Source organism: Giraffa tippelskirchi, chromosome 4, assembly GCF_054371585.1.
Source record: "Giraffa tippelskirchi isolate mGirTip1 chromosome 4, T2T-mGirTip1v1.2.pri, whole genome shotgun sequence".
Taxonomy (NCBI): domain Eukaryota; kingdom Metazoa; phylum Chordata; class Mammalia; order Artiodactyla; family Giraffidae; genus Giraffa; species Giraffa tippelskirchi.
Genome location: NC_137278.1, coordinates 208,891,284 through 208,953,033, shown reverse-complemented (window position 1 = coordinate 208,953,033; position 61,750 = coordinate 208,891,284). Strand labels below are relative to the sequence as shown.

The following is a 61,750-nucleotide window of genomic DNA, read 5'->3' as shown; positions in this document are numbered from 1 at the left end:
GATGGATAGAATGGGAGGATGTCAGAAAATGGCCATGGGGGTGACCAGCGTCTAAAGGAATGCAAAGGACTGTCATTTGTCCTCCAAAACCCACTGTCCCCTTCTCCCCAGTCTGGGTCTGTGTGCCCACCTGTCCTCTAAGTGGAAACTGGCCTGGCCAGCAGCTCAGCTCATGACCTGGGTTCCCTGCCCCTTGTAGCCGAGTGTGACCAGAATCTGGCCAGAATCAGTGGAATATGGGCAGAGGGAATGCAGATGCTGTGTCACGGGCTTAAAGGAAATTGCTTATTTGGAATTTTCTGCTTCCGCCAAGCAGGAGCGCAAATGTACCCATGCTTATTTGAGCCTGGCTGACTCAGCCGTGTCCTGGGGATATCCGAGCCACAGGATGGACAGAACCTGCATCCTCCACACCCACAAGTCCATGCCGTGTAGCTTACACCTCTGGTTCTCATTAGGATATCTGGAAATACTTTGGGTTGCTCCAGTGAGGGGAAGGATGCTATAAGCTTCTAGTGGGTGGAGGCCAGGGATGCTACTAAATGCCTTCCAGTGCCCACCACGGCACCCCCACCCAGAGAATGGTCCAGCCCTGAAGGTCCATGGTGCCGCCGTTGAGAAACCCCAGCTCGCTCGGTCACCTGAGGGGACAGTGTTTGGCCCTTGCCAAGGACAAGGTCCAAGGTCTTGGTCTGACTCTCGGAACCCTTTATGACCTGACCCAGCCTAAGGGCTCAGGAGGTTAGCGGTCAGAGTCAGGCTGTAATAGTGGTAGAAAGGAGAGGGAAAGGAATTCCAGATGGGGAACAGAATGGAAGAGCATGGGAAGGGCACAGAGGTAGCATCAAATCATGGACCAGACTACTGCCTAGACTCCAGGCTGAATGGCTTTAGAGGAGCAAGTGAAGGGCTCAAAAGACCGACTCTGGGGAGAGACAGCAAGGGAGGTAGATGATGAAGTCCAGGTATTTCCTGTCATGCTAATGCAGCAGCCTCAGGTCCACATTTTCTAAGAGTTTCTGTCGGTTTGTTAAGAGTTTCTCTTTGTTTTTTTTCCAATCAAGGAGTCTTCAATTTTTCTCAATGTCTTTTTGGCATCCTTGGAGATGAGCTTGTGGCCTTTCTTCTTTGAGCTACTGATGGGACAGGCCATGGTAAGTCTCCAATACTCAGTCACCCTCAAGTCCCTGAGCAAGGCCTCAGTTTGCTCATCTGTAAATGGGATGATAATAAAACCTCCCTCACAGGGCTGTGATGAAGAGTAAACGAGTCAATGACAGTGTTCACTAGACACAGAGCTTTCAGCGTGCAGTGGACACTGGTTATTTTTCCCACCCAGCATTCACTCCCTCCTTCCATTTCCCTCATGGAGCCACTGTTGATGGGGACGGCCCCAAGCTGGGCTCCAAAATCCTAGGCCAGTGCTTCCTCCCCACCCACAGTAATCAGCTACAGGATAGGCATGTAGCCCCTGCCAGGCCAGTCAAAGGCAATGACAGCTGATCTTGGAACCTTGCTGGCCCCTGGAAAGAGAAGCTCTCTTTCTCTGCGGCTGTCAACCTGCATGGCAGAACCCTGGAGCAGTGAGGGGCCACTGTCTGCCTGGGATGTGGCTAACTTCTGGGTTAGCAGAATTGACAGAGAAATAAAAAATCATTGGTAAGTTTATTTGAGCCCTGATCCAGCTATGCCTGAAGCCACACACACCACCATTAGACTCTTGAGTTACGTGAATCAACAGTTCCCGCCCCCCCTTTTTTTTATTGCTTACAGCTTGGCTTCTGTCATTTGCAATGGAAAATATCCTGACTAATACAGGGGTCAACAAGCTGTGCCTGGGGGCCAAATCCCTAAGCTAAGAATGGATTTTACATTTTTGAAGGGCTGTTAAAAATTAATAAATCAAAGAAGACTGTTAAGAGACTGCATGTGGCCTAAAAAAGTCTAAAATATTTACTACCTGGTCTTTATTTTTTAAAAAATTGCTAAACCCTGGACTAATGCATTACTTATAAAAATTCTTAATCTCAATACTTGGTTCACTTATTTTTGTCTTTCCTTTTAGTGATGAAAGCAATACATTGGCCTCTGAGTATGGCTTTCATTGCTTTCTGCAAGTTGTGTAAATCAATGGTGGTTATTTTCTCAACTGTCTGCTCCTATCCGAGTACTGATATGGGGACTTTTCTTTCCATACTCACTGTCCATCACTGTCTCCATCCTCTGTCCTGTGGGGCTTCTGAGCATTATGGAACTCTGAAAAGAGTGAAGAGAAGGTGTTTGCATGGGGAAATCTGGAGAGGGAGTGAAAGGGGCTGGGCCCCAGGCAGACCTCCTTCCACGAGAAAATATATGGATGTCTTAGCAGGTGCTGATGGAAGGCTCTTAGTCCACAGCAATGAGAAAAAGAATTGCTCCAGCTAAGGCCACCAACTTGGCTCAGTTTGCCTGGGACTATCTGGTTTTAGAACTGAAAATCTCTCATCCTGGGGACCCTGATCTGTCCTGGGCAAGCCAGGACAGCTGGTCAACCTAACAGCCCCTCCTCCGCCTGGGCAAGCACGCGGCATTCTCCTGCATGGTGGTAATTCTGGGATACTGGATGGACTTCCATGTGATAGATCATGTCCTTATAACTCTCCAAGGACTGGCCCAAACATCCTCCTGATGCCAACTCCTAGTCCTTCCCCCTCCCTCTGCCATCCTGACCCCACCCTGGAAGGTCGCAGCCCCTTTCCTCTCGAGCTCATCTAGCCCAAGAGGCCTTCCTCCTGTAGATGAGTCTTCGGCCTCTCTTCTTTCTCCAGTTCTAAGACTCTCAGCTCATAGAGGCTACCTAAATTTCTCACTATGAAGTTCCTTCCATCTTCAAAGCTAGCAGGGGCACATCGGATCCTTCTTGGGCTTAGAATCCTCTCACTGCTTATGCAGATGGGGCCCAACACACACTCAGTGTCACCTCAGTTGGAGTTGCTGGGGTTCAGGAAACACTTAAGAGTGAAGCCAATACAAGATGCAAGAAGGAGGCAGGAGGAAGTGCACAAAAATGGGATGTGGCTGATGCAGGAGATGGTGGTTGAGCTCAAATTCAAGTTCAAAGGAGCAGATGTTAGGTCCCTGCTCTGCCGTCATGGATGCAGCTGCCTCCTGGAAAATCACTTATTCCATAGCTGCCTATAGAACCTGTACTATATGCCAGGTTCTCTCGTATCTTGGGAATAGGGCAGGAGCCAAAGCGGAGGTGGAGATGGTCCCCAAGGAGTACCTGTTGTTGTTCAGTCACTAAGGGGTGTTTGACTTGTTTGTGACCCCACAGCATCACCAATCAATGGACATGAGTTTGAGCAAACTCTGGGAGATGGTGAAGGACAGGGAAGCCTGCGTGCTGCAATTCATGGGGTCACAAAGGGTAAGACAAGACTTAGTGACTAAACCACAACCACAGTATGGACTGGATGGAGCCCACCAGGCTCCTCTGTCCATGGGATTCCCCAGGCAAGAATACTGGAGTGGGTGGCCATTCCTTTCTCCAGGGGATCTTTCCGACTCAGGGATTGAACCCAGGTCTCCTGCATTGGCAGGCAGATTCTTTACCACTGAGCCACCAGGGAAGCCCTAAGGAGTAATTAGGAAACAAATAACCACATTTTGTCCTTAGTGTCACAAAAGGAACAACGGAGTTGTGATAGAGAAACCCAGTGAGTATGTTTGGGGGAAGGAATGTGAGCACTCCTCCGATGCGGGACACTTACGCTAAGGCCGCATAGAACCAGGGAAAGAGCACTGTGCCAGAATAGATAGCATGTGCAAAGGCCCTGGGGTGAGCTAGCTCCCTGTGTTCAAGCAGCGGAAGACAAGGCAAGGGGGAGGAGAACAGGGGTGCTCACGTGTGTCATGGAGCTGAGGGGCAGGTAGGGGCCAGAGTTGCCGGGCACCTCCACATGGGTTAACTCAGTCAAATGTCAGGACTCCACACCATGTAAGTGCTATTGTTGGTCCCAGGTAGCCGTGAGGAAACTCAGGTTGCAGAGCTTGAGTGCTTTGCCTGAGGTCACACAGGGAAGAGGGGTTGAGGCCGCTGAGCCCCACTAAGGTGCCCTAAGACCCATCTGGTCTTCCTTTGGGCATCGGCATGTCTCCATATTCGTTGAGTACCAGAACCCCTTTCCTAGCAGAAGCACCCCATCTGCTTCCAGCCGATCGTTCCCCCACCCCAAACAGACGAGGGACCCTTGGAGCCAGACCCTGGCCACCACCTTGTTCAGGATGTCCAGAGCTGCAAACCCATTTGGGAGGAGGGGTTGTTGGGAGGAGGGATGGGGCTGAAGGAGGTGGGTAACTACCTGTGTCAGCAGACCTCAGAGCCTTGGAATGGACCCTGGGGACGCAAGCACGCGGTCTCTCTGTGTGTGTACGCACAAACACACGGAGAGGGATTCATAGCGCTCTTCCACACTAGATTTCCGCCAACCGTGGAGCTATTCAGGAATCCCCTTGGAGATGCCAACAAGAAACCGGACCCCACGCGGGCGGTGCCGGAAGCCGCCCAGAGGTACCTGCTTGGCCGACATTCGGCCCCGCGGCCAGCAGGGGGCAGCACGACGCTGCGCCGTGGTGCCCGAGCCCCGAGAGGCGCGCTCGGCGCCCTGTTCTCCCGGGGAAACTGAGGCCGGGCGCAGCAGGCCGAGGGGGTGGAAGGCCGAGGGGGTGGACTAACCTAGACGTCCCACCGGCCGGCCGTCACCCACTCCTCTCCCGGCCCCACCACGCCCGGCTCATCCTGCCGGACCTCGGAGGTCTCCCTGACCGACCGCGGAGCAGATCGAGGTCGGGGGCGGGAGTCCACGAGGCATGAGGTCTGGGCGGTCGCCGAGGCTCCGGGCCGGGGGAGGCGGCCACTGCGGAGGGGCGGGGGCAGTCCTTTACCGAAGTCCCAACATACTCCGTGGGTCCCCTGGATTCGCCCCATTATCGGAGGCGGAGACTGAGGCTGGCGGCGCTGGGGGCAAGGTGGCCCCCGGAATCTGTGCCCAGATGGGGCCACGCTGTCCGCCTCGCAGTCCCGGGGCCCCGCGTGGCCCAGCGTCCCGCGACACCCCCTCCCATCCCGGTCGTGGAGAGCCCGCAGCCTCGCGTCCGCACGTCGCCGCCGGGCGGCAGCATCGGCTCGCGCGCCCCAGCCGGCCCACCCCCAGCTCTAGCCACCCTCAGCGAGGGCTCGGCCCGACCCTCCGGTTTCCAGGGCTCAGCTTCCCATTCCGTGAAATGGGGTGACATCTGGGGCGCTGGGACGCAGAGAACACTTGGGGGTGGGGCTGCTATTGTCATGTCCCTTTTTCTGTGCTTCAGTTTCCCTGCCTGTGAGGCTCTTCAGCGTCCTCTCATCTATCTGTGAACGCTCCCTGTCTGCCCGCTCCGCTCAGCTGCACCGCCGGCCTCGATCAGAGGCCGAGGAATGGCCCGCGCCTGGGTGGTGGCAAAGGTTCAGGGGATTTGCAAGGATTAAGAGGGGATCAAGAGCAGGGGGTCGCACTGCAGGGTGGGGGGAGTGGGGCCCTCAAAGTGGGGGCGGGGAGGCTAGGAGGGACCCAGGCTGGCTGGAAGCAACACGCTGCCCTTCCCGCGCCTGCACTCCCACGCCCACCCTGGCAAGTTTCAGGTCTCTGCTGGTCCTCGGAAACTAAGTGCTTCCCGGTTTCATCCCTTCTCCCAAGAGGCGTCCAGGTCTGTACACCCGAGCAGGACAGGAGACTGCCCAGGGCGGTGCCTAGGCAGAGGGCCACGGACCGACCCTCTCCAGACAGAGCTTCGGCCAAAAGCAGGCCGTGTGCCCACCCGGGTGCCTGCTGGCAGGCACCGAGCCAAGTCCGATGCTCTGGTGTATGAGGCACCACGCTGGTTCTGACCTCTCACTCTGGGCACTGCAGAGGAGACGGTGCAGACCGAGGGGCTCGGGGGTGACGGGGAGAACAATCAGGGGATCCTTGGGGTGGGAGCCTCCCACAGAGCCAAGGAACCCGCCCCAGCATCCTCCCATCGGTCTCCACCACGGTGTGCAGCCAAACGACTTCCCTAGGAGGTCATGGAGCCAGCCCCTTGCATCTGGCCAGGCTTGTCTGTCTGTCCGTTTCCTGTCCCTGCTCTCAGTAAGCGCCACCGGCAGCGGTCCTGACAGCTGTGGGGACCTGGGGGCTGGAAGAGGTCCTCGGGGCTGGCAGAAATGCCTGTGCGAAGGGCGTGGTCCTGGGGGACCCCAAGCGGGGTAATTTTTGAGGGGTAGGGGAAACGTGCCCAGAACGGGGATGGGTGTGGGTGGTCTCTCCTTTCTTCACTAGAAACTGGAAGCCGAGTGGCTCCACCGCCCGATGGGGCCATTCCTGCCGGGCCCCCACCCCCACCCTCGCGGGCGCAGAGGAGCCGCTAGCCCCTCCGCAGGTGTCTCTGCGGTGCCGCGCCCTCCCCGCGCACCCCCCTCCCGGCGCACCCCCCTCCCCGCGCACCCCACCCCCTTCCTCCCTCTCAGTCTGGGCTCGGCGATCGGAAGGGAGCCGGCCTGGGGAGGGGGTTCCGGGGGAGAGATGCGTTCGTGTGTCACGGGGGAGGGAGGAGAAAAGGGAGGGGAGAGGCCGGGAGCGAGGGAGAGAGAGCGCGCGGCGAGCGAGGAGGGCGGGCGGGAGGCGGGTCCTCCTACCTGGGGCGCGCTCGCTCGCTCGCAGCTCGCTTGCCGGGGCCGCGAGTCACCTGGGGAGGCCGACAAGTGAGGACACATTGGCCGCCGCGGCGCTCGGCGAGGCGCGCACGGCCCCAGGCTGCTGCGCCCAGCGGAGGCAGCGCCCGCCCGCCCGCCTGCCGCGCTCGGGCCCCGGCCCCCGCCGGCGCTCCCGGTGCCCCGCGGTCACTCAGCCCGGCTCCGAGGTTGCAGTCCCCGGCCCAGGTCACTCCCCCAGGCGCACGCGGCGGCGGCGGCGGCGGCGGCCCGGGCTCACCATGGTGGCAGCGCGCGCCCAGTGCCCGCGCGTCGCCGGCCGCCGGAGCCGCAGCGCCGGCTGAGCGCTGTCCACCGAAGCCCCCCGCTCCTGCCCGTCCCTCGCCCGGCCCGCGCGTCCCCTCCGGCCGCCGCGGTCTATGGCGCAGCCCCCCTCCCTGGATCATGCACAGAAACTTTCGCAAGTGGATTTTCTACGTGTTTCTCTGCTTTGGCGTTCTCTACGTGAAGCTCGGGTGAGTAGCCCTGTGGGCAGGGGCGGGCGCCCAGGATGGGAGCAGCCTGTAGGAGCCGCCTCCAGGGGCTCCCCGTGGGGACCGGAGGTGGGGCATGGGCAGCTCTCGGGGATCCCGAGCTGGCCTGTGTGTTGAACCCGCGGCCCGGCCCGGCGGAGACGCCGCTGAGCCCCTTGAGCGGCGGGTACTCGCGAGGGGCGCCCAGCCCAGGGCTGGGGCAGGAAGAGCCGGATGCGCGGGCGGCCAGGCTCGCGGGTAGCGGCGAGCGTGCCCGGCGCGTACTTTCACCTGTTTGGGCTCCAGGCCCCGGGGGTGGGACGCGCCTTCCCTCCCCCGGGCTGCGCTGGGCGCGGAGCCCGGGCCGAGCGCTCGCCGCCCGGAGGGCGCGCCGGAGAGGGGGCGGGGGGCTTCGGGCGGCCGACGGCCCCGGGCGGGCGGTCGGGCGGGGGGCGCACCCCCCAGCAGCGAGCACGCAGGCCTGGGCACCCGCCACGGCACTTCGTCTCTATCCATCACCCGGACGTGTTGAAATTACCTTGACAACTCGTCGGGCTGGCTCGGAACGGGCCGCGCGGGCGGCCGGGCCGCCTCGGGCTGGGTCCGGGCCCCGCCCGCCCCGGGCCCTCGGCCGGGCCCCCTCTTGCCGCGCTCCCTCTCGCGCGGCCCGGCGGGCGGGCGGGCGGGCGCCCGGCGGGCCGCGCTCGCTGCAGTAGCTGCTCCGAGTCGTATTTCCACATTCCTGAAGCCAGCCGAGTCCTTACCTGTTGAGCTGCGATCTCCTTTAGACAGAATTTGTCTCGGCCTCGCTCGAAGTCGGGGGCGGGGTGGGGGGCGCGCAGGATGACCGTGACGGGGGTGCGGTGCACCTCCATCGCCCGGACGCGCGCTGCGAGCCTACTATGCGCCGCCAACGGTGGGAAGGCAGGCCGGTCTCGGCGGCGGGCAAAGCCAGTGAACAGCCCCGAGGGAGGGCCGGCCGAGCCGCGGCCTCCCAGGCGGAGAGGTAGAAGCAGACCTGAGAGTCGTTTCATCCATCGCCCCTCGGTCCATCACCTCCTCTGCCATTTTACAGATGGAGAAACTGAGGCCCAGGGGCCGGTAGGGACTGAGGCCAGTGGCCACAGAGGCAGCCTGGAAGCGCCCTGTCCCAGCCTCAGCTCTGCAGGCCTGGGCGGGCGTGTCTGCGGCTGCTGGTGGCTCTGTTTATTGTGGGTCTGTGTGCAGGCTGTGTCCCTGGGTGTTTGTTTACGGGTGGTGAGCGCGCAGTGCACTGAGTGTGCTGGGGGTGGAGGCGGGGAGGACGCACTGTTTTCCCGACTCTCCCGGTCAGTAGCCCCTGGGATTACTCTTCCTGTGCCCCGGAAAGTAATAGGCAACCCCCCGTGGGTCCTGCCTTCTGCTGCTTGGTCCTCAGCACCCAGGCCTTGTGGCCTTCTGGTGACCCTGCAGGTGGGTGCCTTCGCTCTCCTTGTTGTAAGGACTGGGAGACGATGGAGCAAGGGAGGCCAAGCCACTGTCCACAGGGTAAGAGGCAGAGCTGGGACAGGCACCCCAGACCACGTCCCTAACACCCACTCCTCAGCAGGGGTCATCTGAAAGCACCCCTCCCCCAGCAGCAGGAAGAGCTCTATGAACCCACCGCCACCTCCCCAGCCCGGGACGGTGGAAGGAGCTGAAGGGGGTGCCCAGCCTGGGCTCCCGGAGCTGGGGCCAGGGTCCCCCCACCCCCAGTCCTTCCTGAGCCCCCCTCTCCCCTCTGTCAATGGGACTGAAGCTCTGGCCGCCCTGGGTAGGATGGCAGCTTTTGTCCGTGCAGAGAACCCATGGAGTGAGACCAGTCTGTGCACCCAGGCACCTGTGCCAACCTCCCTGGGAGTGCGTGAGACAGCCAGGCAGTGGCCCAGTTCTATCCTCCGCCCGCACCAAGGAGCCCTGGAGGGGGAACTCCTTGGCGTGCCCCTTAAAACATACACTCGCCCAGTCCTGGGAGGGGCAAGAAGACCCAGTCCCCATATACCCCTGTGGAAGCACATCCAGGAAGCCAGAGATTCACCCTGAGGTCTGCCGGGGGAGGGGGCTCAGCCCTGGCCCCCATGGCATCGATGGTGCCCGCATTGGAGCAGGAGGGGGCTGCACGAGCTGGGGAAGGGGGCAGCTGGGCCAGATGTGGCCTGAGGGGCTTGCGGACCTGAAGCCTGGTGCCCAAGGAAAGGTCTGGGGCTCCACCCCCGTCACTCCTCGCTGGGTGGCTTTGGGTGAGCTCTTTCACCTGCCAGCTCACCTTCCCTCATCTGAAACTTGGGGTAACACTTGAACCTCTTGCCCTGGGCGCTGGGAAGGTCAGTCCTGGGGGGGCCTTCACTCTGGGGGTGGAGGAGGTCCCAGTCAAGTCAACCCTTTCTTGTTGTTAGTGACATCACAGCAGGCACCTGGGGACTCCTCCAGGCCCATGAATCTCAGGAGTGGGGGTTTTAGGGTCACACAAGTTCACACGCACACACATGCCCCACAGCCCCGATGCCAGTGCAGCCGTGCAGCCCTGGGGAGCCCCTGGGCCGGCAGGAGGGCAGAGCTCAGCCCTTGGAATCCTTTTGCTGATCGCGGCCCCTTGAGTAGACATGCCTTGGATTGGGGGCAATTTCAAAACAAATGGCTCTGAAACTGAGAGACCTGTAGGATGCCGCCCTGGAGGAAGCCAAGCCAGGACTGGGAGGAGCCACCTGGAGCCTGGGCATCCTCTGCTCCCTGGAACTGGGGTCGTGAAGTCCCAGGAGCGACCTTGTTCCCTGCCTTCCCCCTGCTCTTGGGGTTCAGGAGAGGCAGAAGGGCCCAGAGAGATGAAGGTTGAGGAGGTGGCCCCCTCCTCCTGGGTGTTGGGGGCAAGTCTCCATGCCAGCTCTAGAAGCCAGGAAACCTACTCCCTCTGGAACCACTGGCCCCACTGCACAGGCCAGTCTTTTCTTGTCATCGTCCCTCCTGCTTAAGGGATCTACACTGCATTGAGAGACATTCATATGCAGCCCCGGCTTGGCAGACAATAGGAGATGGGACTCAAAACCATCTTTTTGTTTGAGGCTTTAGAAAAACCACTGGAAGTTCAGGAAAGTGTTTTCTCGTGGGTTTGCTCCACCCCATACCTGTCCCAACCAACCCCTCAAAGGAGAGCACAAGAGTGAGGTAGAGGAAGCCAGGGTTGGGGGCTTCTGAGCACTTGTTTGGGGGGGGGGTTCCACTGTCAGGCTTTCCAAAGAGGTTCGGAGGCCGAGCCTGCCGAGATACCGGTGCGCGAGTGCACAGGTGAGCCCGACCACGCTGGGCCCGGTTGGCCATGGCAGTGAGCGCCTGCGACCCACAGCCAGTCTCCGCAGACCCAGGGGCACACGGAGGCAGAGGCGCAGCGAGCACAGCGCATTTGGGCGCACACACCTGCACCCTCGCAGACGCGCCCACGCCGCCGCAGGCACGCACAGGCACATGCAGGCACGTGCATGCCCCCAGAGCCTCGCACAGCACCCCAGAGGAGCGCGCGCCCCCGTGCGGTTATCCCGCCGTGCCCGCCCCCAGGTTCCCCCTCCAGAGCGGCCCAGAGCGGTGGGGCTCGCCGAAGTTGGTGGGGGAGTTGTCCGAGCCAGGGCGGTTTGGGCAAGCCCTGGAGGCGGCTCCTGCCGCACGCTTCGGTCAGCCTCCCCTTTAAAAAAACCCGCCCGCGGAGGAGGCGGATGTAGGGGTGGCCCGTCCAATGGCAGCTGGGCGCCTCAGGAGACTTGAAGACGTGAGGCTGAGCGAGCGACAGAGCTGGTTCCGACCGATCGACGGACGGAGGGCCAGACGGCGGCCGAGGCGCACCCGCCGCCCGCGGCCCGCGCCCCCACCGGGCCCTCCAGCCTCAGCGCGCGCCGCAGCCCCAGCCCCGGCGAGATGCGAGGCCCTGGAGGCGGGGCACGGGCGACCGCTGCGCCGGGGCCCGCGCGCTCGTGTCCCTAGCGCCCCGTCCCGCCGCCCTGCCTTGGGGAGGGCCGCGGAGACCCCGGCCCCAGCCGGCCCCCGCGCTCTGCCCGCGGGGCCTGCGCGGCCCCGCCGGGAGCGCCGGCCCACCATGCTCCTGCTGTCGCCTCGCAGCGCGCTCCTCTCCGTGTACTGCCCGCAGCTCTTTCTCATCCTGTCCAGCGGCAGCTACCTGTGAGTGCCGCGGGCCGCAAGCGGGGCGGGCGGGCGGGCCCCTCTCCTGGGCTTCTGGCGGCGGAGCTGGGCTCGCGGGGAACGCCGCGGTGAGGTCCCGGGGCGGGGCGCCGGGTGCCCGGCACGCGCGGGAGCCGGAATACTTTGGGTCTCCTCGCCGGGCTCAGCCGCCAAGGTTGAGGAACTGGTGGGGGGGGGGGCGGCTGAGACAGTGAGAGGTTTTGAACTTTGAGGTCAGAGAAAGGGCGGCCCGCTGGAGGCCTGACGGCGCCGGTAGACCTGGCTGCGCGCACGGAGCGCGAGGGCCGGAGGGCGCGCGGGCAGCGCGAGGATCCCCGGCGAGTCCCAGTCAAAGCCCTGGACCAGCAAGGTCCCCCTCGTATATAAACCCACGCGGCCCTCACGGCAGTGCCACCGTCGAGAGAGCCGAACGCACCCGCCCGCTGCCCCGCGTGCACACTGGCGCACACGTGCACAGCGCGTCCCACCAGACAGCACCCAAGCTGTCCCCCGAGTTTGCCGAGGTTTCGCTCGGCTTCCCGCCTTGCCGAGCGGCCGGACCCTCACCGGGGGCGAGGCGGGGCGCGCAATGCTCGCGCGCGGCCGGCCGAGGTGAGCCCGGGTGTCCCGGGCAAGGCAGCGCGAGGCGCGTGGGCCCGCCTGCGCGTCGGGCCGAGCAGCGCCCGCCGGGCTCGGGGAAGCTCCGGGCAGGGCCCGACCGGGCCCAGGGAACGGAGGGGCGCGTCGGCGCAGCGGTGGCTTCGCCGGATTGCCTAATGGGACGCATATGCCCTGGCCTCCGATTTAAAAAAGACGTTTGATTTATGGAACCGCCGTTTGGGGGAACTGAAGCTGGATGCTACTGATTAAACCTCAGGGCGAGTGCTGCCTCCCCTCCCCCTCCTTCTCCTTTACACGCGGGCCACGTCCGGGGTCGCCTAACGCGGCCGGAGGAGGCAGCCACTGCCTTCCCGCTCCGTGCGCCACCCCCGCCCCCCGCGCGGCCGCAGTCCTAATAAATCGCCGCGCCCCCACCCTCTTTTAATAGAGACGCAGCCAATTTCTCCTCCAGCTCCTAGGAAATTACTATCCTACCAGTTTTCCTTCTATAAATAGTCGCGCATCTTGAAACAAAAGTTCGCAACCGCAGCCAGATGCTGCGAGGCCCGCGGTTTCCCGGGCTGTGGGACATAATTACAAGGTCCCGGCGCAGAGAGCGCTCCAGGCCCGGCGGGCAGCCCCGGCTGGCTGTGGAGGCATCGCCTGGAGCGGGGAGGGGGGCAGGCCGCCCCGGGCAGGGCGCAGAGCCGGGTGGGGACCGCCTGATCGTCGGGGACTCAGGCGAGCAAAGTGCCAGGCTAGAGAATCCTGCTTCTGGCATCCCTCCGGGGATAGGGGTGAACTCGGGGAGGTCTTGAAATCTCAGGCCCTGGTTCTCAGAGCTGGGAGGTGGAGACGGCTCCTGCTCCCCAGAACCCCCGGCACTTCCGTCTTAAGCCTTGCTGGAGAATCAGCAGCTACTCTGCTTAACAGATCACTTTCGGGGCCAGCTGGCTGAGGTCTGGCATTGATGGGGCAGTGGTGTCCAGGGATGGGAAACCAGGAGTCCTCCCAGGGTGGTTTGGAGCAAGAGACTGGGAGGAGGGGGGGTGATCCCCGGTCTAAGGAGCTGATGAGAGTGGGGTGCCCGGGTGGCAGCTGAGGGGCTCAGGGGCAGGTGGTGGCCAGTGTACCTCCATGGACCTGGAGTTTTCCACTGGTGTTGGCACCCCTGATCCAGGCCTGCAGTGACGACCATCTGTGCCCACAGAGGCTCGCTCCACACACTTCAGAGTGTGCGCTGCCAGCTTTGTTGGCAGAAATTCTCCTCCAGCGACAGCTTTCCGGAACGTTCCTGGGCCAGTGCTGGGGTCTGGGGTGGGTGGTGGTGGGGAGGGCAGTCAGACAGACTCTGCCCCCTGCCCTGCCTTCAGCACCCCCGCCCCAGTGGGGTGCTGGTCTTCAGCAACCGGGAGGTGGGGGGATGCTGAAGCAGAAACCAGCCCCAGCGTTCCCGGGAGTGAGCATGGGAAGCCCCCGCATCTCTGAGGTTTCCTCACCTGCTGGTGGGCACAGGGCTGACGTGGGTTAGGGTTAGGAGTGTGAGATGCCATGGGGTGGGAGCAGGGCCTCAGTAATGCAAATGAAGGTGAGTGTGTGAGAAGACCCTGTGGGGTGTTTACGCCGCCCTGGCCTGAATGCAGGTGAGGCTGCAGGTGAGGCGCCATGGTGCAAAGTGCTTCCATCAGCGTTGAGGGTCAGCGGTAAGGTTAGTGCAGTGGGATCCGTGGATGCCAGGGGCAGGAGGGGCCCTGGGCGGAGGCGTCTTTCTGCTCCAGAGGACTTTCCAGAAGCCATCCATGGCTGGGATCACAAACACTGGCGGACAATTGATCCTGCCCCTTTCATCTGGGCTGCTCTCCCAGCTCCCCGTCCCGGGCTGTGGTCCGCGCACAGCGAATCCCAGATGCATGCCTGGGCCGCTGCCACTGATCTGGTCGGACGGGTGTGCTGGCCTGGAAGAGCCCTGAGCCCCTGCCGGACTCTGAGCTCGGCCCGGCCAGCCGTCCAGGCAGCTGCCGCTCTCCTGTGTCATCAGAACAGGCGCTCTCAGGGCTCGTGGGGGTCCGCAGGGCCGCTGGGAGGGCAGGTGGGAGACCCCAGGCCGAGGGGAGGGCCTTCAGTGCCCGGCCGGCTGGTAGGGGGGCCCGGCCGAGGCCTCGTGCCAGAACGAGGCCAGCCCGCCGTCCCAGGCAGGTCCCTTCCGGCCTCGGCCTCCTGCTCCCAGATGTGGGGGCTGGCTGCAGTGATCTCCCCCAGACCTTCCGGTAGGAGTTTCTCATGGTGACCGCCCGCTCTGGGGAGCCGGGTGAGTCATGGTGACGGGGCAGTTACTCACCGACCACCTGGCTGCGAGGGGTGAGGGGCGCTCACCGCTGCCTTGCCAAGCTGGCCTCTTCCCGGCTCTGCCGCTGTGGCTTTACTGGTGGTGCCAACCGCAGACCCAGAGGCCCTGTGGGCATGACCCTGGAGGGTGGGGGTTGCTGAATCAGGCCCACTCCCAGGGCATCACCACCCCAGGCAGGGGCAGAAGGGGGCCACGGGTGCAGGAGGAGCAGCTCGCAGCCTGGGAGACTGTGTCTGTCCCTCCAGGTGTGGGAGGAATGCTGCTGGGTGGCCTCGAGCCCGTCCACCGGCCTCTCTGTGCCTCAGTCTGCTTGTCACTGTCGGTCGGTCGCTTCGCAGGCTCAGGCCAGGCCCACACGCCGCTGGAATTCAAAAGTACCTGTGACTCTGGAGAGGGGTGTGCACCTAGGCGATGGGAGCCGGGGATCCCGACGAAATCTCAGCCCCCAAGGGACCCCAGCTCAAGGTACACAAATAGAGCTGCTCTGATCGCAGAGAACTTTGAGACACCGTTGACGCGTGCGTGAGGCTCCGCGGCCACTAAAGGGGAAGGGTGCATTTGGACATGGCTCCTTCGACCCCCTGTGTGTGGAGTGGAGGGGCGGCAGGGGGAGGTGGGTCCCCACATGCTTCCTCCTGGGGCCACATCAGGCCCTGCAGCGGTGTACTGAGGCCCACAGGAGAAGGGCCCATTTTCTGACTAGGTGTCCCTGTTGGTCCTTATGAGACCAAGGGGCCTGATGGTGACCCAGATACCGGGCTCACAGCTCTATTATTGCCTGGGTGCATCCTATAACCTCAGCTATGTCCTCTGTACAGTGAGGGGCAGGGGAACATTAACCCAGAGGGGTGTGAGAATTCATCAAGCAAATGCAGGAATGTGCTCAGCTAGGTATCTGGTATATAGTAAGTGCTCCGAAGATGGGGTCATTTGCAGTTATTAGGAGCAGGGAGGCTGGCCACCCATGACAGAGGGGAGCCCTGTGGCTGTAGTTGTTCAGGGGAGAGTCATGAACTCTCTAGGGTATCTCGGAGGGGCCTCCCAGAGGAGGTGACATGTAGACAGGGTTTTGAGGGATGGATAGGAGTTGCCTGGACTAAACAGGAGCATGAGAGAGACTCCCAGAAGAAGGAACAATATTCACTGTCAAACACATTCACCCTGGGTTTCTCTCCAGGGAGCCTCACGGCATCCTCCTGAGGTGGGAAGACACAAATGCTAGGGTCCAGCAGAGAGACCCTTTGTTGAGGTCACCCAGGCCCCAGGATGACATCCCTGCCAGCTCTGGTCCAATAGGGAGAGGAGCCTGGCGGCTCTGGGGCCCCAGGGTGAGCCGCTGCTGGAGGTGCTCTGGAGCGGGGGCTGGGGTGGGGGATAGAGGTCTTGACTGCCAAGACACAAGCGCCCTGTCAGCTCAGGATCGGGGTACCCAGAACAGGCTATTCCATGCGGCCTGCGGGCAGCCCCTAACCTCACAGGGCCCTGCTCCCCTGGGGGCAGATAGCGGGGCTTCAGCTGGCTCTTGAGGCCTCCACGTTGGGTCCGGCTCAGACAGGGCTCTGCTCCCCCCCCACCCTCCAGCAAGGGGACGGTAGCCCGGCGCCCTCCCCTGTCAGATGACACCCGGGCCCAGGGCTCCCTCAGCCTGATGAAAGGGTCATTGTGTGGCGCGGGCCGCCCGCTGGCCAAGGACAAAACCACCATTTGTCCTCCTTCCCTGGCTTGGGGTGGGGGCCTCCCCCCAGGCTGACCGGCAGGAGAGGGGGGTGGGCACAGGTGCGCGCGCTCTTCCCTTTCCCCATCTTCCCCGTCTCCCCCACTTGCCCAGGCCCCCCCCGCCAGTCCTTCCTCCCACCCAGGGCATCCACACCTTCTGGGCCAGCCCCGCGGTTGGCAGGGAGGCAGTGAGCTCTCTGGCCCTGGAGGCATACAAGCAGATGCAGGAGTGAGGCTCAAGGATGACGGGGAAAAGGCCTTGCCTGGAAGGAAGCAAGCACTCCTGGTCCTCTGTGCGAGGCAGCCACGTGGCGTGGCCGACCTGCTCCGTGGATGGGCTGCTGAGGCCCCAGGCAGGCCATCTCACAGCCTCAGCAGTGGAGCACCGAGTGAGGCTTGGCACGGTGCCCACTGAAGCCTCGCCCAGCCTTGGGCTGGGGCAGGTGGCCTCTGAGGCCCCTGGGACGCCAGAAGGGCTCGGTCTGAGGCTGTGAACGGAAGACACTAAACTCTGCAGCCCCCAGTAGCCACCGCAGCCACAGACCCCAAAGCCTGACAGCTGCCCAGAGCAGGCCCCGGGGGGACTTGCCCCTGCCCAGCAAACAGCTCCCCGGCATCAACAGAAAAAGCCCAAGTCAGCAGTCCTAGTGGTCCCAGCCCAGTGACACCTGTGGGCTTTCATCCATTCCTGGAACCCCTTACCAAGGCTAGCCCTGCTCCCGACACTTCCCCACATGCCTCCTGAGCCAGAGGCATTCCTTGTGCTGGAAAGACCCAGTGCCATGCCCACTGGAGCCATGAAGGGTCCAATCCCTGGCGGGAGTCCGAGTGGGGGCTGGGTTCACCCTCCCATGGCACCTGGCAGTGATGCCAAGGCTGCCAAGGGATCCAGAGCCGGGACTTAGGCCCTCGGTGACTGCTAAGTCACCTCAGTCGTGTCCGACTCTGTGTGACCCCATAGACGGCAGCCCACCAGGCTCCCCCATCCCTGGGATTCTCCAGGCAAGAACACTGGAGTGGGTTGCCATTTCCTTCTCCAATGCATGAAAGTGAAAAGGGAAAGTGAAGTCGCTCAGTCATGTCCGACTCTTAGCGACCCCATGGACTGCAGCCCACCAGGCTCCTCCGTCCGTGGGATTTTCCAGGCAGAGTACTGGAGTGCACTGCCACTGCCTCTCCAGGCCCTCAGTGAACCAAGCTGCAAAACGGATGAAGAATGCTTTTGAATGGGAATTCCTTCACTACCTGCTCCGTGGGCCCCTGACTGGGGACCAGGGCTTCGCACCCCGCTTCTGCGGGGCCAGGGCTCCTTGGAAAGGCTTACTCTCACATCTGGGGTCTGCTCTGAATCTGTTCCCTCCTGGCCTGCCAGAAACGGGAGCTAGGAAAGGCGCCCCACTTGGGAGAAACGTGACGGTCAGAGAATGGAGTAACTCTCTAGGTCATGCTCAGCGGGGCTCAGCCCAGACCGAAGCTGAATCTGCTTGACTCTTGGGCTTCCCTGGTGGCCCAGCTGGTACAGAACCTGCCTGCCAGTGCAGTGATGCAAGAGACCCTGGTTCAACCCCTGTGTTGGGAAGATCCCCTGGAGAAGGAAATGACCAAGGACAAAGGAGCCTGCCGGGCCGCAGCCCATGGAATTACAAAGAGCCAGACAGGACTGAGTGTACACGTACGCTCTGCCTGCCTCTCAAGCCGTCCTGCTGATGTAGGCGTCCTGCCTGCCACAAACTCCCCTGCCTTCTAATTCGCTGCCTGTGACCTCACATGGGTGGAGAAACCAACTAACCCAGCTGGTTAGCACTGTCCGCCGACCAGGAGTCCTGAGGCTCCGAGCGAGAGCTGCCTCCGCATTCAGATTTGGGGCCAGCGGGGCCGCTTTCCCAGTGGGTGCAGGGAGCCAAGAAGGCCTCAGTTTCCTGCCCTGGGTCTCTCCCTGCCTTGGGCCCCAACCTTTCTCCTCTGAGACCACCTTGAGCAGAGAGGAGGTGGCCCTAGCTCGCCAGCTTGTGACCTCTGTTGGGTCAGCAGGTGTATGGTGCCCTGTGCCATGGACTTGAGGCGGCCTTGTAGGCAACTCTGCCCCTTCCTGGACTTCAGTTTCTCCCTCCAGGTAATGGGCCTAGATGCTCAGGGACCACCCCTCCCCCTCCAGCCCTCCCGCCATCAGCTGGCACACTCCCAGCATTCCGAGCTCACTCTGCAGGCCTAGATGCTCAGGGACCACCCCGCCCCCTCCGGCCCTCCCGCCATCAACTGGCACACTCCAGCATTCCGAGCTCACTCTGCACACCAATAGTGCCACTCAGCCCCTGTGCCAGGGGAGCAAGACTGGCCGTGTGGTTGTTGTTCAGTCGCTCAGTCGTGTCCGACCCTTTGCGACCCCATGGACTGTACCACACCAGGTTTCCCCGTCCTTCACCATCGCCTGGAGTTTGCTCAAACTCATGTCCACTGAGTCGATGATGCCATCCAACCATCTCATCCTCTGTCGTCCCCTTCTCCTCCTGCCTTCGGTCTTCCCCAGCATCAGGGTCTTTTCAAATGAGTCAGTTCTTCGCATCAGGTGGCCAAAATATTAGAGCTTCAGCTTCAGCATCAGTCCTTCCGATGAATATTCAGTATTGATTTCCTTTAGGGTGGACTGGTTGGATATCCTTGCAGTCCAAGGGACTCTCAAGAGTCTTCTCCAACACCACAGTTAAAAAGCATCAATTCTTAAGTGCTCAGCCTTCTTTATGGTCCAACTCACATCCATACATGACTCCTGGAAAACCAAAGCTTTGACTATACTGGTCATGTGCTTGGCTGTAATTGGGACGCCCCCTTCCTTCTCCATCACTGAGCCAAGCCCTGTGGTACCCACAGCAGGAGCCCTAATCCATCAACAGTGAAGGTAGACCAGAAGGTGACCTCTGACCTGGGTCCTAGAGAATGTGCTGGAGAGAATGGTGTCTGTGGCAGTGAGATGACTGGGAGAGGGGAGTGGGGGCCTGGGGGTGGGGGGACGGGGAGGAGGTGGCCCGGGTTAGAGTGGGGTAGGGCAGTGAGGGGCGAGGGCTGTGTGGAGGCAGGGTGGGGGGCCCCAGGCCTGGGGAGCTGCAGGGCAGGGGTGAACTGCTTCCTTCCGAGCTAAGGGAAGACCCTGGGTGCAGAGTGGCTGGTGGGGGAGGGGAGGAGGCTGGTCCTGCCAGCCTCAAAGGGAGAGGTGCCCCGGGAGGGCGGACCGGCAGGGCTGCTGGGAGGCCGAGTGTGGGAGGGGAGCCCTGTCAGCACCCAGGCTCCAAGAGGCCAGGCTTGTGGTTGTGGGATTGACCACTGATCCCCCAGTGCCCAGCACAGCGCTCGGTTCTCAGCTGGTTCCCAGTAAACCCAGGTCGGATGGTCCATTGGCGGCTTGCGTGCCTGGGGCCCAGCAAGGCCCACGGACTGGTCAGGGCCCCCTGCCCAGCGTGGGCAGAGGCATCCTGGCCCTGGGTGTGTTGGCACAGGTAGGCCCAGGGGGTTGCCGGGGGGCTGGATGACGACCAGGCTCCCCAGCCTCCCATCTTCCCAGAGTGACTGGCAGGAGAGCCGGGAGTTTCCAGGCTACTGACACCCCCCTCCGGAAGCAGCCAGATCCTACCCCTTGCTGCGCCCATCCTCCCGGGCCTGTCCTGCATCCTCTGTCCCCGTCTGCCCCAGGTCAGCCCTGCGGCAGGCAAAGTGCAGGCCCCTGGCCCCGCCCTGGCAGGGTCCTCGCCTCTCATGGTCCCACTGCCCCCGGAGGGTGGAGCTCGGGGTCCTGCCTGCCCAGGTTCCCACGGTGACCCTCCTGAGCCTCGGGTCCATGGACTGGGCTGCAATGGTGGTGGCCTGGGGGCTGCCCCAGGTCATGTGCCCAGGGGTTGGCCAGGCCAGGAGCCCAGGGCTGGTGGTGAAGCTGGTGTTGCGGCGCGCCGGACAGGGGGTCAGCAGTCTTGGGTCTGGCCACTCCCCCTGTTCCCAGAGGTTCAGAGCACACAGGAACTCTGGGTTCACCTCCCAGGGCCCAGGGGACCCCGGGGACAGTGGCCTGGAGATGCCAGCTCAGGTCTGTGTGGTCAGGCAGGGCTGCATTCCCGGCTGCAGCTCCCGGAGGGGCCTGTGTAAGGGACCGGACCCTCCCTGCCCCCTCCCCTGCTCCTTGATTTCCTTTCGTGTGGCTCCAGGAGCAGGCAGGGGCTGAGGGCTGATGACTCCAGAGGCTGGGGGAGTCCCCCTGGGCATCTAGCTTCTGCCCCAGGAGTGGGCATAGGAGGGGAGGCTCTGGCTGACCCCCCCGGGGCCACCCCATGCTGGTTGCTCAGCCTGGAGACTTCTGGAGACTTCTGGCAGGGGGTGGGGGGCGCGGAGGATGGCAGGAGCCGAAGGATGCTGAAGAGACAGATGGGGCCTGGGGCCGAGCCGGAAGTGGGGAGAAAGGCTGCAGAGCCTGCTCTTGGCTCCGAGACCAAATCCCCACCAGGTGGCTGGGGGGGCTGGGGTCAAGGTCCTGCCCCTTCCTTTAACCCAGGGCGGGCTGCAGGAGACAGGGCCGGTGCTCAGGACCCAGGCCACCTGGGTCAAGCCCTGGGGAGCCCTGAGCTTGGGGAGGTGTCCTGAGGGGGCTGGCCCCAGGAAGTTGTTCAGGTCAGTTGTTCAGGTCATTACAGCCAGGCTGCTGGGGTTGGAGGGGGTGGTGGAGGTCCTGCTCCTGGGAGGTCCTTGGCTGGGGAGGCCCCGGTGGCCCAGGACTCCTTGGAGGGAGCAGTCCAGAACAGAGGGCTGCTTTAAAGAGACGGGGGTAGCAAGGGCGCTGTGCAGGTGTGACTGGCCCAGAGGGGTTGCTCAGCTTCGAGGAGAGCAGAGGGCAGACCGTGGAGTGAGGGACAGCCTGGGTGGGCGGGGGTTGCTGAGTCTCACTCTCACTCAGAGATGCCAGGCAGGCCCCCGCCCTCACCTGCTCCTGGAGGAGGGACCCTCCAGGACGCCAGCCTGAGGCTTGTTGCTGGGGTGGGGACTGGACCTTGCTGTCTGCCCAGAGGGGAGGGCTCATTGCCCACTGTCCAACAGGAGCTCGCCCCCCAGACCTGCTGCTCAGACCGTGTCCAGGGTGGTCAGGAAGGCCGCAGCGCTGGCCAAGCCACTAGGCGCCCAGACTCCCAGCCTGGCCAGGGGCCTACGGGGCCTGCCAGCTTCCTCCCACCTGTTCCGCCCACCTGTCCGTCCATCTGTCTGTCCTGAGGTTTCAGACTGCATCCTGGTCATCCAGGCCTGCAGGTGCCCCCGCGTCCAGCAGATCTGGGGCATCGGGGCCGAGGCTGAGCCCCGGGCTGGGGGCCTCATGCCTGCTTGGGCCTCAGCTTGCCGTGGGGCCTCAGGTGCCCGAGCACCTCTGGGTGTCAACATCCCCACCTGCACCTCGGGACCTCAGGGAGTGAGGAGAAAAGTCAGGGCTCAGGCCTAGGGAAGGTCTGGGCACAGCAGAGGGTGCAGGAAGTGTGGCTGTGGCCTGGCCAGACAGGAACTGCTGAATCACAGCCCCTAAAGGCCTCCTCAGGAGGCTGGCATCGATGAGCCCATGCTGGGCAGAGGAAGGGAGAACGGAGGAGAGACCCAGGTGGGCTTCTTGGAGGAGAGGGCATCAAGCTGGGCCTTGAATCTTGCCTGACCCCTGGAGGAGACAGGGTGGCCCGGGAGGGGGAATTTCTGGCACAATATGGCCAGAACCCAAGAGTGTCATGAAGGGCCTACACGCCCAGCAGAGGTCTGGACGTTTCTGAGGTCGGAGGTCAATGTCCTGAGTGACCGGGTAAGGTTTGGACTTCACAGATTTGGCTGAAGTGGGGGCTGGATGGATCCTCCAGCTCCCTGGGCCAGGGAGGGTCTGGGAGAGCGAGGGCTGTGCATGTCTGCCTCTGGTGGCTGCAGCCCCTGCCCAAGACCCCCTGCCCACTGGCTGCTCTCTCTCAGGCCGCCCGGTTTCTCTCCAGGGTGGGGTCCCCGGATGCCAAGCCAGGAATGCCAGTTATGCGGGGAGGGCGGGGGGGCGGCTGCCCGCCAGGGGCGCGAGGGAGCGGGCGGACGCCGCGCTCTCTTCCCCAGGAACACCGCGGGCAGCGAGCTGAGCGGGGCAGTGGCCTGGAAAGACTGCAGCCGGCGGACCTGGGCGCAGGGAGTCAGCCAGCCCACAGGAGACCCCTCCCGCGAGCAGGGGCCGTTCCCCACAGGGCACGGATGGGTAAACTGAGGCTCCCAGGGGCCAGCGAGAGTCAGGGCCTGAGCAGAACTCAAACACAGGATCCCGACCCGGAGAAGGCTCTAGGATCCAGCTGCAGGTACCCAGATGGTTGCCCAGCCCCACTGCGCGAATGGGACCCTGAGGCCTGGGTGGGGGGCGGGCAGCCAGGACCCCCCGTGGGGTGTCCTCTCGGAATCGCAGTCTCCCCCTCTGGAAAGGGGGCTGGCAGGCCCCACCCTGAAGAGACCTGCTGCAGATGATGTAGGGCACGGGGGAGGGGGCTACTCGGGAAGGGTGGTCTTTCTGTCCTGTGGCCCCTCCTCCCTTCTGGTGCAGGCCCTTTGACTGGGCAGGTGAGGGGATGCCTCAGAGGGCCTGGCAGACTTCAGTAAAGCCAGCCCTCTGCACATCCCGCCCCCCAGTTGTCCCAGGGGATTAAAGCACTTCCTGACCCGGTAGAGGAAGAAGCCGTTTGCCAGCAGAGGGCTGACTGTGCCTTACTTTCAGATGAGAAAACTGAGTCTCAGAAGAGTAGCCTTGGAGTGGCCTTCCCAAGGTCTGGGGACGTCTCTAGACCACATGCCTCTCTGCAAGCTGGCCTAGAACCCCAGCCGGGGAAGGAGATGAGCAGATTCAAGGCAGATTCAAGAGTGGGGACAGGTGGCCCGTGTGCCCCTGGGCCTTTGCACTGGCTGCACCAGCCTCCTAGTCTGCTATTCCATTCTATCCTGATCCATCCGACCGAGGAAGGCTGCGGGGGACCCTGCTGGTGCTGAGCTCTGGGGCTGTGATGGTGGCCCAGGGGGTCTACAGAGTGGCCCCTGACCCAGAAGGCATTCTTGTCCGCGTTTGACAAGCAGGAGCACCGAGGCCACCATGTGTCCCTTACCCCGACTCTGCCCCTCGGGGCCCTGCTGGGCTCCAGAACTGAGAACCTCTTCCGGCTCATCTGTGGCTGGGAAGTTCTGGGCCAACCCTGGCCACCTGAGGGAGAGGCTGGCGGGGACGCAGCCGTGGGTGGGCGTGGGGGCCAGGTACCTCCCTCCTAGGTATTTGCCCAGTTACTTCCTGGACAGGTGGACCCAGGCTCGCCTCCCTGGCTGATCGCAGATAATTTAGAACATTCTTCAAATATTTTGCCGGAGGATGCCCGAGAAGGAAGAGTTACAAAGCGCCCCGGGCCAGGAGCGTGGGCTGGAGGAGCTCTGGGCCGCTGGGGCCCCCCCGGGGCCAGGCCAGGGGTGGGGGCCTGGAGGGAGGCGGGATCTGGTTCAGCTCAGCCAGCCTGTCCCTGCCTCCCAGGAGCTGGGGGCTGGGCCGGGGTGGGGAGGCGGGTCATGTCCAAGGTCTGGCCGGGTGCAGGGCAATGTTGGGGACCCCCCCCATCTGGCAATGGTGGACAGACCCTGCCCCACATCCTCAGGAAAAGCCGGAGGGGTCAAGCTTAGAGTCTGGCTCTCTTGGGGGGCGGGGGGTGGGGTGGGAAGGCCTCAGGGTCTCTGAGGTGGCGAGGTCAGAAGGTCTGGGAGAAGGACTGGAGGGTGAAGGTGCAGAGGCAGAACACAGAGCGAGTGAAGAGGGATAAGGGGTGGTCCAGCCTCGTGACTGACAGCGCCCAGGGCCAATGAGGAACAGCCCAGCTCTGGGCTCAGGCCTTGAAGCCACGCCCAGCTGATGCTGGGGCGGGGCAGAGGGGCAGGCCAGGGGTGGGGTGGGCATCCCCAGAGGGAAGAGGGGGCCGGCTGGCGGGCGGCCTGCGGGGAAACCCTTTCTTCACTGCTTGCCTCCCCAAGATGGGTACATGCTTCCTCCCCAGGGGGACGGCAGGGTCACAGGTCCCCCGGTGACCCCTGCCCCTGGCTCCGGTGGCTCTGGGCGGGGTCTGGGGTGTGGAGGCCCAGCTGGGCTCAGTCATGAGGTCTGGGTTCCAGAAAGTCCTTGGCTCCCAGCCCCCCATGGAGTGCTGCCCCAGTCCTGGACTCGGGAGCGTTCCCAGGATCCTCTGGTGGGTTCAGGGCCGGCCTAACCCCCAGCCCTGGGGTGGGGAGGTGGGCTGCATCGGGGCCGGGACTGTCCCGTGAGGGGGAGCCGGGGGTCCCCGCCGCAGCGGGTGTTTGCCCTCTGCAGGGGCATCTCTATCCCAGGCTGAGGTTTGCAGAGTCGGGGAATTAGCAGGCGAAGCAGCGTGCCGAGGTGGAGGCGCCAGGCCCCAGCGGCCGCATCCGTGGCCGTCACCTTAAGGCCCCGTGGACAGATCAGATGGCTCCAGGCTTCCTCTGGGCCTGAGAGGCCGTTCCGTCACGTGGGCCGGGCTGGCCGTGACACCGTCTCTGTCTGGCTTTTTCAGCAGGAAGACAGGGATGCCAGTAGATCAGGGCCCAGGGGAGGGCACTTTGGGGTGACCCCCCCCCATAAGCACAGTACCCTGCCCACCTCTGGGCGCTCGCAGTGCTAGACCTCATATGGAAGCGGACATTCACTCAACAGTATGTAAAGTGGCAAGGTTCTTGTTGTTCAGTCGCTAAGTCAATCGTGTCTGACTCTGCGACCCCATGGACGGCAGCACGCCAGGCTTCCTTGCCCTTCACTGTCACAAGCTGCTTTCTATGGACCTGGAAGAGTCGAAGAGAAGATGGGGTGCGCCTGGGGCCCCCGCCCTGCCGAGGGTATGTCAGCGGCAGCGTCCTGCTCTCTGTGCGGGGGTGGGGTCCCTGTCCCTGGGAGGCCCCGGTGGATGTGTGCGAGCTGTCCCCATGCGTCCTGCTCACTTGCAAGTCCATCTGGCATCCACTGAGGGGACCACTGAGGCTGGCTGGGGCCTGGCGGGTGGGGCAGAGCACACTGTGGGGAGTGAGTCAGCAGAGGGGGCGGCGCGGCATGGGGAGGGCCCAGGACTCGGGTGCTGCTCCCAGCCTGGCGCGAGTTTGGGGGCCTCCTTTAGCAGCCCCCTGGGGAGGCCCCCTAATGCAGCCCCTGGGGACCGATGGGGAAGGATGGCTCTCCAGGTGGACAGGTGACCCTCCAGCTGTCTTTGAGGGTCAAGGACGAAGCGATGAGGTACTGACCACCTGGGACCAGGCTTCTTCCCTCCGTTCCTCCCTCCCTCCCTGAGCTCCTGGGCAGGTGGTTGGACCTTCTGGACCTTTCAGTACTTATTCTGAGTAATAACAACAACAACCATTACTGTTATTGTTGTAACATTCGCCTCCCCACTACTCAGGGGACTCTGAGCCGAGTCCAGCACACAGCAGGCGCTCTTGCCACCTTGAGTCCAACAGCATGAAGGATTTAGGCTAGACTACTAGCCGCCGGGGCGAGTTTGGAGGGTGTTAACTCCTGAATGCAGCAGGGGTGTACTACACTGGGATGGGGAAGGACAGGGTGGTTCGAGTCCCGAGCTTTGGGGAGACTCTGACTCCCCCGTGTTGACCCCTCTTGGGTCCTCAGCACCCCTGAGGTTGTTTTGCAAGGATGTGGGAAGAGCCCCGAGGCTGGGCCATGGCAGGAGAGGGGCTTGGCCGCAACAGGGCTCTTACTGGGGCAGTGCTGGGAGGAGGCTGCCCGTCAGGGCCCGGCCCAGTTCCTCTGGGCAGAGGACAGCTAGCAGGTGGGCAGCTCTGCCTCCGGTCCCAGTGCTGGCCAGGCGCAGGCGCAGGCAGCAGGCTCTGCCTAGTGCAGCCCCCCCACAAAGGGCTCCCTCCACCCCCACGGCCCTCAGGGTCTCCTGTGCCCACCTTCCTTACTGCCCCGGGAGCTGCTGGGGGAACCTGCCTCCCTACTCAGGGTTCCCAGAGGACCAGGACCCAGTGGGCACAGGCTGGCCACATCAGTGGACAGAGTCGAGGCAGAGGGTGGTAGGTAGGCAGGCAGGCAGGCAGGGACCGGCCCTAAGCAGAGCCAGGCTGGGGGGTGCCCTTTAATCCGGGGGGCCTCTGAGCCTAGATTTGAGCCGTGTTGTGGCCCAGCCCAGCTTGGCCTGCAGAGGGGGCCAGTTCACAGCTGCCCCCATGAGCCTGTGCTGTAGGAGGGGTGGGCGTCCTTCAAGCACACAGGAATCATCTTTAAGGTTCATGTTTTTAAAAAATACTTCATTTATTTATTCAGCCGTGTTGTGGTTTTAGTTGTGCCATGTGGGATCTTTTGTTGTGAAACAGACTCTTTAGCTGTGGCCCGAGCGCTTAGTTGCTCCACAGCATGTAGGGTCTTAGTTCCCTGACCGGAGATCGAACCTGTGCCCTCTGCATTGCAAGGCAGATTCTTAACTACTGGACCGCCAGGGATGTCCTCTAATATTTACATCTTATTTCTTAAGGGTGCTTTTTTATTTTAGTTTTTGTAAGAAAACTTGGAGTTTTCTTTCTTGCCTTGTTCTGCCAGCCCAGTGAAGTCTTGCACAGTAAGACCCCTACATACGAAGGAGTTTCGTTCTGAGAGTGCGTTTGTAAGTCCACAAAGTTGGCCCAGGTACCCAGCTAACGCAATCGGCTATATAGTACTGTACCGTAATAGGTTTATGATAGTTTTCACATAAACCATATGTACGTAAAAAACAAACACAAAAATAAAGACAGACAGTTTTAATCTCACAGTACAGAGGAGCCTGGTGGGCTACAGTCTGTGGGGTCGCCAAGGGTCGGACATGACTGAGCAACTAACGCTTTCACAGTACCTTGAAAAGTACGGTAGAATGGTACAACAGTTGGTATCCAGGGGCTGGCAGGCACGTTTACATCTTTGAAAGGTCCCAGTTTGAAGGTTTGTATGTAGGGGACTTGCTATACTGCAACACTTTACTTTTTTATCGAGGTTTACCTTACATAAAACACAGAAATCGCAAATGGACGATGTGATGCATGTCTACATACACAGGCACCCATGTAACCACTGCCCAGCTCGGGACAGAGAACATTCTAGTCCCCAGGAGGCTCCCCTGTGTGCCCCTTCCCCCAGTCAGCACCTCCCACCCAAGGGTAACTCTCTCCTGACTTCTGGCTTGAGGCTGAGTCTTACCTGGCCCGGGGCTTCTCCTGTGTGGTAGCATTTGTGTTGTCCCGCCTTTCACACAGCGCGGCGTCTGAGAGAGTCACCTGTGTAAGTGGTCTCATCCCGCGGGATGAACATACTGTAATTTGCCTGTCATTCTCCTGGTGATAGTGGGTGGCTGTTCTCAGTTTGAGCTGGAGACCTGCATGCATGTCCTTTGGCAGACGTAAGTGCTCGGTTTTCTTGGGTGTATAGACCCCAGAGTGGAATTGCTGGGCCAGAGGGGAGAGCTGGTCCCGGAATGAGCCCCTTGGTGGATGGGTGCTGTGGCTGATGTGGCACCCACTGGCTTCAGAACTGATGGTTTAAGCTTTGGTCCTCCGAGAGACACAGCTGGTCTCTCCCTGATCCCCACAAGGGGGCTGGATCCTGGGGGCTCAGTGAAGAGGGTCAGTGATGAGCTGCAGTCTCAGGCTGTGAGGGTTGGTTACTAATGGCTAACAGTGATGACCGCTCCCCACAGGCCAGCTACAAAGCGCCATGTTCTTTGACTCATGCACCCCTCCAGGCAGTTCTGTGATGTACCAATGCAATTATTACTCCCACTTTACAGATGTGGAAACTGAGGCCCAACGAGGTTAAGAAACTTGCCTGAAATCTCAGAGCCAGGAAAAGGCAGAGCCAGGGTTCCAGCCAAGCTGGCCAGCACCGGCACTCACGTTCCTAACCCCTCCCCACAGCATGGCCAGGTGGGCAGCCTGGCTAAGGGCACTGCAAAACCTTCGCCCCCTGGCCATTTCTCTGCTCGTCAGTCGCCTGGCAGCACGCCTTCCCCTCATCCCCACTGGAGCCCCTCATCCTACAGGCGGCCCCACCCGCTTGGACCGCTCCGGCAGGTAAAGATCTTCTGATAGTTCAGGGCAGCCGCCTCCTGTCCCAATGCTGGTCTCAGCACCCTCTGGTCAGAGACCAGATAGCCCTGTCCACAGCCCGCGATGAAGAGCAGAGGGCTTCCTGTCTGCAGGGCCTGAACCTTCCTCCTCCAAACTACCCTCCTCCGTGGGATTGGCCCCAGCTTGGGTGAGGAAAGTTCTGGATTTTCAGCGTTGCCCATTCCCTCTGGCATTTGCCTGTGTCCCGAGGCCCCCAGAGAGTGGAGAGGATGAGCCCGGAGCAAAATTTTCCATGGAAAAAGTCAGCGACTGAAACACGAGCACCCCGCCCAGCTTCTCCGTGCTAGGGGCCCCACAGAGCTGCCCTGCCTGCCTCTTCCAGGGCACCTGGGCGGGCAGCTGAGGGCGGGCAGCCTCCCGGAGGGTGAGAGCCACCCCGCCCCCGGTGGGGCATCTCATTGCTGAGAGTCCCCTTAGCCTGTCCCGCACCCCCAAACTGCCAGTTACCCCAGCATGCTGCCTGCGTCCGCCCTCCTGTCTCCTGCAGGGCACCAGTTATTTAGCGATCATGTATCTCTACCCTTTTCCCATTAGGATGGCTTGGTCTCCTAACTCGCTGGTCTCCCACATCTGCAGACCCCCTTCCAGGGGGAAGGAGCAGTCCTGGGGTGTGGTGGGGCCAGGCCTGCTCAAGGAGGTCAGTGGCGGGAGGGGGATGGACAGGGGGCGCTAGGACTGGTCGTCAGACCTCGAATGCCAGCCACAGAAGCTGCCCAGAAACCTAGATGAACTAACAAGTGACCTGGAGGATTCATTCCATTTATATGTCTGTTTATTTACATATGGTCACACCATGTGCCGTGCGAGATCTTGGTTCCCTGACTGGGAATTGAACCCCGAGGCCCCCTGCAGTGGAAGGGCGGAGTCTTAACCACTGGACCACCAGGGAAGTCCCCCTGGAGGATTGTAAACGCGGGAAGGACGGAAGCTGTGTTGTGAGAATGAACAGTGGGCTCAGTCTCCCACCCCAGGCCATCTTCTGTATTATGCTCCTGCTGTGTGCTGGGCTTTGCGCACTGGCTTCCTCAGTGATTTAAGTGGAAAAGAAGCTGCCTGCAGTGCAGGAAACTCAGGTTCAGTCCCTGGGTGGGGAAAATCCCCTGGAGCAGGAAATGGCAACCCACTCCAGTATTCTTGCCTGGAAAATTCCATGGACAGAGGAGCCTGGTGGGCTACCGTACATGGGAGTGCAAAGACTCGGACACGACTGGGTGACTGAGCACGCACGAGTGCTGTGCTCTGAGCCACACTGCACTGAGTTCTGGAAGCGGAGGCTTGGCGGTGAGGCCTTGGGCAGGTCCCCCAGCCTCTCTGAGCTCCAGTCTGCACACCTGTCACATGAGGGTGACAAGGCTCATCCCGCCAAGAGAGGGTTGAGACTCTGCAGAGGCCTGTGTGGTCCAAGGTGGGTGCATCTTTGGGAGGAAAAAGTCCCCGCGTTCTAAAGGACACAGTTCTGAAATCATTTCTGAATTATCAACGGTATCTGATTACTTACGCTTCTGGGGTGCAACGCAGCTCTTCTCGGAAGCCCTTGTTGTTGTGGTTCAATTGCTTAGTAGTGTCCGACTCTTTGCGACCCCATGGACTGTAGCCCGTCAGGCTCCTCTGTCCATGGGATTCTCCAGGCAGGAATACTGGACTGGGTTGCCACTTTCTCCTCAGGGGATCTTGCTGACCCAGGGATCGAACCCGGGTCTCCTGCATTGGCAGGCAGGTTCTTCATCACTGAGACACCTGGGAAGCCCTTGTCTCACCTCTAAGGAACACGCTGGCATCTGGGGGATGGCTGAGGCCCCCCCGTCCCCGTCCGCCAGCACCACCCACCCCCGGGGGAGGCACACAAGTGGCCTCAGGCAGGGAGTCAGCCGAGCGAGGCCCCTCTCGGCTCGTTCCACACATCTCACCCACAGCCGGGGTGTGCAAGTCTCGTGTACAGGTAGCATTTTTAAAAATTGCGTCTAACCTAAAATTTCCACTTCCACGGTTAAAGTATACAGTGTTGTGCAGCCATCACCTCTGTCAAGTCCGTAGCTTCTCCGTCAGCCCAGGTGGAAATCCCACAGCTGTGAAGCAGGGACTCCCCGCTGCCCCTCCACCGGCTGTTTCCGTCTCGTGGGTTTGCCTTTGCTCGAAGTTTCTTATCAAAGGGATCCTACAGCACGTGACCCTTTGTGTCAAGCTCCCTTCACCGAGCACAGTGTTTTGGAGGTTCACCCATGGAGCATGTATTTGTGCCCCATTCCTTTTTATGGCCAAATAATATTCCATTGTCTGGAGAGACCACATCCTGTTTGTCCGTTCATCCGCTGGTGGACCTTTCTGCTGCTTCCTCCTTTCGGCTATTATGACTGGGGCTGCTGTGAACATTTGTGCACAGGTTTTTGTTTGAACACCTGGCTTCATTCTTTCGGATACACTCCTAGGAGTGGAATTGCTGCGTCCTGTGGTCATTCTATATTTAGCTTTTTGAGGACCACCCCAAGTGCAAGTGCTGCCCCATTTTGCATTCCCACCAGTGACACAGAGGGTCCCAGTTTCCCCACGTCCTTGGCCATGCCTGCTCTTTTCTGTTGTTTTGATGTCAGCCGTCCTGGTGGGCGGGAGGTGTCTCTTCACTGTGATTCTGGTTTGCATCTCCCTAGTGATGAGCGATGTTTAGAATCTTTCCACGGGCTCAGAGGCCATTTGTCTTTCTTCGGAGAAATGGCTGAGTCCTTCGTCCCTTTTCAAATCGTGCTGTCTTCTTGTTACTGAGTTGCAGGCGCTCTTTTAGACATAATCCTTGAGTATTTTTATTATGATGATTGTATGATTTTTGGCTGCACTGGGTCTTCGTTGCTGTGTGCGGGCTTTCTCTAGTTACAGCAAGCAGAGGCTACTCTAGTTGCGGTGTGTGGGCTTCTCATTTCGGTCACTTCTCTTGTTGTGGCTCACAGGCTTAGCTGCCCCGTGGCATGTGGGATATCCCCGGACAAGGGATCGAACCGGTGTCCCCTGCATTGGCAGGCAGATTCTCAACCACTGGGCCACCAGGGAAGTCCCAATCCCTGAGTATTTCCTCATTCATCCATTCATTCACCCACTGCACACTCGTGGTCGGCTACACGGGGGCAGCCCCGAGGCCCCAAGGTCAGCTCACATCTGCATTGCCCTGGACACGTTTACAGTCTTGTGGTGGGGGGAGGCCAGGTGTGGAAATAATGACTGTGAGACTGGGGCGGGGGGGTCTGTGTCCACAAGACCAGTGTCCCCTTACTTGTCCTTGGTAACGGGCCCACGTGATGCTGAAGAACCAACTCATTGGAAAAGACCCTGATGCTGGGAAAGATTAAAGGCGGGAGGAGAAGGGGACGACAGAGGATGAGATGGTCAGATGGCATCACCGACACGATGGACATGAGTCTGAGCAAGCTCCGGGAGTTGGTGATGGACAGAGAGGCCTGGCGTGCTGTAGTCCATCGGGTCGCAAAGAGTCGGACATGACTGAGCGACTGAACTGAACTGAACTGAACGGGCCGAGGGGTTTGAGCCCAGGTGGGCTTGCCCTGGGGCCTTGGAGAGAAGCAGAATTTGCAGGACAGAAAAAAAAAGGGAGGGAGACCAGCGTCCCAGGCAGAGGGACCAGCAGGAGCAGAGGTGGCAGGGTCATTAGGGGGTGGGTCCTAGGAGGCCTCCGGCTCTGGGCAAGGAGCCTGGGGAGCTGTGGGCTCTGAGGGGCATGACTGGGGGGTGGGGGGTGAGGGATGGTCAGAGGGGGCACTGAGATGGCCGGCCCGGAGGAGGGGACCGGAGCTGCACAGCCTCTTTCTGCCCCCAGGTCCATCCTGTTAGACCCCGTTTGTCTGAAGTCCTGCCCCCTGGCATGGGGGTTCTCACCCTTGGCAGCCCGGAACCTGCTGGAAGAATCCGAGGATGGGGAATGTGCTTTCCGCATCCAGGCTCCGACCCGAGGCCTGGAGGCTGGTGCCCGGCAGAGTTCCCATCCATCTCGTTTCCCCGGCTCGGTTTTCTGAGCGTCTACGGTTACTTTGGGCTGAATTCCCCAGATTCCAGCCCGATCCCAGCCCCGCCTGCCCAGATGCTCTTCCTCCACGCCAGCCCCGGGCATTTCTGCCCATTGTGCCCGTGGGAGACCCAGGGGGGTCCTGGCCAGATTAGGGGGTGGGGCGGGCGGGCCACGGGGATTGAGTGTCGCCAGAGCGTCCTGGGCACTGCACGTGTTGTGGGCTCAGGCCCCACGGGGACTTTCCCAGCTGGCTGTGGGTGCCCAGCTGCCCTGGAAAAACACTGACTCGCTCCTGTCCAGAAAGGGGCTGGCACGCCGTGCTCAGAAGGTGCCAGCTCATTGTGCTAGGAGACCAGGACCTGGGCAATGGCTTTGGGGAGCCCCTCGTGGCCTCCCCACTCCCACCTCTTACCCTCTGGTCTGCTGTTTGGAAGTCAGACGCTGTCTTAAAACCAGCTGTTGCCGTGGGCCTGTGAAAACTAGCTCCCCTCTTTTCAGCTTGCTGTCCCTTCCCCGGGTGCTTAAAGCCAAACAGTTGATGCAGCTTCTGTGGGAAACAGTCTGAGGGTTCTTCAAAGAGCAAGACAAATGAGCAGGTGACCCAACAATTCCGCTCCTAGGTACATTCCCTGAAGAATGGAAAGTGAGGACTCAAACTAAACCTGTGCGTATGTGTCCAGAGCGGGGTTATTCCCAAGAGCCAAAAGCTGGAAGCAAACCCAATGTCCGTCAGTGCTGAGCAGATACATGGCGTGTGATCTCGCCATACGGTGGGATATTATTTAACCATGAAAAAGTTGTATCCGTGATACAACGCGGATGAGCCTTGAGCAGGTTGTACTAAGTGGAAAAGGCAGACACAAAAGGGCGTGTGTTGTTTGATTCCGTCTGTATGAAATATCCAGAAGCAGCAGGTCCACAGACACGAAAGCAGAGTCCTGGCTGCCAGGGGGCTTGGGGGGTGACTGCCAAGGGGTAGGGGGTGCTTTCTGGGGTGGTGACAATGCCTTGGAACTTGGTGGCGGTGGTGGTTGATGAACACTGGGAATGTGCTGGAAGCCACAGGACTGTAAACTGGTAGAGTTCCTGCCGTGTGAATTCCACCTCCTTAAACAGTCAGGCTGACGACACCCAAGCGAAGAGAAAGAGCCCAGGAAGGGCCCCGGGTTCCTGCAGGGTGCTGGGGGCCTGACTCAGAGCACTTACAAGAAGCACCGCTCTGAGGACGCCTTATGGCGGTAAAGTGCCTGCCGAGTCCGGCACACGGGCTCAGTTCCTGCCAGCTCCTGTCTCCCCCTCCGCGTGCACCCCGACTTCCAGAAACGAGAATAAAAATAACGACAGTCGGCCCTGTGTGTGCGGCCTGTCTCCCCCATGCTTCTCTGGTCTGAGCCTGTGTGGTGGGAATAGGTGTTTCATACCCCACATCGCGGGTGTGAAAACTGAGGCTCAGAGAGGCAGGCTACACGCGGGCTGCGGCTGGAGTCAGGACCCCGTGGGCTTGGCTCCTGGCCTGGGTGGCCCGCTTAGCAGCCTGCCTGGCTTGGGGCCCCTGGGGGAGAGGGGAACTGGGGGTCTCCGGGTGATGGGGAAGTTGGGGTTTGCTGCTTGGGGGCAGCTGCGGACAGCCCCAAGTTCATGGCCGTCAAGTGCCTGCAGAGTCTGTGTGTCTGATTCTGAGGCTCAGAGAGGTGTGGTTCCTGTGTTCAGAGGACTGTCGATTCGTCGGACTTGTGACTGTGGTCCTTGCGATCCCATTCTTGTAAGTTCGAGGCTGAGGGGACTCGGGTAGGGGGGTGCGTGTGTGTCTTTAAAATAAAGTCTCACGTGGGGGTCAGTGGGGCATGGCCCCTTGAGGGCAGGGATCTGCACTTCTTCCCTGGCGGGCAGAGCATGGCGAGGTCTGGGCTCCCGGAGCGCGTTCGCGCCCGGAGAGGCTGAGCGGGGCGGGCACAGCGGCGTCTCACCTCCTCGGTCCTCTCCCTTCCGCAGAGCACTGTCATCCGTCGTGGCCCTGGGAGCCAACATCATCTGCAACAAGATCCCTGGCCTGGCCCCGCGGCAGCGTGCCATCTGTCAGAGCCGGCCCGATGCCATCATCGTGATCGGGGAGGGGGCGCAGATGGGCATCAACGAGTGCCAGTACCAGTTCCGCTTCGGGCGCTGGAACTGCTCTGCCCTCGGCGAGAAGACCGTCTTCGGGCAAGAGCTCCGAGTAGGTAAGGGCACCTCCGGGCCCATGGGAACCCGCCGTCCGGGCTGTGGGTGCCCAGGAGCCAGGCACGTCCTCGCCCTCGGAAGGCCGGGCTGGCCACTCCCACTCGCTTTTCTGCACCCGCTGGCTGGTTCCTCTGCTTTCTCAGCGTGGCTCTGTGCCTGGCCCTCTGGGGCTTTGCCACCTCTGGGACAGGGTGGGGTGTCGATGGAAGCCTGCCCGTGTGAATGGACGCGGGCCCTCAGTCTGCGGTGTCCTGGGGCGGATGTGAGCGGCAGGCCGGCCGCGGGGTGATGCGGGTGGCAGATAGAGGCCCACACTGCAGATGGGTGGCCGCTGGGCGGTCCTGGGCACTGCAGATGGGTGGCCGCTGGGCGGTCCTGGGCACTGCAGATGGGTGGCCGCTGGGCGGTCCTGGGCATGAGGCTCTGTCTCCCCACTTTGTCTCTGCATCTGTGTCTGGAAATGAGCTAAGGGTCGCAGCTCCTGCGGGGGGTGAGCAGGGGGCTTGGTGGGAAAGGCCCCCAAGATGTGCTGTGTAAATGCCGCCGTGATTCTGAGAGTGGAAGGGATCGTAGGCAGGGGTCAGTGTGAGCAGAGGGTGTGGGACCCCGCAGCGGACACACGGGGCAGGGAGGAGTCCGGCTCGGGGACAGCAGGGCGGGTGGGTGTGCAGGGCAGTCAGGGCGGGGAAGGAGTGGGCCTCCAGGGACACCGCAGTGACGGCCACCACAGCAGTCAGGCACAGTTTCGGGGGGCTGAGCCCCACTACGCTTGCACGTCCATGCATCCTGCTTCCCGTGCACAGGGGCAGGCTCCCTCGCGCCTGCTTTCCGGGGAAGGAGACTGAGGACTAAAGGGAGAAGCACGTGCGGCTTGCAGAGTCCGACCTGATCTGGAGCCGCTGTGTGACCTTTGGCCTTGCGCTCGAGGCTTCGAGCCTCAGTTTCCTCATCTGTCTGGGTCCCCCTCCCAGGGCCTCTCCCAGGGCCTGCCTGCGTGCAGGCTAAGTCGCCTCAGTCGTGTCTGACGCTTTGCGACCCCATGGGCTGTAGCCCTCCAGGCTCCTCTGTCCATGGGATTCTCCAGGCATGAGTACTGGAGTGGGTCGCCATGCCCTCCTCCAGGGGATCTTCCCGACCCAGGAATCGAACCCAGGTCTCCCACACTGCAGGCAGATTCTTTACCGTCTGAGCCACCAGGGAAGCCCATGAATACTGGAGTGGGTAGCCTATCCCTTCTCCAGGGGATCTTCCCGACCCGGGGATCGCACCCATAAAGTCTCCCGCGTCTCTTACATCTCCTGCATTGGCAGATGGGTTCTTTCCCACTAGTGCCACCTGGGTAGCCGTAGGTACTTAATAGACAGCTGCTGCACGAGTGAGGGTGGGGGTGGCAAGCCGGCCTGCCCCCTCCAGGCTGTCGTAGTGTCAGAGGGCTGGGAGTGAGGACAGGGCGCAGTGCCCGGCACGCTGTGACCCCAGGCCCCAGCTGCAGGCACAGGGTGGGCCTCCAAACGTGTGCACACCGCAGGTTCCCTCCGCAGGTCCCTCCCGAGGAGCCCAGGCCTGCCTGCTGAGCGGAGCCCCAGCCGCCGGGACCCAGGCCAGCGCTGAGCTCTTGGGGCTCGGAACGCCTGCGTGGGGCTGGGGGAGGCGCAGGGGAAGCCCCTGGGGGCCCCTCTGCGGTGAGCAGCCTGTGGGTGGCACCTGGCAGCGCCAGGAGGGTGGGACCGCCCCCCCCGAGGGCCCCACCACCCAGGAGTGGCTTCCCCTCTCCAGGTGCCGGGGGAGGGCGGGGCTGCCTCTGCACCCGCCGCGGTTGGCAGGGCGTGGGCACTGGTGCTCACTTCCTGCCAGGTGCCCACTCAGATGCCTGGCACCCCCTCCCCTGAGACCCTGGGGCCACTCGGGGAAGCTGGGTTCAGATCCCCCCCTTCTGATAGCCCTGTCTGCCTCCCTGGGCACAGGGAACCTTGGTGGACGTGGTCCATGGCCTGAAGAGAGGTAGGAGCTTGCCCTCTACTTAGGACCTTGAGACACAGGCGGCGAGGGGGAGCTGGCCACTCTCCACCTCTCCTCTGGGTCACGGCCTGGGAGGGGAAGTTCACCAAGTGTACCCAGGAAATGCCGGGCTCCGATGCACCCTACAAAGCCCACAGGAGTGGTGTTGGCCCCCAACCCCTGCCAGGTATTGGGCTGTCCCCTCAACAGGGGACCCAGATCACTTTTCCTGAAAGCATCCCCTGGTGCTTACATGGCTCTTGGCTAACAGCTCCCAGCTGCTCCTTCTTGGAGACCAGCCCTCTGCCCACGGAGAGAGGCGCCTACCGCCAAGGACGGGTCTATGCGGGTAGGGCGGCTCTGCCTGCGACCTTCTCCATGCCCTGAGCTCTTCTGAGATCAGGCCTCTCCTGCTCTGCTTCACCCGTTTCGCTCTCAGGAGCAGTTCAGAGGCAGACTTTAGGCAGAGATGTCCACCCACCATCCGCGTCCCTCATTTTCCCCACTCCTGTCATCCCCGTGCGTGCTCAGCCACTCAGTCGTGTCCGGCGTTTTGCAATAGCCCGCCAGGCTCCTCCATCCGTGGGGATTCTCCAGGTGAGAATCCTAGAGTGGGTTGCCATGCCCTCCTCCAGGGGATCTTTCCCACCCAGGGATTGAACCCACCTCTCCTCTGCCTCCTGCCTTGGCAGGCAGATTCTTTACCACTGCGCCACGTGGGATGCCCCCTGGGGCCCTCTGCCAGGCCATTCATTACCTTCGTGTGGCCAACCGACCCTCTTCCTTGGCTGGCCTCAGCTCCCATGGGCTTCCTCTTGCTTCTCCGGCTGCTCCTTCCCAGCCCCGCCCCAGGCAGCTCTTCCCCAGGGTCAAAACCAGCAAGTCCCCCGCCCCCCTGCCGTGGACCGCTAGGTAAGGCTGACCGTGGGCGCCTCCGGCTGAACGCTCAGCATCCTGCCTCTGAAAGCTCCATCCTCACCCAGCCTCCCCTGCTGGCCTGACTGCCCGGTCGTCTCGGCAGTAACCGTCTCTACCCCAGGTCTGCCTCTCAGCTCTCCACTGGCTGCGTCAGTTCCTCCCTCTGCCTCCTACTTACCCAGCCTTGTCACTCCCTTCCTCCGAAACCTGAAGTAGCTCCCTACTGCCCAGGATGGAGGTAGCTTCTTAGCGTGGAGTCTGAGTAGCGCCTGCCATACCTCACGCCTGCCTCCCTCTATCCCTTCTTGAAAGCCGACCTCCAGCCTTCGCTGCCTGCCTTCCCTTCCCCAAGCCGGCCGGGCCCCTTCCCTCCTCTGGGACTTTGCTCCTGCCGTTTCTCACCCTGGGAGGCCCTCCGCCTCCGCTCTGCTTGCACGTGTCTGGCCAGGGAGGGCCTTTGCCCACCCATCCCCGGCTCTTCCTGTCCACAGCCAGGCCGAGGTCACGTCCAGGAGCTTCATCCTCCCGGGGTTGCTCAGCTCCTGCCCTGAGGCCCCCCTGCACTCTGCCCCCAGTGGGGGGGCTTCCTCTCACCAGACTGACTCCCGACCGGGGCCTGGAGCCCTCCCCGGCTCCTTGCTGACCTCTGAGGAAGGCCCAGCCCTCAACCAGGGGGGCTCTGGCCGCAGGCCGAGCCAGGCTGAGCCCTGGGCCAGCAGAGTCCCGCCGGGTGCTGCGATGGTGGTCCGAGTTGGCACCCTGCTCCTGCCAGGGCTCAGCTGCTGGGAGTCACGAGCAGGAAGTGAGGCCAGCCCGTGTCAGAAGCACGCGGATGCCCCGGGCACGGGATCGGAGCCCGGCTCTGGGCGGGCAGGCAGGCACTCGAGCGGTGCCAATTAATGATTGGCCCTGCGAGGGGCGGATGGCCTGGGTGGGTGAGACAGGCCCCCTTCAGGTCCTACCCCTGACCTTGGGCCATGCCCAGATCTTGAGAGCTGCAGGGAGACCCTTTAAAGGTACTATTCAACCTTGTCCAAGTTCCAACCCCTTTTCCAGATCCTGGTGCTGTGGCTTGTATGCTTCCTGGGACGAGGGGCTTACTACTTCGGGTGAAATTGACGTCTCTCATGATGACCCCGTACCAGCTTTGACCTGGGGCCCTCTGGGTGTCAGTCAGTGTGCTGGCTCTTTCCTGCGAGGAGCTGAGGCCCACCCTTGCCCACCCTCCACCAATGCGGTCTCCCCTCATGCCTGGCAGCCTCCACCCTCTGGATCCCGAGCCCACCCAGGCTTATTTCCTCATCGCTAGAATGAGGCTGGCCCACCCTGGCCCCTTCAACCCATCTCTCCATTACCTGGAAATGTGCTTGTGGGGGTGGGGTGTGGGGTAAGGATGGGGGATATGTGAGAGTCTCTGGGGTGAACCTCGTATTCCAGGGACACCTGTTAGCGACTCAGGGCACCCAGGGTCCCTGACTGAGCAGGGCGTTTCTAACAGGCGCCATGATGGAGTCAGGGGTCTCGTGGAGGGCTTCCTTGAGGGGGTGAGCGTTCGTGGGGACCAGTGACTATCAGAGTGACCCAGATCAGCACGAAGCTGAGGGCAGGGAAGGGGGCCCCGGGTGGAGGGAGCGCCAGGAGTCAAAGCCCAGAGGCCAGACGTGGGTGGTATTTTTCCAGGAACTGCGGGAACATCAGAGCAAACCAGAAGATGGGGAGACCCGAGGCTGCCCAGGAGGGGTCAGGGCTGGAGGGTGTCCGCAGCGTGAGTGCCGTGAAGGCCAGGAAGGCACAGATGGGTCTGAGCAGGAGCACGGTCCCTGCTGCCACTGCCCTGCCCCCTGCTGTGCCCGGTGCCCCTGGAGACCCACTGGCACGGGACATGGGGGCTGCGGCTGCACGCACTCAGCCCCCGCCCGCACCCTGAGCTTCATGGAACACTGAGTCCCGCCCATCACATGCTGCTCGGACATGACCAGGCATAGGGGCTGCCCCTAATCCCGCCTCACATGGGGCCCGTTTGCTCTGTGGGTGAGATAGGCTTTGGGAGCAGGCCCTCTGCCTGCTGGCCGCCTGCAGCGGGGGCTCAGCAAAGGCCGTCAGTTTCTGAACAGTCCAAGGGAACAGAGAGACCTCCCTCCACGCGTCCAAGAGGGGACGGTCTGGGGACTTCCCCACTGGGCCTTGGAGGAGGTAGGGCAACTCCACAGCCCTGTACCCCTCCTCGTGCCTGGACCCCTGCCCGGGGCCTCACAGCCCAGGCTCAGGGAGGTCCCACCTGAGCCCCCAGGAGGGACCAGGGCTCAAGGGCTGGCCTGTCCCCTCTGGGGACACAGGCCACTGCAGGCAGGGGAGCCACTTGAAATTATGGTCCGTGCAAACCTCGATGTGCCGTAAGTGTAAGATACACAACAGATTTCAAAGATGTCAAAAGAAAAAAGCAAGTAAAATGTCTCTTTCATGATCTTTACATTAAGGCCTTGAAATGGTAATATTCAGGCTTCTCTGGTAGCTCAGTTGGTAAAGACTCCGCCTGCAATGCAGGCCTTGGTTCAATTCCTGGGTCAGGAAGATCCGCTGGAGAAGGGATAGGGCTAGGCTACCCACTCCGGTATTCCTGGGCTTCCCTGGTGGCTCAGCTGGTAAAGAATCTGCCTGCAATGCGGGAGACCTGGGAGATCTTTACATTAAGATGTTGAAATGGTAATATTTGGATATATGGGCTAAATAAAATATGTTACCAAATTTAAGTTCACCTGCTGATCTTCTCTTGTCTTTATGTGGCTGCTAGAGAATTTTAAATGACCCTGTGTCTCATATTTGGGACTTCTGTTTCTTAGAGGGGTCAGGAGCTGCCCTGAGTCACCCTGGTCAGGGGCAGAGTGGACATTTGAACCCAGATCTGACTGTCTCCTCCCAGGACACCGTCCTCCAGCTCGGCCGAGGGCAGAGGGTCACTGCTGTCTGCTTCCTGGGGCAGCAGGTGGGTGTGAGGGTGGCTCCCTCCAGCAGCCCCTGACGGCTCAGCCTGCAGGCACTGAGTTCCTGCTGTATGTCAGGCCTGGGGCAGGGCACTGGTGGTGGCGTGAAGGCCACCCGGTGCTGCTCTTGGAGCCTTGCACCCGCGACGCCGCGGGCGAGCCGATGGGGCTGGGAGGCCCAGCTGGGCCCTGGCCTTGAACCCGCATGCCCTCTCAGGGAGGCGCATCTTTGTTCTGTCTGTCTGGTCACTCCCTACCCCACCCCCCATCCCGGGGGCCCAGCCCGAGGCAGCAGAACCGACCTTTTCAAGGCTCGAGGCTCGGGATCCAGGCCCCCAGGAGACTAGGGACAGCCAGGGCCTCCAATGTCAGAGTCAGGAAGACTTCCCTGAGGGCGGCGCCCCTACTGGTTCACTCCTGGTTCAGGACGGAGGAGGCTTGTGGTCACTCTGGGGGCCTTGGCTCTGCGCCCTTCATCGGAAGGCCCCTAGCTCCCAGGAGCAGCGGCTCCTGAGGTGAGCAGGCTCTGGACCGTCCAGCGGTGACCAGCTGGGGGCTTGGGCTGGCCGATCCCTCCATGTGGCCCCTCAAGGCCCGCCTGGCACTCATCCAGGGTGGGAATTTTCCAGCCTCGGCTGGCAGAGCCCGGACAGACAGGACAGGCTGTGGGTGGAGAGAGGGCACTGCTGGAAATACAGAGCAGACTGGGCCAGCTGCCCGCGTCCCACTGGGTGACCCTGGGCACAGCCTCACATTCTCTGGGCCCCCTTCTGCCCACCCGCACCGGGGCCGAGGCCGGTCCTATCCCCCAGGACTTGGGATAGTGTCTCCCCAGAATAGGGACAGGAAGTTCCCTCGGCGCCCACCCTGGGGTTCTGCCCAAGGATCCACGGACAAGAAGTCCAGGCCTTTGGGCTCTTGACCACCGCGCGGACACAGGTCACAGCATGGGCAGGCCTCCACCCTCGGCCTCCTGGGGCAAACCTGGCCCAGACCTCAGCCTGTCTCCCCGTGGGCCCCTCCCACCGCAGCGGGGGCACCATCCCTCCCAAGGCCGCTACGGCCAGGCCCTCACGCAAATGCCACTGGTTCCTGGTTCCATTGTCCACACAGCACAGACGGAGGCCCCTGGAAGCCTAACCTGCCCGAGGTCACACACTGGTAAGAAATAGTCATCTGAACCCACAGTGCAGCCCTGTGTCCAGCAAGGGTCCAGGTGCCCGGTTGGGGGGGTGGGCAGGGGGCAACTGCAGCATGTGGGGAAGGGGCTCTGGTCACACCGAGTTCCCTCTCTCAGGCATCCGCTGATTTTGCTGCAAGGCCTGACGAAGCGGGGAGCGTCTCCAGGGCAGGCTGCCCGGGGCTGACCTCCTTCAGGAGAGGGGCTGCCCGACGGAAGCTGGAGTTCCAGGAGACTCCTTGCCAGCCCTCCCAGAGCCCTGGGCAGGATGGGAGCCCCTGGAAGGCCGACCCGGCTGGGGCCGCAGATCCCCGGGCCCTGCCCGTGCTCGGCTCCGCAGGAAAGCCGCTGCGGGTTCGAGGGCCCCGCTAGGTCAGAACAAAGGCCTCGGGCGCGGGTGTGCCGGCGTGTCCGGACCTGGCACGGCTGTTTCCAGCCTTGTGTTTATGACAACGGCGGGGAAGAGCTTAGCGCGGAGACACTGACTCAGCCAGGAGCAAGCGGGGTGGGGGCTGGGTGGGGCCTCGGGGGGGTGCAGCGAGGGACAGAGGGATGGAGATACAGACAGGGGGGCAGAGACCGGCAGAGCCACCCGGCAAGAGGGACCCGGAGAGGGCAACACACACAACCACACACACGCATGCGCGTGCACGCACAGCACAGAGGCAGGCCTGCGCCCACCCGCTCGCCCACCCCGGCCCAGGGTCCAGGCGGCTCTGAGATGGGTGATAAAAGCAGCCACGTGTGCTGAGCACTTCCGGAGCCCTCACTGCACTGCCTGCACCCCGACAGGTGGGGAGGGGGGTACAGAAACAGGCAATGGGAGCAAGAGAGCCTCTCTGCCATCACCCAGGGGGTCCAGGCCGGGCCCCCTTTCCCAGAACCCTGGGTCGGGCTGGCAGGCAGCCTGGTGGGGTAGGGGCTCTGGGCTCCTGAGCCTTTGGGTGCACAAACGGGGCTCCAGGGCCCGGTGGCCTTGAGGCCCCTGTGGGCTCGCCTGTCCCTGCCTCCTGCCTCATCCCACGTGTACTGAGACAGAGCGCAGGCAGGGGGCACCTGCCCAGGTCCGGTGACTGGGCCAAGGCTGGGGCCCAGGGGCCAGGCTGGGGCGTGGCAGCTCTGGGGGGCACACGGGCACTGCACCTACCCTGCTGGGGGACCCCAGGAGCTGCTGGTGCAGCTGAGTGTCTTCTGGCCTCGGTCTCTCCACCTACACTGCGGGTAGGGGCGGTGTTCTCCCCACCTCCGAAGCTCGTGGGAGGCTGAGGCCCAGATTGGGTGGGGGTCTCAGAGGATCGGGGGAGCCCACCAGCTGGCAGTGTCCCGCTGGCTGGGCCTGGAGGGCCCTGGGGAGCCCACCCTGGCCCACGTGCCTACCCTACTTCAGCCCTGGCAGCCTCACTTGGACCTCAAGTTCAAGTCTGGCAAAGGCTCCTGCTAAGGAGGTTTGGAATCCACTGCACTGGGCCCCACCCCTGTGTTACATGGGCAAACAGACTTGGGGGAGTGAAGGACCTTGCCTGGGCCACCCAGGAGCCCCAGGGCCATCTGGACGGGCTGCGGGTCTCCCGGGCAGGGCGTGAGTGCTCGGCTGCCCCCTGCACACCCCATACTACCTGTGACCAAGGCAGCGCCTTGATTTCCCCCAGCCTGGACCTCTCCACGCCTCTCATGGTGACAGCCCTACCAGCTGCCCATTCCTTTTGGACATGTCTTTCCCCAAACCTCCTCACCCAGTCCCCCGGCTGGTCCCATCGACTCCACTTTCAGACTGTATCCCAAGCCTGGCTACTCACCTCCTCCACCTGGCAGGCCATCAGCATTTCTTACCCAGACTCTTCCACAGCCTCCCCATGGATCTCCCCACTTCCACCTCACTCCTGCCATCTGCAGAGGGTCCTTTCCAATGTCCGTCACAGCAGCACCTTCCAGGAGCTCTTCATCTCCTTAGAATAAAATGTAAACTCCTCCCCATGGGCTCCCAGAGTCGACACGTTATGGCTGTCTCTCCTGCATCAAACCACACACCCCCAGATCTTTCTTTCCTCGGGGCCTTAGCATTGCTGTTCCCTCTGCCTGAACACTGTTCCTTGTGCCTTTGCACGACTCACTTCTCTTGTGGTTCAGGACTTACCTTCGGTATCCTTGTTTATTTACTATTTTGGCTGTGCAGGTCTTGGTTGCAGCACACCGGATCTTCATCGCGGCGTGTACGGTCTTTTTAGTTGTGGCACGTGGGACCTAGTTCCCTGACCAGGAATCGAACCTGGGCCCCCTGCATTGGGAATGCAGAGTCTTAGTCACTGGACCACCAGGGAAGTCCCTTCAGCCTCCTTCCTGAGAGGGGCCTGCACTGGCCACCCTCCACCCAAGTGCCTCCCTACAACCACCCTGTCCGGCTGACCCCTCCGTGGTTCTGACCAAGGCTGTCTGCCTGCACTCCCTGTGAACCCCTTCCCAGCCCATTAGTAACCTGGGCTGTGATGCGCCAGTCTTGTCCTGCTGTCTGGTGGCCTTGGGCTTGGGGATGGATAGGGGCTCCAGTCCGTGGGGTTGGTGAGGAGGGCGGACTGTGCTTGGTGCCAGGGAGACATATGGATGGAAAATGCAGGGACATGAGGGCAGGAGGGGTGAGACGGAGTAGGGTGCCTAGGTCCCAGGTCTGCTCAGAGAGGTGGGAGACAGACCATGTGGCTTCTCCATTCTGGTGGATGGAGAGTGGTCCGAGTGTGGATTCTGGGGTCCTGGGCCGGATCCCAGCTCTGTGGTCAGCCTGCCTGCAGTGTGACCTCGGGCCAGTCTGCTGCCTCCTCTGAGCTAAGCACCCTCACTGTGAGGTGGGACCCCAGGAAGGCTTAAATCGACTAGGCCGAGTTGTGTGCAGTTCCCCGAAACCATCAGCAGCTGTAGGGATCGTTGTTTGTTTTTGGTTGGGGGGAGTTTTTTTGCTGTATTTTTTAAAATATTTATTTTATTTGACTGCGTTGGTGCAGCACGTAGGGTCTTTGATCTTCCTTGCAGCATGAGGGATCACTTTTGGTTGTGGGATCTAGTTCCCTGACCAGGGATCGAACCTGGGCCCCCTGCATTGGGAGTGTGGTGTCTTAGCCACCGGACCAGCGGGGAAGTCCCTGCTGTGTTTGTATAACAGCTATAACAGTACAACCCATGCATTTAAAGTGTACAACTCAGTGGTTTGAGTGTAGTCATAGGTTGTGCAACCATCACCATAGTCAATTCTAGAACATTTTCATGACTCCAAAGAGAGACGCTGTACCCCTCAGCGATCACCCTTCAGTCCCCCTCGCTCTTGGCAACACTTGTCTGCTTTCTGTACCTATGGACTCACCTGCTCTGGGCGTTGCACATTAGTGGAATCATACGATAGGTGGCCTTTTGTGTCTGGCATCTTTGAGCGTCATGTCTTCAAGGTTCATCCACGTCGTAACCTATGTCAGGACTTTGTGCCTGTATGTGTCTGAAGTGTCCTGTTGTATTGAGGGACTGCGTTTTCTTTATCCATCCCTCCGTTGATGGATATTTGGGTTGTTTCCACCTCTGGCTGTTGAGAATCACACTGCCACGAGTATTCACAGACAAGCTGTTGCGTGGACGCATGTTCGTTTCTCTTGGGTACATACTAGGGAGGGGTTGCTGGGTTACAGAGTAACTCTGCATTTAACATTTTGAGGAACCGCCAGACCGTTTGCATGATGAACGCACCATTTTCCATTCCCACCAGCAGTGCATGAAGGTCCTGGTTTCATCAGCACTTGTTAGTGTTTTTATTTTAGCCCTTCTAGTGGGTGTGACAGAGGATGAGATGGTTGGATGGCATCACTGATTCAATGGACATGAACTTGGGCAAACTCCAGGAGACGGTGAGGGACAGGGAAGCCTGGTGTGCTGCGGTCCACAGGGTCACAAAGAGTCAGACATGACTTGGCCATTGAACAACAACAGCAAAGTGGGAGTGACATGCTCTCATCTTGGCTTTGGTCTGCACTTCTTGATGGCTAATGATGTCGAGCATCTTTTTATGGGCTTAATGGTCATTTTTATACCTTCTTTGGAGAACAGTCCATTCAGATCCTTTGCATGTTTTTAACTGGGTTGTTAGCCTTTTTATTACTGAATTAGGAAATACTGTGTTTTTTCAAAGCAGGGGAAGTACAGGTTGGCAGAGAGGTAGGGTTTGACAGAACTGAGCTGTTGGCCACAAGCACAGGCACACATTTGCTCACGCTCATGGGAATTGCATTTGTGCACATGTAAGTCCAGGCATACACCCAGGACACATGTGTGAGGACACAGGCAGTGGTACACAGGATGCCCAAACCTGTGTACACCACGGAGAGTCCATGTGTGGTGTGTGATACACGTGTGGACATGAAGCGCAGGTCAGTGACCCTGCGTGTGCTGGGCCAGGCCTGCCCCTGGGACCACACATGGGTCCTCTGACACGGGGACTCATTTGTATCAGAGCAATTATCCTTATTATCCTTATTTTGCAAAGCGGGAACACTGAGATAGACAAAGGCCCCTTGGTTGGTCCAAGGATACCCAACTGGTCAGTTTTAGGGTCTAGACTTGAACTCGAGGGCTCTGACTCTGAGGCCCCTGTCGGGGACCTTTGACTTTGACCTCACCTCAGTTATTTCGGAATGTCAGGTCTGGGTTCCCCCACTTCCTGAGCCGCTGTGTGACTTTGGGCAGCATGCTGCCTCTCTCTGGGCATCAGATTCCTTGTGGGGTAGCACCGGATGGCCCCCCAGGCCCTCCCAGCACCCCTTCTCGGAGGGAACAAGCGCCTTTCTCACCTTCCCTCCCCAGGCCCGCAGTTAGTCAGGCCATCATGAGCTCAGTTAGCGCTGGTTGTGGCTTTCTGAAGATAGCGTGCCAGGCCCCTCGGGATACGAGGAAGTAGGACGTGGCTTTGAGTGGACTGTGAGGTAGGTGTGTGTGCCTGGGGCCTGGGGAGGGCAGGCAAGGGAGCTCTGCTCTGGGAGGGCGAGGGGAGCTGTGTTCTGCCCAGGCCCGCGCGTTACCCTGGAGCCACATTTGTCCCCCTCAGAGTGCGCGTGTCTGCTGGCACTCAGTCATGTCTGACTCTTTGTGACCCCATGGACTGTAGCCCGCCAGACCCCTCTGTGCATGGGATTCTCCAGGCGTGAATACTGGAGTGGGCTGCCATTTTCTCCTCCAGGGTATATTCCCGACCCAGGGATCAATCCTGTGTCTCCTGCACTGCAGGCAGATTCTTTACCACTGAGCCACCTGGGAAGCCCATCCCCTGCAGTAACTGCTCACAAATCACTGCCTGGTCCCCAGGGTCCTCCTTGAGGTCAGGGTGAGGGGATGGCAGGGTGGGCGAGGCCCTGATGATCTGGGAAGACCCTCTTTCCCTGGATGTCAGGTCTGGCTGGCATGCAGTAGCCGGGGTGGGGGGTGGGTCTTTGCTCGGTGGCGGAGTGGGGGGGTTAAGTTTGAGTAACCAATAGGAAAGAGAGAGCAGGGCTGGATGGCCCCTGGGTGGCCAGCGCCTTGGTTTGCCTATGGGGCAGTGGTCTCTGAGGGTCAGCTGTTCTGGATTCATCTAGAATATGTGTGGAGGGGGCAGCTGGTCAGGCTGCCTGGGAGGAGGCTGTGGATAGCACAGAGAGGTGCCCAGCCCGTCCTGGGAGCCCTGCCCTGGCCTGCTCAACATTTGGTGACCATGAGGGCAATGCCTGTTTATACTGTTCGCTCTTCGAGCTCTCCTGGGACCGGGGTGGGGGGGGTTGGTAAATGACAACACAGGCTCAGAGTGTTTGTGACTTGCCTGGGGCTGCACAGCAGGTGTGAGATTACAAGTCCAGGGCTTTCCTGCCTGCTCCTCCCCGCGTCTGCCCTAACCTCCCTCTCTTCTTTCCTGAAACCTTAGGCTGGGGGCCCTGCGTGGCTCACAGAGCCCACCTTGACTTCCCGAGTGCCAGACAGACTGCCAGACCTGCTGCTGGCTCTGGGGTCTGTGGATGCAGATCCGTCTGGGATGGGCTCCGGATCCCAAGCGGGGCCCCTGGGCTCCCAAGAGCAAAGAGTGCCCCCCCAGGACAGCTGCTGGCCCCACACAGACTGTCCCTGCTGCCTCCACCCAGCTCCCCACCCCCATCACTGGCTGCATCTGGAGCAGCCACTGTGCTCACGTGTCCGTCGCTGCGGCTGCCTGAGCAAATCACTTCCCGCCACTGAGGCACAGTGTTCCCATCTGTGAGATGGGTCTCATCCTGAGGAGTTATTCCATGGACATAGAGGAAGGGGATGATGCCTGTCGCGCGTCCAGCCCCCGCCCTGCTCACGTGCGGGCTCACGGAGTAACGCTGAGGGGTGGGGGCACACGGAAGAGTCAGATGTGGATCCCGCTCACCACCCCTGCAGCCCGTGGGCACCTGGCAAGAGCCAGGGGAGGACATCTCACCCCAAAGCGGGGCTTCTGGAAGCAGGGGTCCTCCTATCTGCGTGCAGAGCCTGGGTGAGCTGCAGGCACGCGGGCAGGCAGGCAGGGCTCCAGGAAGAGGGGGCCAGTGTCCACCATGCATGTGGCAAGGAATCGGGCTGCTGTTTGTTCCAGCAGAGTGGTGTGCATGGGGGCGCAGCTGCACCTGCCCACGGGGACCAGCTGTTGGGCTTGGACAAGCAGGACTTCAAGGAGTGGTGGGTGGGACAGGTGGGCCTCTAGGGCTGGAGGGCATTTCAGGGGGCCGGGCGTCACGGATGTTTGCTGGGACAAGGCCCAGGGGTTTGAGGGGCTTCTCGCTAATCCAAGCCCTCCCCCTTCTCACCCTGGAGGACAGGCAGCTGGCCCCGGTGTGATCTGGTGGCGGGGGGGGGGTCCATGTCCTCCCTCCAGGCCGGACACATTGTGAGTCAGCCCCCTGAGTCAGCGTCCAGTTCTGTGAAATGGGGCGACAAAGCCGTTGCATTAAATGATATGAGCCTGCAGAGCCTGGAGGGTGGGGGGGTGAGCGATGCCCTCCATCCCGAACCCCACGTGACTCCTCGGCTCCCCAAACCATGCCTCCCTCATGCTCACCTCCCCCTTGTCTCCATGGTGAGATGAGAGGGCTTGGCTCATTAAAACCAAATAAAAAAGGAATTAGCGGGAGTGGCAACCGGGTGAGTAACTGATGAGTAACTGGGTCTGAGCTGAGCACGGGCAGAAACCAGGAGGGAGCAGAAAAGATGGGAGGGAGGGTTCTGTGAAATGCCCTCCAAACACGCAGCCGGTCCTGGCCTGGGCACCTGCTGTCCTGCTTGGCACTTTAGGATGGGGGATGCGAGTCCCCCTTCTGGCTGCTGCTGGCGAGGAAGGGCGTTTGGGGAAGAAGGGGATGGAGGGGGCAAGGGGGTGTCCAGGGCCTCCGAGGGCACGCCCGCATCCTGTTGGCTCAGGCAGGGCTTGGTTGTGGGACTTTTAACTCCCTGGGCCTGGCCTCCTGGTGGATTACACAACCGGAGGAGATTCCTAACCCCCTGCCTGGTGCCCAGCATGTGGCATGCCCACTCCAAGGCTAGCTCCGCCTCCCCAGGGCTCCCCACCAATGTTCACCTGCCGGCTAGCACCCTCCCACGCCCCACCCCACTACACGCCTGGGGTCCACAGATGGTCCAGAGGCAGAATCCCTCCACCAATGGGCTGTGGGTCCTTTTCCCCCGTCTCCTCCTGCCCAAGATGATTGAGGGCAAAGGGGCCACGCAGGGGGTATGATGACCTCCACGACCTATGCCCCAGGCCCCCAGTCCCTCCCTCTGCAAAGCTGGGCTTGGATTCCACTGCCCGGGTTCAAGTCCTGCTTCCGCCATTAACATCTAGTTTCACAGCTTCCTGATAGCTCAGTTGGTAAAGAATCTGCCTGCAATGCAGGGGACCCCGGTTCAATTCCCGGGTCAGGAAGATCCCCTGGAGAAGGGATAGGCTACCCACTCCAGTATTCCTGGGCTTCCCTGGTGGCTCAGCTGGTAAAGAATCCACCTGCAATGAGGGAGACCTGGGTTTGATCCCTGGGTTGGGAAGATCCTTTGGAGAAGGGGAAGGCTACCCACTCCAGTATCCTGGCCTGGAGAATTTCATGGACTGTATAGTCCATGGGGTCACGAAGAGTCGGACACGACTGAGTGACTTTCACTTCACTTCACTTCACAGCTTCTGTGTACCTCGTTGTTCTCACCTGCGACATGGGAATAAGGATAAAACCTGTCACACGATCGTCGGGACAGGTCGATGAGAACACGTATGAGGGGTCAGCGGGTGCTGGTGCTGTGAGAGCTGGTGAGGAGAAGGGAAGCACAGCTCCGCTGATCCGCTTGCTAAATAGTTCCAGGAGCCCCCTCCCGCTGTAGCCAGAGTGAGCTCTAACATCTAAATCCCACAGCTTCTCGCTCACCCCCACACAGGCAGAAAGTGCCATCTGCTTCACAGGACATCTCTGGCCACTCGCACGCTGGCTCCCTGGCACCTCGGCCACCTCGTTTATCACGACTCTTGATCTCCTACTCCCAGCCCAGGAACACCAAACTGTTGCACACCTCTGCATCTGCTGTATGTGCACCAGGAGTGTGCATCCACCACACACACAACAGGCTGGCGTGGTCTCCCCAGCTTGAGAGAGGGTTGAGAGTTGAGTTAGGTCCACTCCACAGGCTGGGGGTCCAACCCTGCACGGACTTCAGGCCTTCCCTTTCCAGCTCAGGCAGAGGAGAGGGAGGGAAAGTGTGTGTAGTACACGTGTGTGAGGAACTGTACTTTGCACCGCCTGGAGGATGGCTGGGGAGTGGGGGTGGCAGGGGAGACCCGTGCCCCAGTCTGGCAGTTCAGTGGCCCCTGAAGCAGGCAGGGGTGATGGAGAAGGAAGATTCAGGCAGGCAGGGCCTGGTGAGGGGTTGACAGTGGATGGTTAGAGAGAGAGATGGCAGCAAAGGGGCTCGGGGTCCACTGCAAGCTGGGGGGGATTCTGCCTGGCCCCTGGCCGGTGGGGTGGGCGCCTCTAAAGGGATCAGCACAGGTGGTGCGCTCCTGAAGAGCAGCGCTGGGGTGCTGGCAGAGGTGCAGACCCCAAACAGCCCCTCCCAGGACCCGCGACTGCTGTCTCCCCCGAGGAAACTGCCATGCCCCCGCAATCCCCCCAACCCCGCCCAGGCTCCCGGGACAGAAAGAGAAGGGTCTTCCGTGCTGGCGGCTGGGCCAGGGCATGCACCGAGTGCCCAGGGTGTACTGTCCTTACGATAGCCCTGCCAGGTGGGTTCCATCAGCCCCACGTGGCTGAGTCGGAAGCTCAGAGAGGGCCAGGGCTGAGCCCAGGGTCACACGGCCGGCCGGCAGCTGGATCAGGGCCCAGCACCGGGTCCCCTGAGCCCATGGGGCCGGGATCTGCGGGGCTCACTGTCCGCACCCGCCCCCTCCCCGCAGGGAGCCGTGAGGCCGCCTTCACCTACGCCATCACCGCGGCCGGCGTGGCCCACGCCGTCACCGCCGCCTGCAGCCAGGGCAACCTCAGCAACTGCGGCTGCGACCGCGAGAAGCAGGGCTACTACAACCAGGCCGAGGGCTGGAAGTGGGGCGGCTGCTCCGCCGACGTGCGCTATGGCATCGACTTCTCCCGGCGCTTCGTGGACGCCCGCGAGATCAAGAAAAACGCCAGGCGCCTCATGAACCTGCACAACAACGAGGCGGGCAGGAAGGTAGGGCAGGCGCGGGGCGGGCGGGCGCGGAGCAGGGCGGGCGGGCGGGGCGAGAGCTGGGGGGGCGGGGCGATGCAGGCAGTGGGCGGGGCGATGTGACCAGTGAGCGGGCCGGGAGACGGTGGGCGGGGCGTGAGGGGCGGGGCTACGCTGAACTGGGCGGGACACTGAGCAGTGAACGGGGAGAGCGACGGTGGGCGTGGCGGGAGCTGGGGGCGGGGCTACACTGAACTGGGCGGGGCGATATGAGCATGAGCGGGCCGGGGCTTGGCAGGCCTGTTTCAGGTGTGACAGCTGAGTTACCCAGTTATCCAGGGAGGGTCTGGACCTCTCTGAGATTTGGGCTTCTCTCCCAGCGGAGGGAGTTGGTGAACTGAGCCCTGAAGGTGCAGGGTGGGTAGTGCTGAGCACAAGCCATCACTTGTCCATCCTAAACTGTGAGTGTTGGGCCTTTCTAGTCCCGTTGCAGAGATTTGAAAACTGAGCGTGGGACTAGAGAAGTGATGTGTCTGCAGCCCCCAGCTGGTAGGCGGTGGTGTGAGACAAGGACGCTTTTTGCACTTAGGGTGGGAGCCAGGCCTGGCCAGGGGTGGGCGGGAGGCCTCTAGGCCACAATCTGTGTCCCTACCCTGCTCCTATAGGAGTCATGCCAATAAAACCAGAAAGGCTTCCTGGAGGAGGTGGCCTTTGATTCATTTTGAGAGGCTGGAGGAAGGGGTAGTGCCAGGAAGCAGGAGCAGCCTGAGGAAAGGCAGAAACTAAATTGGAGGCTCTTGAGCAGCCAGCTTCATGCGTGGGGTGGGGTGCAGAGAGGTGCGTGATAATGGAAGACATTCAAGCCGGGACACAGTAGGGAAGAAGTCAGGGCGAGCCCAGCCCCGCCTTGGGGAGATGAGGGCCCCAGATACCGGGCTGGGAGGATCGGCCGCCATGGCGGCAAGATGGCCCGAGATAGGGCAGCCAGCCGAGCGGAACGCCTCTGGGTCTGGCTCTCCAGCCCCAGGGGCTGCACCCAGGGCACCAGGGCCTGAGGGGCTCTGCAGGTCAGGGACAGACTAGCCTTTTCAGGCAAAGAAGACTTGAAAATGCCCTCTGCCCCCAAGCCCAGAGCTGAGCTCATTCACTCAACCAATGCTCCTGCCCGGTCTGTGTGCCAGGAGTCATGCTGGGCACAGGGCACAGGTGGAGTGAGACATGCCTTGGCTGTGGAAGCGCCCCCAGCACCCAGTAGGTCCACATGCAGGGAGCCCAGGGGCCTGAGGGAGAGGTAGCAGTAGCTTCCTGAAGGCAGTGGTGTCTTAGTGAGAACTTGAAGGACATTCCAGAGCTGAGAAGAGTAGAAGCAGAGTGTGAGGGGTGAGGGCAGGGGAGGGCCCTGGGGGAAGAGGGGGAAACTGCAGAGGGTTCAGGCTGTGGGAGCACCAGGGGTGGGTGAGACAGGGCTTGAGACATATGCAGGGGCCAGCCCAGAATGGGCCTTGAGCGCCAGCCCCAGGCTTTGACTTTATCTTGTAGAAGTGGAGGTTGCCTTGCAGCCAGTGGTTGTTCAGATGAACAGAAGAACAAGTTGTCAGATGAACAAATGAATGAAGAAATGAGTCTTCATTTCTGGACCTCCATGGAGCTCACAGAAAATATGTAGGCTGTGGATTCTCCATGTCTGTGTGTGCGTGTTAGTCTCTTAGTCAGGTCCGACTCTTGGCAACCCCACGGACTGTAGCCTGCCAGGCTCCTCTGTCCATGGAATTCTCCAGGCAAGAATACTGCAGTGGGTTGCCATTTCCTTCTCCAGGGGATCTTCCTGACCCAGGGATTGAACCTGGGTCTCCGGCATTGCAGGCAGATTCTTTACCGTCTGAGCCACGAGGAAGCCCCAGGCTCCATTCTCTGGGCGCAGGCAATGGTGATCTGTGTCTGGAAGGGCAGAGGAGAGAGAGATTCACTTACATAGAGGGCACCAGGAGGGCTCCCTGGAGGAGGAGGCATATCTGAAGTCTAAACTAAACCAATCCCCTTTGAGCCTCTGCAGTGGCTTAGGTCTTGAGCAGGGGCTTTCCCACACCCCTGGGAGAACAGTCTCACCATCTCCATTTTATATCTGGGGACTTGGTAGCTGGGGGGAGCGGGGGTGGCAACTGCCAGGTGCTAAAAAGGCATAAGGGAAGTGGAGACGAGCAGGACTGGGGCCTGAGGAAGACAGGAGGGCTGACAACAGGAGGCTGGTGATGGGCCTGGGGCTTTTTGCAGGGGGGTACTGGGATGGACAAGAGTCAGTATATTGGTGGGGGGGTTGACTGGGGTGGAGCCATGAAACCCGGAAGCCATGTCTAAAGAGAAGCAGACTGTTGGAAGCAAGAGGGGGCAGATGAGCCGTGCGAGGGCCTGTCAGGGCCAGGGGAGACACAGCAAAGGCCTCTAATGTGGTCGGCAGCCAGGATTCTCCCGCTGACACTGTCCCCAGCTGTCCATGAGGCCCTGGCTGGCCCTGTCCCTCTCCCACCTCCATCTCCTCCCCCTCAGGTAGAAGGCACCTTGTGCCCCTCCCCCACCCCCCCACAGCCCCGACCCCGTGGAGCCGGGCAGCCCATGTGTAGTCTGAGCTCTTGGAAAAGGCCAGTGGTGGTGACCACACGGGGCCCCCTGGGGGCTTATCATGGCAGCTGAGACGGGTGGGTATGGCTTCTGAGGTTTCCTGGAGAGCTGAGTCCAGACCTTCAGGGATCACTCTAGTGCTGGGGCACCCCGGCCCCATCATAGAGCAGCCAGGCCCGACCTCCCAGTCTCTGGGCCTTGGATGGAGTTCAGCAAGTCTGGAGGAGAGGAGGCTGTTGCTGCCACACTGAAGTCCCACAGCGAAGTGGCTTCGAGCAAGAGGAATTTGTTCTCGCACAGAGCCAGAAGCCCAAAGTCAAGGTGTCCACAGGCCCGAGCTCCCTCCCGAGGCTCCAGGGGAGGGTCCTTTCGGTCTCTTCCGGCTCTAGGGGCTCGGGAGCTCCTTGGCTTGTGGCTGCATCATCCTGTCTCTGTCTCTGTCTTCATGTGGCCCCTCCTCTTCTGTCTCTTACAACACAGGTCCTTGGACTCAGGGCCCCCCCTGAACCAGGACCATCTCATCACGAGTCTTACCTTGCTTACATCTGCAAACTAACTTTGATCTCCAAAGAAGGGCACGTTCTGAGGGGCTGAGTGGATACAAATTTGGGAGGACACTCTACAGCCCACCCCAGACTGGCACACGGCCTCATGGGCCAGGATCTGACAAGCTGAGCGTGCAGACCGGCTCAACTCTGAGCTCCTTCAGGACTTTGGTCCACCAACCAGGGACTCCTCCTAACTGAGCACCCTCCCCAGAGTGCAGGCCAGCCCCTATTCTGGGAAGAACCCCAGTCTGCCCTTTTCTGGAGCTCCCTAGGGCAGGACTGAGGCCCAGGGCTCAGCCAACAGCTCCTCTGGGCAGGGTGGGTTGCTCTGCGCCCTCCTAGGTGGTCCTCCTGGGGAAGTGCGGGCTGGCGCCACCATCTCTCTCTCTCTTATCGTGAGGGCGCTGGAGCCGGAAACAACACATTCTTGAATCCTGTGATCACTTCCCAGGAGAGTGAGCCCTGGGGACCCAGCCAAGCGAGGCTTCAGCCCCTTGCTCTGCACACAGCAGTCCAATTGACTTCATCTGTGGACTGTCACCGGCCTGGCCACAGAGGAGCTGAATGTGGAGGGAAGGGGTTCAGGGCAGGCGGCAGAGTGAGGCGGGGGGCAGCCGTTCAGTAGGCCAAAGTGGGCACACCGATGGACCTCCCAGCCAGCACATACGCAAGCCTGGACATGCCCTCCAGGTCTCTGGCCATCACTGCCCATCTGAGGAGGCACCTTCTGCATCAGCAGCATGGGGTGGGGTCAGCTGCCCCCCGGGCTGGGGCTCTGAGAGGGCTATGCATCTGGTCAGCTCCTGGCCTGGGGCATCCATGGCAGGCAGAGTGACCAGGGCAAGGGAAGCTTCCAAGCTCTGAAGGGCAGATTAGTAGAGTGAGGGGCTTTCAGGGAGAGGGAAGATCCTCTGCAGGAGGGCATGGGAACCCACTCCGGGATTCTTCCTGGAGAATCTCGTGGACAGAGGAACCTGGTGGGCTGCGGTCCATGGGGTCTCAAAGAGTCAGACACGACTGAGCGACTTAGCACGCAACGGTCCAAGCAAAGATGATCATGGGGTGGGGTGGAGGGAGGGGAAGGAGAGGATATGGACTGGGATGAACAGGAGTGAGGAGAGGGGTGGGAGGCAGAGGAGAGGCCTAGAAACATTTTTCTGAAAAAGTCCCACCTTCACTCAGACCCCCAGATCAGACTTCTGGCCAGTGCCTTCGACCCAAACACCCCACAGCAGTCATCAAGCCTTGCAATTCCAGTTCTGAGTATTCCCCAGACCTAAGCCTCCTCCCCCTCCTCCGAACACAGGGTCCCTCCCCGCCTCGGCCCGCCCGTGGTGGAGCATCAGCCTTCCATCTCCTCCCTCCTGCCTCCTCCCAGCTTCTCCCGTCTCCACCCAGGACATCATCCACACAGGAGAAGAGACCCTCGCCCCCTAAACTTCAGGCCGCTAGCCTCACGTGTGCTCATTTGGGTCGAATCTTCCCTTCGTGGTGATGGTGACGGCTCTCCAGACCTTCTCGCGATGCGCCCCTCCTGGAATGCCGCTCCTCTTTGTCAAATGAGCTTCTGCTCCTCCATCAACGCCTAGTACAGGCACCACCTCCTCCAGGAAGTCCCCACACCAGGCACCCGCCCTCTCTCACAGGCCCCTGCACTTTGCTGCTTTATGTGTCAGTTTCCTGGGAGTCCCGGGGTTCGTCGCCTTGGTCCAGGGCCCTGTGCGGTCAGGGCAGGCAGGAAAGGGATTGGGCAGTCACCAACACCGTGGGATGTTTCTCTCTCTGTTTCTTTCATTTGTTCATTCATTCATTCACTGAGGGTCAGGGCTGGGGTCCTGGACCAGGAGGCAGACGGTGGCCAAGACTGTGTAGGGCTAGGCTATCGCAATGAGGCCAGCGGGAACTAAGACAGCTGACAAATGGCCCTTGTGCAGCCGTGGGGCGGCGGCTAATGATTCCCCATCTTTAATCAGGCCTGGCTGGCAGGGCCTTTTCGATCTGAGTAAATGAGTGCCCGGGGTCAGGGCTGGCTCTGAGAATCAGCCTTCCGGGGCCAAGGAGGGAGGCCCAAGGAAAACACACGGCTGCACCCATCACAGGCCCTCGGGGAGCTGGGGAGAAAGAACAACACTGGTCTCAGGGCGGCTTCCCAGCAGCCGGCACGCCTGGGCCTCACTGATCCGTGCGCTCACCCCCCACCTGCCCCCACTCCGTCCTTCAGCAAAGGTGTGCAGAGCTCCATGTGCGTGCCAGGCTTCCATTGAACAGCCACTTATTAAGGGCTGACTGCATGCCAAAGCCCACACCAGGCACGAGGGTGGGGAGCAGGAGAGACTGGGTGGGGGGTCCACATTTACTGAGCACCTGCTCTTACTGGACCTGCTACCCCACCTGGAGGAGTGCATTCACCTGCTGCTCTGCGACCTGCGGTGAGTCCCACGCCTGCCCCATGCACCCAGCCTCAGTTTCCTCATCAGTACATTGACCCGAAGCTCCCTGAAGGGTGGTGAGAATTTCGCGGAACACGTTTGATGAGCGCACGCCTCACTCTGCCGAGTTCTGAATATTCTCACGGGGGCCCTCATAGGGTCCGGTGCAGTAAGGGACCTTGTGATCAGTAGCCCCATTTCATGGATGAGGAGACTGAGGCTCAGAGAGGAGGAAACACTGAGGTGTGGTCACACGGTAGGAAGTGGGGAGCCAGATCCGAGCCAGATAGAGGCGGGTGGTCACCACCCGTCTCCCCTCCATGCCTCCCCCGCCCGCCCTGAGCCTGCCCTGTGGCCCGCAGGTCCTGGAGGAGCGCATGAAGCTGGAGTGCAAGTGCCACGGCGTGTCAGGCTCGTGCACCACCAAGACGTGCTGGACCACGCTGCCCAAGTTCCGCGAGGTGGGCCACCTGCTGAAGGAGAAATACAACGTGGCCGTGCAGGTCGAGGTGGTGCGCGCCAGCCGCCTGCGCCAGCCCACCTTCCTGCGCATCAAGCAGCTGCGCAGCTACCAGAAACCCATGGAGACGGACCTGGTGTACATCGAGAAGTCCCCCAACTACTGCGAGGAGGACGCGGCCACGGGCAGCGTGGGCACGCAGGGCCGCCTGTGCAACCGCACGTCGCCCGGCGCGGACGGCTGCGACACCATGTGCTGCGGCCGGGGCTACAACACCCACCAGTACACCAAGGTCTGGCAGTGCAACTGCAAGTTCCACTGGTGCTGCTTCGTCAAGTGCAACACGTGCAGCGAGCGCACCGAGGTCTTCACCTGCAAGTGAGCGGCCCCGCCCCCTCCGCCCGCGGCCCCGCCCCCTCCGCCCGCGGCCCCGCCCCGCGCCCTCGGCACCTCTGCTTCCCGCCTGACCCCGCGGGCAGAGGTGTGTGCAGGAGAGGGGCGCCCCAGGCGCGAGAGAGCTCCGACGGGGCGGTCACCTTTTCCTGGCCCACCCGCGGCTCTCTCCTGCCACCCCAGTCCCCTCTTGGGGCAGAACAGAGCCCGTCAGCTGGCCCAGAGGGCAAGGCCGATGGCGTGAGTGTCCCCGGCGGCGCCCACTGCATTTCTTTTCTCCGGGACAATGATTCTCAAGGACACACACATACCCTGAAAGCAAAGCGGCAAGACTCTGGGCGTCCTCCTTCCCCAGCCTGGTGGCACAGGACGCAGAAAGACTCCGTCCCAGGCCTCAGCGGTCACTGGGCTCTGGGGCAGTCTGGGCAGATGTCGACAAAAATTATTTATGTTTTCTTAGAAGAGGATTTTAGCACTAAGGCATAGCTGGTCCTAGTTCCGTACTCTGTTAGCGTGTCCCCTTGCCGCCCTCTGCTCCCTCTTCTGGCCCCTGGGTACCCGCGGGAGCATCCCTGTGTACGGCCCTGTCCAGGGGGAGGTGGCCGGCGCGCGTGGTCTCCATGTGAGCTGGGCGGGGGCGGTGGCTGGCACAGCCGAGACAGCCTGTGAGGAGAGCCACGGATAGGGACCTCTGGCCCCTTCTTCCCTTCTTCTGAAAATCACATCTAGCAAATCGGATTGTCACTCACGACAGGTTCCAGGAGTGCTGAGTGCTGTTGCTCCTCCAGCCCCCCACCAGCCTGATGCCCCCTAGTTTACAGAGCCCCCTCCCACCCTGGAATCAGCTGGACCCCCAGGACAGCGCCGTGCCGGGGCAGGCTGTTGGGACAGGGGACAGTTCAGGGGTTTTTGCCTTATTTGACAGATGGGGACCCTGAGGCCCAGCATAGCTCAAGCACTGGCGAGAGACCCCCCCCCAAGGCTGTGAGTGGAGGCTCTCACTGGGCTCAGGCTCCCTGACGGTCATCCCAGGGCTGCTGACCTTGAAGGATGTGCTCTGGGGACACCCAGGGTGACAGGCCGCCCCCATGCCTTGAAAACTCTGGCTGCACCCTTCCTCCCCCTGTGCCAGCTTCAGTAGGGTCCACGCACCCATCTCGAGGTGCCTCTGAGGGTTTCTCTGGTGGTCTTCCTGCCCAGTCCAGGGCCTTTCATCCTGGCCCTGATGCTGAGAAAGCGCGGACCCAGGGCACTGCTCCGCCAGGGTCCCACCTGCTGCGCCAGCAGATGGCTGCCCTGCGGTCGCCGTAGTCCCCACCCGACACAGGCCCTTCCATGAGGTTCAAGCTACCCTGAAACCTGGGAGACAGGAATGGAAAGGGGTCCTGCTTGGTTCTAGACTGTGGGCCGGGTGGGGAGAGAGTAGGGAGCTGAGACTCAGCGCTGGACATGCCCTCTGCCCATACTCCTGCCCACCTTGGGGAGACCACCTTGGGGAGACCGAGGCACGACGTGTCTGGGGCCGGAGAGGACGGTGTGCACCGGCTTCTAGTGCACCAGTGTCCACGCACTCGCCCCTGTCCCGAATTTAAGGTGTCTTCTCACAGAATCCCATGGAAATGTATCTTCAGGCTACTAACCAGACAAATGGGCTGGACACTCGCCTGGGGTGAGTGACACTGGGCCCTGGCCCTGGCGTCTACCCTGCCTGCCTGCATGATGCCAGGACATGCCACCAACAGCTGCTGTCCTGGGAGCTCCCAGGCCACTGTGAATGCCCCCCCTGCCCCCTTCCCACCTCCCCACCCCAGGTCCCAGGACACCCCCCTGAGTCCACAGGCCTAGCACCCTCTGCCAAGAAACCTGGTTAACTTATATTGTTATATAGCGTCGAAATGTCTATAGTGTCTTTTAAATTATTGTGACCTACACTGGGTACTGGGGGGCGGGGGGATGGCCTTGCTGTCCCCGAGCTAGGTTCCTCCTTCTGCTTGAAACCGGCCCTTGGACCCTTGGGGCCCCTGATGCCACCACGTCACGTGCACTGTCCCTCGGCTACTCGGTGGCGCCCACCGAGCCCCGCCCTCCCCTAAAAGGATGTCACCCTTCCCTTGGGTGGGGGCGGGGGTGTCGTGAGACCCAGGCAAGGACGCTGGTGGCCGAGGTACTGTGTATCCCTGTGGTGGCCCCCCCACCCCTTCAGGAGAGCTGGCAGGTTTCTGATGGGCTGTGTCTGGCCTCCCGGGGAGGGGCGTGCTCGGCTCCAATAAAGCTGGAATCAGAGAAGCAAGTGTGTGAAGTCTCTGCAGCCCTTGCCCCATGGGTGGGGGAGGGACGCACGAGCTGTCCCCTGAGGACAAGGCCCCCCCACTTTGGACCTCACTGTATAAGCGGAGCTGGCGCTGTGCTGATGGCCCTTCCCCAACCCTGTCCTTCACACCTTGCTGGGGGGCGTGGTTCTCATCCTGTCTGCCCCCAAGAACCTTTGGGCCTGTCCCCACCAAGCAAGGGCCACAGCTAGGGGGCTGGACACAGACTCTGAGGCCTCCCCAGACAGCCTGGGTCAGGCCACGGGGGCGGGAGGGCCATGGACTGGTGCCAGGGGGCTGCTTTCGGGAGAAGGGGGGCTGAAGGTGGGAGGTCCTGGCCCCATCCGTTTCCCCGTATGTCTCCTTCCCCTTCTGACCCCGGTGGGGTCTGTCCTCAGGGTCCCCATGGGTCTGTCCAGTTGTTTCTGGGGAGTTTTGACTCCATGTCCCCCCCACCCCGGGGCGCACCTTGACCTCTCTGGGTGAGGCAAGGCAGCCCGAAGCCCCTGGGAGCTCCGCAGGCCCCTGGCTGGCCATCGGGCCTTGCTGCTTCTGTCAGAGGCCCTGTGAGCAGGGAGGATGAATGGCATTCCTGCCGAGGGCCGGAGGCATGCGGCAGGGCTGGTTTGGCCACTGCCCGCTGTCCCGAGGCAGCCTGGCATCACACAGCCCCCATCCGCCTGGGCACCCAGGCCCAGATCCAGGGGGAGGGGCCACCAGGTGGACTTTCGGAGGACGTGCCCCTCAGGGTGTAGAGATGGGGGAAGACGGGGCAAGCCCTGGACCTCAAGTCTCAGCTCTCCCTCCCAGCGCCACCCCCCCCCACTCTGGGCACAGCCTCTGGCACCCCTGCCCCCATATTTATCAGCGTCTGAATCAGATACATCAGCATCCCCATCCCAGAGCGGGAGGTGGCTGCGGCCTGGACTTGGGAGTTGACGGGATTTGGGGGGCCCCAAGCCAGGCCCCGGGGCCCCGGGGAGATTGGCAGGAGGCCCCTACTCCCCACGAGATGGTGAGCGCGTCCGCGGTGGCGGCGGCTGCGGAACGCCAGGGTCCGGCTACTCCCACAGGGCCAGGAATGAGGAAAGAGCTCCGAGAATGCCCCAGCCCCAGTGCCCAGACTGTACTCACTTCTTGGCCACGGTTCAACCCCAGCCCCGGCCTCCCAGGGCCGCCCAACACACCCTCCAAGGAGCCCTGCCCCAGGCGTCTAGCCTACACTGCCAGGCCAGCCTGGGGGCCCCCAGACCCCCCCGGCCTCGCCCAGGCTCCACTTCTGAGGCTGATGTTTCAGAAGCGTTCCCCAGGCAGCCCGGCACCCCCATGGTCCCCAGAGTGACACCCATGCCCCCACCTCTCTCTGAGGGCCCCGGGCGTGCAGGCCCATCCTGCCTCGGAACTCGCCCAGAATGCAGCTTCTGCAGGTTTGCCTTCCTGCTACGCCCAAGACAGCAAGGATCACCAAGGCTGGTGGGTCACGAGGGCTTCCCAGGGCAGGATTTGGGGATGCTGGGGCGGGGTGGAGGGTGCCTGCAGTCCTGGGAGCATGTCCCCACCGCCCACTCATTCATTCATTCACTCACTGGCTCATTTAGCCTTGCTGGAGGCCCTGTCTGGCCCTGGAGATGGCGATGGTTCAAGCTTGGCCCTGACCTTCAGGGGCTCCAGTTCTTCGCTTCACTCCTGCCCTAAGAAGGGCAGCCCATTCCAAGGGCGTAACAGGGCTGAGGCGGCCTGGGAGAGAGGAAAGGGC

The 61,750-nt window shown here is 61.5% G+C and overlaps 1 protein-coding gene and 1 non-coding gene across 3 annotated transcripts; one reads left to right on the top strand and one right to left on the bottom strand.

Annotated features, from left to right (window-relative positions):
• The first annotated feature begins 7,150 nt into the window (after positions 1-7,150).
• On the top strand, positions 7,151-57,674 carry WNT7B (Wnt family member 7B). 2 transcript variants are annotated; one of them, XM_081594948.1, is made up of 4 exons: positions 7,151-7,221; positions 34,242-34,468; positions 50,992-51,263; positions 57,195-57,674. In XM_081594948.1, the coding sequence occupies exons 1-4, from the start codon at positions 7,151-7,153 to the stop codon at positions 57,672-57,674; spliced, it is 1,050 nt and encodes a 349-aa protein (XP_081451074.1). The 2 variants fall into 2 exon arrangements, with proteins under 2 accessions (XP_081451074.1, XP_081451073.1); XM_081594947.1 differs by lacking the exon at positions 7,151-7,221 and adding an exon at positions 11,318-11,400.
• TRNAG-CCC (transfer RNA glycine (anticodon CCC)) lies at positions 43,792-43,864 on the bottom strand. The gene has a single exon. It is a non-coding gene; the product is annotated as a tRNA-Gly (tRNA).
• Positions 57,675-61,750: the final 4,076 nt, after the last annotated feature.

Excerpts from the sequence above, each read along its gene's own strand:
- WNT7B (XM_081594947.1), top strand. The coding sequence starts at position 11,318 with ATGCTCCTGCTGTCGCCTCGCAGCGCGCTCCTCTCCGTGTACTGCCCG. Across the intron at positions 11,401-34,241 it reads CTGTCCAGCGGCAGCTACCT|AGCACTGTCATCCGTCGTGG; the intron begins GTGAGTGCCGCG and ends TCCCTTCCGCAG. Across the intron at positions 51,264-57,194 it reads ACAACGAGGCGGGCAGGAAG|GTCCTGGAGGAGCGCATGAA; the intron begins GTAGGGCAGGCG and ends TGTGGCCCGCAG.